Source organism: Rutidosis leptorrhynchoides, chromosome 7 (genome assembly GCF_046630445.1).
Source record: "Rutidosis leptorrhynchoides isolate AG116_Rl617_1_P2 chromosome 7, CSIRO_AGI_Rlap_v1, whole genome shotgun sequence".
Lineage (NCBI taxonomy): Eukaryota > Viridiplantae > Streptophyta > Magnoliopsida > Asterales > Asteraceae > Rutidosis > Rutidosis leptorrhynchoides.
In genome coordinates, this window is record NC_092339.1 from 297,135,149 (window position 1) to 297,207,237 (window position 72,089).

At 30.9% G+C, this 72,089-nt stretch overlaps 1 protein-coding gene and 1 long non-coding RNA gene across 4 annotated transcripts; both read right to left on the minus strand.

The window, feature by feature from the left end:
- Positions 1 to 21,748: 21,748 nt before the first annotated feature.
- Positions 21,749 to 25,739, minus strand: LOC139856970 (uncharacterized). Its single transcript, XR_011762276.1, has 3 exons — positions 25,584 to 25,739; positions 24,855 to 24,940; positions 21,749 to 24,499 (listed from the first exon to the last, which is right to left on the minus strand). It is a non-coding gene; the product is annotated as an uncharacterized lncRNA (long non-coding RNA).
- A 17,494-nt stretch (positions 25,740 to 43,233) lies between these two features.
- On the minus strand, positions 43,234 to 55,039 carry LOC139857591 (MAP3K epsilon protein kinase 1-like). 3 transcript variants are annotated; one of them, XM_071846405.1, is made up of 23 exons: positions 54,715 to 55,039; positions 53,635 to 53,769; positions 53,029 to 53,049; positions 52,767 to 52,840; positions 52,586 to 52,676; positions 52,435 to 52,518; positions 52,246 to 52,347; positions 51,946 to 52,077; positions 51,763 to 51,834; positions 51,040 to 51,146; positions 50,858 to 50,948; positions 49,540 to 50,211; positions 49,277 to 49,321; positions 48,887 to 49,066; positions 48,711 to 48,794; positions 48,225 to 48,316; positions 48,012 to 48,095; positions 46,928 to 47,619; positions 46,077 to 46,465; positions 45,868 to 46,002; positions 43,965 to 44,371; positions 43,751 to 43,865; positions 43,234 to 43,641 (listed from the first exon to the last, which is right to left on the minus strand). In XM_071846405.1, the coding sequence occupies exons 1-23, from the start codon at positions 54,772 to 54,774 to the stop codon at positions 43,465 to 43,467; spliced, it is 4,041 nt and encodes a 1,346-aa protein (XP_071702506.1). In that variant the 5' UTR covers positions 54,775 to 55,039; the 3' UTR covers positions 43,234 to 43,464. The 3 variants fall into 3 exon arrangements, with proteins under 3 accessions (XP_071702506.1, XP_071702505.1, XP_071702507.1); XM_071846404.1 differs by having other exon boundaries at positions 48,711 to 48,800; XM_071846406.1 differs by lacking the exon at positions 43,234 to 43,641 and having other exon boundaries at positions 43,745 to 43,865; positions 48,711 to 48,800.
- Positions 55,040 to 72,089: the final 17,050 nt, after the last annotated feature.

Below are 72,089 nucleotides of genomic sequence, written 5' to 3' on the forward strand. Positions count from 1 at the left end.
GACAACTCATTACTTAACCAGTATAATAAATATAACGATATTTATATTTTATTTCATTAAATATATATAATGATTTAAATTAATATTATATATATTTATACGCGTATTATACATACATAGTTTTTATACTTTTACTATACTTTAACTTTACCTTTACTTTACTTTTACTTTACTTTAACTTTAATAATTCACTTTAATAATTCATACTTTAATAATTCACTTTAATAATTCATACTTTAATAATTCACTTTAATAATTCATACTTTAATAATTCACTTTAATAATTCATACTTTAATAATTTACTTTAATAATTCATATTTTAAATAATTCACTTTAATAATTCACTTTAATAATTCATACTTTAATAATTCACTTTAATAATTCACTTTAATAATTTAAAAATCTATTATAAATAGAATTCAATAGGTTTCATTATTTCATAGAAACTTGAAAATATATTTCTCTAAACTCTCTCAATCGATTTACATATATATATATATATATTTGCTCTATATTATTTCAAGATATTATTAGTATACATAAAATATTACGACGGAGTGATGTTCGAGTGATTTCAAAATAGTTTTTTGAATGAGTCGAAGCTAAGGAAATTATGGGTTATAGCTATGGAGGTGATGGGTATGGTTCATGGGTATGCTCGTGAGGTCAATCTAGTGTTTATCATCTCCGTTGCGTCTACGTACTTTCCTGCAATATTGAATCTCAATATTGATACGTGAGCACTCATAACTTAACTTTTATATATCAATAGTGTATTCCTGACTAGTGCTCGAGTATATAGGATTATGCATGCTTGTACATTCGATATTGTCCTTAGATAGGTTTGTTGAATCCTGAATTAGATACATATGCTACTGAGATAGGGTATATGATATGCATGTCATTGGAAAGCTAGCGAAAAATTAAGAACTTTTCATTGAGATATCGAATGGTTTCGATGAACGGATTTGAAGTTATAGTCAACTGAATTTTAGTATTATTGTTAAAATGATTATTATTACTATCGTCGTTATTATTTTAATAGAAATATCATTGTTATTATAAAATATCATTATTACTATTATGTTAGTATTATCATTTTATCATAATAACATTTTTAGTAAATATAAATATTGTTATTTTTATAGAATAATAATAATTATTATTACAAAATAATACAACTTTTACTTATTATTATTATGATCAATATTATTTTATCAAATAAATAGGGGATATAAAGATATTTTTCACCACGCGTAATATAATTACATTAATAATACTTACCACTATAGTTTTAAGATATTAAGTGAACTCTATAAATTTTACTACTTAAGATATATAAAAGTATATTTTATCATATATAAACGTTAATATAAATTTTTATTAATAAATGACTTTTATTATTATAAAATCTAATAAATATATTTAAACATATAAAACGACTATAGTTAAGTTATATAATAAACACGTATAAATTTTAGAAGTCATTTTGGGTCAAGTTGACTTTTGTTGACTTTTGCATATTAGTCTCGAGCATTAGGATTGTGGTACACTATGACTTGACCAAAAATTGTTAGACAAATATTGACCAACATATAAATATATATAATTAATATAGGTTCGTGAATCCGAGGCCAACCTTGCACTTGTTAAATGACGTTATGTGTATTTTCACTACGAAATACAGTATGGTGAGTTTCATTTGCTCCCTTTTATATATATTTTTGGGACTGAGAATACATGCGCTGTTTTTTATAAATGTTTTACGAAATAGGCACAAGTACTAAAACTAATTCTACGTGGGTTTAAACCAGAAATATACCCTTAGCTTGGTAACATTAAACTACTTGTTTATGTACGGTAGGCGCGAATCCTAAAGATAGATCTATTGGGCCTGACAAACCCCATCCTGACTATGGGATGCTTTAGTACTTCGAGGTTATTTTAAACACACCTGATCTGGTGTACTTCAGAGGGTAAAACATGAACGTTAAGGCTTGTTACCGGGTGCCTACAATTTATAGAATACTCTTATACACTTGCGAGTGTACATATATTTATAAACGGAAATCTTGTGGTCTATTAATATATTGAAATGATTGTTATGATAAACCTATGAACTCACCAACCTTTTGGTTGACACTTTAAAGCATGTTTATTCTCAGGTATTAAAGAAATCTTCCGCTGTGCATTATCTCATTTTAAGGATATTACTTGGAGTCATTCATGGCATATTTTGAAAGACGTTGCATTCGAGTCATTGAGTTCATCAAGATTATTATTATGTCAATTATAGTTGGATGTATTATGAAATGGTGAGCATACCGTCAACTTTCGTTGTAAAGAAAGTTTGTCTTTTAAAAACGAATGTAATGTTTGTAAAATGTATCATATAGAGGTCAAAATACCTCGCGATGTAATCAACTATTGTGAATCGTTTATAATGTATATGAACGGGTCCTTTCATATTATCTTTATGATATTAAATGAACTCTTTAAATTTTATTACTTAATATATATAAAAGTATATTTTATTATATAAATTTTAATATAAAATTTTAGTTATCAATAAATGAATTATATTATTTACTCTAATAAATCTTTTAAATAAAACGATGATATTTAAACTATATATTAATCATGTATAGATTTTGGAAATTATTTTGAGTCAAATTGAATTTTGTTGACCTTTACATATTATTCTCGAGCCTTAGGATTGTGATACACTATGACTTGACCTGATTTGTTAGACAAATATTGACCAACACATAAATATATATAATTAATTTAGGTTCGTGAATCCGAGGCCAACCTTGCACTTGTTCAATGACGTTATATGTATTTTTACTACGAAATACAGTATGGTGAGTTTTATTTGCCTTTTTACCCTTTATATTTTTGGGCTGAGAATACATGCGCAATTTTTATAAATGTTTTATGAAATAGACACAAGTAATCATAACTACATTATATGGTTGAATGATCGAAGCCGAATATGCCCCTTTTTGCTTGGTAACCTAAGAATTAGTAAACCGATCTACTAATTGACGCGAATCCTAAAGATAGATCTATTGTGCCTAACGAACCCCATCCAAAGGACCGGATGCTTTAGTACTTCGAATTCGTTTTTATCATGTCCGAAGGATTTCCCGGAATGATAGGGGATATTCTTATATGCATCTTGTTAATGTCGGTTACCAGGTGTTCACCATATGAATGATTTTTGTCTCTATGCATGGGACGTATATTTATGAGAACTGGAAATGAAATTCTTGTGGTCTATTAAAATAATGGAAATGAATGATTATGATAAACTAATGAACTCACCAACCTTTTGATTGACACTTTAAAGCATGTTTATTCTCAGGTGTTAAAGAAATCTTCCGCTGTGCATTTGCTCATTTTAGAGATATTACTTGGAGTCATTCATGGCATATTTTGAAAGACGTTGCATTCGAGTCGTTGAAATTCATCAAGATTATTATTAAGTCAATTATAGTTGGATGTATTATGAAATGGTATGCATGCCGTCAACTTTTGTTGTAAAGAAAGTTTGTCTTTTAGAAACGAATGCAATGTTTGTAAAATGTATCATATAGAGGTCAAATACCTCGCGATGAAATCAACTATTGTGAATCGTTTATAATGTGTATGAACGGGTCCTTTCACTTACGATGATGAGATATTCGACATAACGAAACACGAAAGTATTATTGTGATAAAAGGTATTGGATATGTTCATACGACAATCATTTTACGATCTCCAATTTTTAACCAAGGAAGTTCTAACTACCTTTACACTTTTTGTCCCCTCAAATTTATACATTTTATCTGATTTTATGTAATGAGGGCATTACATAATCTTAAGTGTGGGGTAGAGAATATATAAATTCTCAAAAACTTATAACTTGGTGGTTTTTATGAAAATTTTAAAAATTTTTAAACAAATATATCTAGTCAATTTTTAAGGTAATTACGAGCAATTAAAGATTAGGTGTCAAAACCGAAATTATTGTCTCCATACATTAAAAATACATAAGCTTATTTGATTAAAACATATAAAAGAAAACCAAGTATAACAGAATTTATAAACCTATATGTTTAGAACCATTTATCACGTGTTTCTATGAAGTTTATTGCAGATATCATTGCTTTGGAATGTATAAACCTGAGTATCCCATTGATGCGAGTAATAAAGGATGAATCAAGTCCATCCTTTAAGGAAGTAAAGTCTTCCGAATGTCATTTTACTTGGTATAGCATACTTCCTAAACTATATCTTTTCATACTAATATCATATCACGATATAAAAGTACCGTGGGAAGAGAAAGTATTGAACTTTCAAACCCGAAAATAAACTTGGTAGGGTAAATCCAAGGAGCTGTCCAGTGTAAAACCGATTACGGTATATAAGCTGGAGCAGGATCTGTCCCGCGCGATAGCTCAGTCTTCGCAGTTTTAACCCTTGAATTGAAATGTACAAATTGTTGTAAAAGACCGATAGAAATATCGCGTCAGGGGGCGCCCGGTAAAGAGTTCCATGATACTACAATCATGGGGGCGGATAGCTTGCTACTCGCCGACTGCGGCTTCGGTTTTCAGTTACCCTCAACCGGAATTTGAGGTTAAAACCGAAAAACGTGTCTAGTTTAAAAACTAGCATGACATTTTAAAAAAATCAATAAACGTTTTCACAAGGTCCAATTTTTCCTAAGGATCCAAATTTTTAAACCTTAATCACGAGTTTCAACTTTGTTTCTGTTGTTAGAATTTCATTTCGTGTAGTGTGCGTGTGATCCAATAAATATTGTGTAGTGTTTCCAATGTGTTCCATAAAGCGTGTGTTTTTCAATTCGTATGGTGTGTGTGAAAAAAAAAAGAAAAAAAAAAGTGATTCATATGGAATGTTATATTACAAACATTTCGATTTTTTTAAGCTGTATTGCTTGAGGGCAAGCAACCTTCAAGTGTGGGGTATTTTGACATTGCTCTAAACATACATATATTTCAACGCAATATCATTTATATTTCATAGGCTTTTACCGCTTACAAAGACATTCAATTGCATATTTCACGAGAAAAATGACTAAAGTAAACACGAGAGTAAAGATCGAAGAAAAGAGAATAAACGTCGATTTAAACCAAATATTTATCGAGAAAACGTTTATCCGAATTCAAGAACGAAGAAGACCGAAGAAAAAGAGTTAAAACAAATCGTCCAAGATAGTACACGTCTACAATGGGTCAACAGATGAAAGGATCCGTTCATATACATTATAAACGATTCACAATAGTTGATTACATCGCGAGGTATTTGACCTCTATATGATACGTTTTACAAACATTGCATTCGTTTTTAAAAAACAAACTTTCTTTACATCAAAAATTGACGGCATGCATACCATTTCATATTACATCCAACTATAATTGACTTAATATTAATCTTGATGAACTCAATGACTCGAATGCAACGTCTTTCAAAGTATGTCATGAATGACTCCAAGTAATATCCTTAAAATGAGCTAATGCACAGCGGAAGATTTCTTTAATACCTGAGAATAAACATGCTTTAAAGTGTCAACCAAAAGGTTGGTGAGTTCATTAGTTTATCATAATCAATCATTTCCGTAATAGTAATAGACCACAAGATTTCAGTTTCTATAAATATCCGTACACTCGCAAGTGTATAAAAGTATTCTATAAGTTGTAGGCACCCGGTAACAAGCCTTAACATTCATGTTTTACCCTCTGAAGTACACCAGATCAGGTGTGTTTAAAATAACCTCGAAGTACTAAAGCATCCCATAGTCAGGATGGGGTTTGTCAGGCCCAATAGATCTATCTTTAGGATTCGCGCCTACCGTACATAGACAAGTAGTTTAATGTTACCAAGCTAAGGGTATATTTCTGGTTTAAACCCACATAGAATTAGTTTTAGTACTTGTGCCTATTTCGTAAAACATTTATAAAACAGCGCATGTATTCTCAGCCCAAAAATATATATAAAAAGGGAGTAATGAAACTCACCATACTGTATTTCGTAGTAAAAATACATATAACGTCATTTAACAAGTGCAAGGTTGGCCTCGAATTCACGAACCTATATTAATTATATATATTTATATGTTGGTCAATATTTGTCTAACAATTTTTGGTCAAGTCATAGTGTACCACAATCCTAATGCTCGAGACTAATATGCAAAAGTCAACAAAAGTCAACTTAACCCAAAATGACTTCTAAAATTTATACGTGTTTATTATATAACTTAACTATAGTCATTTTATATATTTAAATATATTTATTAGATTTTATAATAATAAAAGTCATTTATTAATAAAAATTTATATTAACGTTTATATATGATAAAATATACTTTTATATATCTTAAGTAGTAAAATTTATAAAGTTCACTTAATATCATAAAACTATAGTGGTAAGTATTATTAATGTAATTATATTACGCGTGGTGAAAAATATCTTTGTATCCCCTATTTATTTGATAAAATAATATTGATCATAATAATAATAAGTAAAAGTTGTATTAATTTGTAATAATAATTATTATTATTCTATAAAAAAATAACAATATTTATATTTACTAAAAATGTTATTATGATAAAATGATAATACTAACATAATAGCAATAATGATATTTTATAATAACAATGATATTTCTATTAAAATAATAACGACGATAGTAATAATAATCATTTTAACAATAATACTAAAATTCAGTTGACTATAACTTCTAATCCGTTCATCGAAACCATTCGATATCTAAGTGAAAAGTTCTTAATTTTTCGCTAGCTTTCCAATGACATGCATATCATATACCCTATCTCAGTAGCATATGTATCTAATTCAGGATTCAACAAACCTATCTAAGGACAATATCGAATGTACAAGCATGCATAATCCTATATACTCGAGCACTAGTCAGGGATACACTATTGAAATATAAAAGTTAAGTTATGAGTGCTCACGTATCAATATTGAGATTCAATATTGCAGGAAAGTACGTAGACGAAACGAAAATGATAAACGTTAGGTTGACCTCACGAGCAATACCCTCGATCAATACCCATAACCTCCATAGCTATAACCCATAATTTCCTTAGCTCTATTCCGTTTGAAAACTTATTTTAAAATCGTCTGAATATAACTCCGTCGTAGTATTTTATGTATACTAATAATATCTTGAAATAATACAAAGAAAATATATATGTGTAATTCGATTGAGAGAGTTTAGAGACATATATTTTCAAGTTTCTATGAAATAATAAAACCTATTGAATTCTATTTATAATAGATTTTTGAATTATTAAAGTGAATTATTAAAGTATGAATTATTAAAGTGAATTATTAAAGTATGAATTATTAAAGTGAATTATTAAAGTATGAATTATTAAAGTGAATTATTAAAGTATGAATTATTAAAGTGAATTATTAAAGTGAATTATTAAAGTATGAATTATTAAAGTGAATTATTAAAGTATGAATTATTAAAGTGAATTATTAAAGTATGAATTATTAAAGTTAAAGTAAAGTAAAAGTAAAGTAAAGGTAAAGTTAAAGTATAGTAAAAGTATAAAACTATGTACGTATAATACGCGTATAAATATATATAATATTAATTTAAATCGTTATATATATTTGATAAAATAAAATATAAATATCGTTATTTTATCATACTAGTTAAGTAATGAGTGGTCAAAAAGAATAGATTTCTTAAATCACAGTGGACCTCATAACATAGGCCCGTAATCATATCATAATGTATCTGATAATTCAATCATTTGATATTATCTCTTAATTCTGTCAATAAATATATCGAAACAAATACGTTCATGTAAAGTATCATATATCTAATACTTTGTTAATGTTTTCAGTTAATATTATATATTATATATACATATCTATATACACATAATTGTTCGTGAATCGTCGAACACGGTCAAAGGATAATTGATTACATGAATGTAGTTCCAAACTTTTTGAGATTCAACATTACAAATTCTGTTTATCGTGTCGGAAACATATAAAGGTTAAGTTTAAATTTGGTCGGAAATTTTCGGGTCGTCACAGTACCTACCCGTTAAAGAAATTTCGTCCCGAAATTTGATCGAGGTCGTCATGGCTAACTATAAAAATGTTTTCATGACGAATATGAGTTGATAAATAGAGTTTTATCATCATTGAGTAATATAGATAAAATAATTTGATTACGCGAAGAGTATAAGTGAAGCTATCGCAAGAGAGTGAAATGAGTAAACGTATATTTATTTTAACCGATGACGTAGTTATGATTGATTTCCAGAATTCATTGGATTTAAAGAAAATCTTTGCAATAAGATTTGGTTCTTCGGCGATTAAGAAAATCATGACCTTCTTTGATTAAATGCGATAATCTGTCTCGATTTCTCTGTCTGATATTTTACTATAAATCCACCCCCTTCGTTTCTTTATTTCCACAACTCACACCTTCTAATCTTTCTCCCCAATTCATACTTTAAAGCATTCGTTAATATGCTTCATCCAGTATTGATTCTTGATATACTCTTAACTTTCATATCTGTCATTCTTCTTTTTCATCTACCACCGGAGGAAGTTATTTTCTTCTACCATTACCTTGGGGTTATTGTGTTTTTCATTCTCCCGTGTCTTTATATTGCTATACGCATTGATATACACGGTTTGTAATTTCGAGGTTGTTATCGGGCTTTATATTCTCCATTATATTTCGGAGCTTCATGCTTTCATTTTCTCTTCCCAGCCTTAAGTCAAGCGGATAATGGTCCAGAATTCGTAGATATGAATTTTTGGATGAACATAGTTAATGTTCCAAGAAGAAAATCGTAATGGTACGACCTTAATTTGGCAACTTACCAGAATATCTGAAAATATAGAGCTATCAAGATGATATGTTCTTAATATGTTTGGAAATTGGGTAGAATGTAAGAGTCGTGTAAATAGTACATGATGACGGTATGTTCTATGAATCATCACGTTCCATTAGAAACTCAGCATGACTTACTGTAATATAATCACGTTGATCAAGTGTCATTATATTATACTAACTCATGTTTCAGTTCCCAACACTGCTTTAAAAACATTCCTATTTTAAATTCGAATTTTTTTTTTCTTCAGAATTTAGAAACTAACACAGTTTCTTTTTATGTTGTAACGCAGATATTGCGAAGAGATAAAAGATTTCGGATAAGAATAGTTGTGAAAATATCTTCAGGAATATCGAAGATATTTATAATAAAAGATACGATAATATCTTAGAATTCTTAACATAGATGGATGATGAAGAAGATTTGTCTGTGAAGGTTTAGAATAAGAAGTAAGGTGTTTGCTAACGATTTCAGTAGATACTGAAACATTTGGATCCTTTGAAGGTAGGTTTAGTCTTTGTGATTTGTCCACAGCCTCCTTCATGGTCTGCTCAATCCATTTTCCAGTTTCAAACCTTCTCTTTTTCTCAGCTTTACCACCATACTATTCTTTATCATCAAACTTTTGACTGTTAAAGTCGTTTACAGTTTTTGCTGCTTCATCAGCATTTTTCCAATTTCGGAGAACTAGTTCATAGTTTGGGATGTTTTTCAGAAAATTCACATTCGAAGTATGTAAGTCTAGGAGATAGACGTTATATGTATACATATAACTTTTAACGTAAAATTGTCGCGAAATTCAAAATACTGATTGCTAATTCCCAGTAGTTGGTGTGACAATTATTGTTACAGGATGTAGGTGAGTACATGATGGGGTTTAATGAATAAGTATAGTGGATTTTCGGAGAGGCTTAAGTCGAAGGTTAATGAAGTTGTTGATAAGTTTACTGCTAATGTGACGAGATATGAAAGGTTCCCCGGTAACCATGATGAAGGGTTTATTCGTATAAACAAATGAAGGTGATTTGCTGGAGCTGTGACAAAACTGTCTATTTTGGAAAGAGATTGAAAAATTATATTTGGTAATAAATATCAAAGGATCTGACATGGATACGTGTTAAACTATAACTTTGGTTTCGAGAGCTTTTCAGGTGCATGACAGTGGGTAATGTGTGGTTGGATCATCATCTCGCATGTCTTTAGGAATTTCGAAGTGTTTGAACACATATTGTAATTGTTAATATACATATGATGTTCTAAGATTTTGAATGATACAAATATTTTTGTGAGTTCCATGAATAGAAATGAGGTTCTAGGACAGTTTTGAAGTCAAAGTATAGTTTTGAAAGATGTAGGAATCTAAGAGTGATGATTTCGGTTATATCTTGAATCGAATTCTGAGATTTTAAAATCAGAATATGTAATTAGATTTTGAATGAGTATGGTTGTTTTGATTTCTATAAAAGAATGTATATTGTTGTGAAAGTAGGGAGTATAATGGATGACTTGCTGAATCAGATTCGAAGAATGTAACATATTAATTGTGAATTTATATATCTCTCGGGTATTACCTACCCGTTAAAAAAAAATTCACAATTAATATTTTGTACAAAAGAATTTTATTACAGTCTTTATGGAAATATATATGTGTATATTTCTTTAGATGTAATATAGATTTAATGAGTTAATATTAAATTAAACTCATTTGATTTATGGTTTAGGCTAGGATAGATAATTTCTAAACTTTAGAAATTACATAATCGCCGTAGAATGTTTCCCCAATGAAGTTATGAATCAATACTTAATCGTTGTGGTATTCCTTGGTATCTACATGGCGTATGACGTCGATGCTCGTAGGACAGATTGTGAAGTTGAGGTTTGCGATGCGGTTGTTGTTGGTGGTGGTAATGGTACTGTTGATGTTGTTGATGGTGGTACTGGTTATGCTGTCGGTGCTGCTGCTGGTATTTGTAACCTTTGCACCATATTCTCCAAAGCCACTACCCGAGCGCGAAGCTCGTTGACTTCTTCTATTACACCGGGGTGATTGTCGGTTCGGACGAGCGGATAAATAAGATCTAGAATTTGGTGTAGTATATAATCATGACGAGATACTCTGGAAATGAGAGAGAAAATGGTGTTTCGGACAGGTTCGCCAGAAAGTGCTTCAGGTTCATTGCCAAGAGGGCAATGTGGTGGATGAAAGGGATCACCTTCTTCTTGTCTCCAATGGTTAAGTAGATTACGAACCCATCCCCAATTCATCCAGAATAGATGATGGCTAATTGGTTGATCCATTCCGGTCACGCTGCTTTCGGAGCTCACGTGAAAATCCATATCGGCATAGCTGTCGGAATCCGAGGAACTCAAACTGGTTGAGGGATCCATCTTGTATGATCAGGGAAAGAATTTTTTTGTATGAAATAGATTGTAGAATTTAGATTTGGTTTTCTTCAATACATAATTTACATATGTATATATAATACCAAAATCCCATAAATTACGGAGGAATCTTTGAAAGATGTCAGTCAAAGTTCACATTAACAGATATGCTAAGATAAGAATTCGTCTATACACTATTATGCAATAAATGTAGGAAAACGCGTCTAGACTTAAGAATGATAAGCAGGTAATTTCCTAAGGGTGGTAAGTAGATGATTTCAGACTAAAAATGATAAGCAAAATTTTTGACATGCAGACACGGTCGAAGTCCAGACTCACTGATGCATCTTAACAACTATCAGTTAGACACACTAATGCAAGACCTGGTTCGCTAAGACCACCGCTCTGATACCAACTGAAAGGATCCGTTCATATACATTATAAACGATTCACAATAGTTGATTACATCGCGAGGTATTTGACCTCTATATGATACGTTTTACAAACATTGCACTCGTTTTTAAAAAAACAAACTTTCTTTACATCAAAAATTGACGGCATGCATACCATTTCATATTACATCCAACTATAATTGACTTAATATTAATCTTGATGAACTCAATGACTCGAATGCAACGTCTTTCAAAGTATGTCATGAATGACTCCAAGTAATATCCTTAAAATGAGCTAATGCACAGAGGAAGATTTCTTTAATACCTGAGAATAAACATGCTTTAAAGTGTCAACCAAAAGGTTGGTGAGTTCATTAGTTTATCATAATCAATCATTTCCGTAATAGTAATAGACCACAAGATTTCAGTTTCTATAAATATCTGTACACTCGCAAGTGTATAAAAGTATTCTATAAGTTGTAGGCACCCGGTAACAAGCCTTAACATTCATGTTTTACCCTCTGAAGTACACCAGATCAGGTGTGTTTAAAATAACCTCGAAGTACTAAAGCATCCCATAGTCAGGATGGGGTTTGCCAGGCCCAATAGATCTATCTTTAGGATTCGCGCCTACCGTACATAGACAAGTAGTTTAATGTTACCAAGCTAAGGGTATATTTCTGGTTTAAACCCACATAGAATTAGTTTTAGTACTTGTGCCTATTTCGTAAAACATTTATAAAACAGCGCATGTATTCTCAGCCCAAAAATATATATAAAAAGGGAGTAATGAAACTCACCATACTGTATTTCGTAGTAAAAATACATATAACGTCATTTAACAAGTGCAAGGTTGGCCTCGGATTCACGAACCTATATTAATTATATATATTTATATGTTGGTCAATATTTGTCTAACAATTTTTGGTCAAGTCATAGTGTACCACAATCCTAATGCTCGAGACTAATATGCAAAAGTCAACAAAAGTCAACTTAACCCAAAATGACTTCTAAAATTTATACGTGTTTATTATATAACTTAACTATAGTCATTTTATATATTTAAATATATTTATTAGATTTTATAATAATAAAAGTCATTTATTAATAAAAATTTATATTAACGTTTATATATGATAAAATATACTTTTATATATCTTAAGTAGTAAAATTTATAAAGTTCACTTAATATCATAAAACTATAGTGGTAAGTATTATTAATGTAATTATATTACGCGCGGTGAAAAATATCTTTGTATCCCCTATTTATTTGATAAAATAATATTGATCATAATAATAATAAGTAAAAGTTGTATTAATTTGTAATAATAATTATTATTATTCTATAAAAAATAACAATATTTATATTTACTAAAAATGTTATTATGATAAAATGATAATACTAACATAATAGTAATAATGATATTTTATAATAACAATGATATTTCTATTAAAATAATAACGACGATAGTAATAATAATCATTTTAACAATAATACTAAAATTCAGTTGACTATAACTTCTAATCCGTTCATCGAAACCATTCGATATCTAAGTGAAAAGTTCTTAATTTTTCGCTAGCTTTCCAATGACATGCATATCATATACCCTATCTCAGTAGCATATGTATCTAATTCAGGATTCAACAAACCTATCTAAGGACAATATCGAATGTACAAGCATGCATAATCCTATATACTCGAGCACTAGTCAGGGATACACTATTGAAATATAAAAGTTAAGTTATGAGTGCTCACGTATCAATATTGAGATTCAATATTGCAGGAAAGTACGTAGACGAAACGAAAATGATAAACGTTAGGTTGACCTCACGAGCAATACCCTCGATCAATACCCATAACCTCCATAGCTATAACCCATAATTTCCTTAGCTCTATTCCGTTTGAAAACTTATTTTAAAATCGTCTGAATATAACTCCGTCGTAGTATTTTATGTATACTAATAATATCTTGAAATAATACAAAGAAAATATATATGTGTAATTCGATTGAGAGAGTTTAGAGACATATATTTTCAAGTTTCTATGAAATAATAAAACCTATTGAATTCTATTTATAATAGATTTTTGAATTATTAAAGTGAATTATTAAAGTATGAATTATTAAAGTGAATTATTAAAGTATGAATTATTAAAGTGAATTATTAAAGTATGAATTATTAAAGTGAATTATTAAAGTATGAATTATTAAAGTGAATTATTAAAGTGAATTATTAAAGTATGAATTATTAAAGTGAATTATTAAAGTATGAATTATTAAAGTGAATTATTAAAGTATGAATTATTAAAGTTAAAGTAAAGTAAAAGTAAAGTAAAGGTAAAGTTAAAGTATAGTAAAAGTATAAAACTATGTACGTATAATACGCGTATAAATATATATAATATTAATTTAAATCGTTATATATATTTGATAAAATAAAATATAAATATCGTTATTTTATCATACTAGTTAAGTAATGAGTGGTCAAAAAGAATAGATTTCTTAAATCACAGTGGACCTCATAACATAGGCCCGTAATCATATCATAATGTATCTGATAATTCAATCATTTGATATTATCTCTTAATTCTGTCAATAAATATATCGAAACAAATACGTTCATGTAAAGTATCATATATCTAATACTTTGTTAATGTTTTCAGTTAATATTATATATTATATATACATATCTATATACACATAATTGTTCGTGAATCGTCGAACACGGTCAAAGGATAATTGATTACATGAATGTAGTTCCAAACTTTTTGAGATTCAACATTACAAATTCTGCTTATCGTGTCGGAAACATATAAAGGTTAAGTTTAAATTTGGTCGGAAATTTTCGGGTCGTCACAACAGATAACAAAAATTAAAAAAAAAAAAAAACTGCATTTTACTCTTACGCGGATCGCGTATATAGCCACGCGAAACGCGTAATGTTGTGGCCAAATTCCAGATTCCATTTAACTCCTACGCGAAACGTGTGGATCCCTACACGAAACGCGTAATCTTATGGCCAGTATTAGATTCCAAGTTCACGTGGGACAGTTGTTTTTAATATATATTAACCATACTACAGAGCACGCTTAAGGGAATAATCAACTTTTTCAGAAACTTTACAGAAAACCCACCAAGCACGCGTATACAATACTCACCTACCACTTCTCAACTGATTTATATTCGAGAACTGCTATAATTTGAAGGACACATTTTACAAGAGATAGAGAGAGAGATTAGTTTAAAAATAGAGAGTAGTCAACATCTGAATACTCTCACTGTTTCATTTACAAATATTCCAAAGTACTCCGTATCAGTTTAATTAGTTTTTAGTATTGTTCCGTATTAATTTCAAGTTTCAAGATTTAGGATAGTTTCAATATTAAGGGTTTATTGTTCGTGATTAAGAGTATTATTGTTCGAGTGCAAGGGTGTTGTTATTGTAATTCTCTACCATTTGAAGTTAATGAAAGTGAAGATTTTCGTAAGTTTATTCTATTAAAACTATCATTATCAATTTTTATCGTTATTATTATGTTTGTATACTTATATTTTTATGTTTACCTTAGTATAATGAGTAGCTAAGTTTCCATAGTATTTACTTAAATGTAGAGCCCTAGTGAAATGGATTGTTATCATTTGTAAATATTAAAATGTAACTTAAGTATTTTTAACATTGAGCCTAATTAAAAGAACCATTATTATGTACTTAGATATTTAACCCTTGTCACTTAATTTATTAGATTCAAATAGCGAAAGTTATTTTTATTTATATAAATTAAGCTTTAATACTAAAAGTGATTTAGACGAACTCATGGATAAGTTATTAACACTAATTTAGAAATAAGGTTCGGTGGTTTGGGTAATATCATTAGTTATATAATAGTGAAATTGTAAAAAGGGAAACTGTTATGATTTGAGTTTTGGCGAAAGTCAAAACTAGGTTAGGTCTCAATTTAAATACTTGGGGAATAGTAAACTATCTAAGTAAGATCAAATGAAAATTAGATTTAATTTAGTTAGTTGAAACTTTATATATTCGAAAGAAAATATTAAGTTGTATATTAAAACATTTTAATATGACTTAAATTCAAAACAATCCATGGATCTAGAGGTGAAACATTTAAGTGAACACTCCCATTTATATATTGCAAATTATTATTATTATTTTTACGTATTATTATTCAGAAAAATTAAAATATAAATCAACCTCCTTCAGTCTTAATATGTACTGTTTTGTCACATCGAATATAACATACGCGGATCGTGTATACTTCCACACGAAACGCGTATCTGCAAAACATACGCGGAACGCGTATATATACACGCGAAACGCGTACTTATAAATACAGTACTGTTACGAATTTTGTTTAATTCCAAGTTTTAATTAAAGTAATATTTATTATTACCTTAAAGTATTTAATTTATAATTAGTTTAATTACTATAATTTCCTTTCATTCATCTTTAATTTAATTAAAACTTATTATTTAGTTAATTTAAATAATTTGTATTTTATTTTATTGGTTAAAACAAATTCCTAAGCATTTAGTTTTATTGCAAGTTATTGTTTTACCATTCAGTAATACAATTGTTTTATCATAAATAGTATAATTTCATTTAGTTCACTTTTAATTTAATGATTATAAATCTTGTAATCTTGTAATTTTATTTATCAAGTAAGTTAGTTTAATTAAGTTATTTTTCATTATTGTTATATTATATAATTCCTAAATCTAAAACCCCCTTTAAATTAGTTTAACTTTAAAGACTATTAAAAAACCATTAAACGCTCCATCTCCCTGTGGAACGAATCGGATTTACCTATAAAACTAAACTACGCGGATAGGACTAGTTGCCTATATATGTGTGAAATCAACCCGAATTCATTAAAACACCATATATACAATAAATTAATTTGTGTAACAAAACAACTCAAATCCGTTCAAAATAAAGGTTACGATTCAGCACATCAGATGATGCTTGATAGTAGTGTGGATAGGTTGACAAATAATTAATGCATTTTGGCAACTGCAGTTTCAAGCCACAAAATAGGCGAAAAATACAGTCAGATCCACAACTGAAATGCAGACAAACTCGGCTATAAAATAAATTTCACACATTTAACAAGATGAGGGGTTATATTTTATTATTGAACATCTGAAAGAGGCGGGTGGCTAAGCAATTTGGCTTGCTGCACATATATGAATGACTTCACTGTTGAATCAGCACCAGCAAACTCATGAAGAAGATATTCCTGCATCACGACAGCGTTCCATGGTGGTACCATGTGGGACAGGAGTACTGATGACATGGCACTACCTGGTCTAGCATTCAGAACTCCAAAATCATAGTACACCTGATGCTGTCTGCGATGCAATTGCAGACGTGGAAGCCCCTCCTCCTTCATCGGGTCCCACCACCCCAGTTTTTATATAATTAGTTACTTATGTTACAAGTGTTAGTCATCGATTCGGTATTGGCATTTTCTCTTCCATAGGTGGAAGCCAGCCTCTGTACAACACGAGGATAAACATTAAAACCAATATTTAAGTATTTTTCAACCGAATAGCAAAAACCAATATTCCCTTAGTAGCAAATATCAATCGAAAGATTTACTATAAAGTAAAATTATGTGTCTGTGCCCTAGCATTTGTATTGTTGGCATTCACGATAACCTAATTCAAACAACACATAGAAAAGAGAATACATGAAGGTGGAAAAGATTGTTTGTCTGCAGGTAGTTTATCAGCAAAACCCTAATAATAAGTGAATAAAACAAGAGATATCAACAGTTAGAGGTGGCAAAACAGGTGTTACATGTAACGGGTCAAACATGTTCAGGTTAAAATGGGTGGTGATTTGGCACAGGTTGAGTGGGTCACAAAGGGTTGTTTCTGAACATTTATTTATCCAAAATCTATGTAAATAGTGTGTCATGTATGATAAGATGTTAATATTACTTCAATTTCTTTCTTAATGAAAAAATTAGAGAAAAACACTTGCTATATTAACGTTAAAATTTTAAATTAACCTTTAGATACTTGAAAAAAAAATACTGACATGTTATGAAACTTACTAAACCATTGATAGCGATTACATACTCCTTTAAAACACAAACACCCATCATTAGATGAAGAAGTTGTATATCTCCCCTATTAGACTGGCAGTAACATTCTAACTAAATAAATCATCGCCCTGTTTGACCCTTTCCGTCTAAGCCATCTTTTTTTGTCATTATACCTATTTGAACCATTAATTAAACTATAACATACACAAAGAGCCCCATTCGGAAGTATATGGGTCAAAACTGCCACCTCTCTTTTCTATAATACAACACATACTTGAGTATTTTTTAACGGGATAGTAATACCAATATGTTCACTTGTAGCAAATATCAACAACCGAAAGACTTACCATAATAAAAATAAAAAAAATAAAAAAAATAAAAAAAAAAATGCTAATTACAGCCCTTAGGGCTGTCTTTAAGCCATTCAGACACGCTTGAAATGTTTGTACCCTTAAAGTAACCACCCACTCCTGCGAAAACTACCTTTTATGTACCACTGTTTTATGCACAGATTTAATTCTAAGGGCTTTCGTTGGCAAATTCCTAAAAAAAATGATTTGTTGTTGCCTACAAAGAATAAGCCTTGTGAAGGTAGAAATTGAGATATTTGTAAGTTGTTGGCTCTATTTATCGAGTCAATAGCAAGCGTCGATTTATTGGCGATATCCAGATTCACCGTTTTTTTTATCTAAAATGATGTAGCAATAATCACCAGATTTGTTCGATCAGGCACACTGTCAAGTTATCGGAAGTTAAATAGTTTTAATTCAAGCCATCATTCATTAAGCTATTAATTAAAGCCTATTATTTTGTATGCTTACGAAAGACACCTACAATACATCAATTCTATCGTGACACTCATGAAAGTAAAATAGCAAAAAAGAAAACTTACTAAAAATGTAGACTTCGCTGCTTACCTGAATGAAATAAATGTTTTTGAAATCCACGTGAGCATAAATTAGAGCTTGACAAGTTCCCTTCTCTGTTCTAAAAGTTTCAGATAGTACACTTTCTTAACTCCTTCAAATTAAGCACAACTACCAAACCAACTCCACTTATTAAGTTTAATCAAACATCTGATCTCCAGACGAAACTTCACATTAACCACACGTCAGTTGGTATTAAATGAAAAAACATAGGGACCAACTGGTAAGGCATGTTTTAAAACATTCATTCACAGGAAAAGAAACAAGACTTTGAATACAGGTTATCACTGCTTGACTAAGGTTTTCAAGCACACACAACCTAACTTAAACAAACAATGGGCTGCAGGAGCAAACTGGAACTAGAACTGAAGAACTTTTGGCCGCTAGAATACATTCACGTTATTCAATGGCAGCATATTTACAGCTGATTAGTAAATACCCACGTGCACTAAACGAGATATATAAGACTAGAACAATCACAGACAAATCACATGCCTTGACTAGTGTATTCGAATTTCACCTGGACAAAAATGGACAGGTAAACCAACTTCCAATGTTAACAATTAATGGAATGATTTTTACACAGTTTTTTTTTTTTTTTTTTTTTCATTGCTGTAAATGCTCTTCCAAAACACAAGTTAATAAAAGTCACTATTCGGGGATTAGCCGGGCAGGAACTTGTAAGGACTAATCAGTCTAGTTGGGGCTAGTCAGCAACTTTGACCGCATTTTACCATATAAATCCCGCATTGACCCATTTTAACCGACAGTAACCGTGACTTAAGCCTAGACTGCGACTAGCTGGCCTAGTCGGGGACTACTTCCGAAGGCCGAGTCAGGGACTTGTCCGACTAGTTGGGGAAGTTTAAAACCATGCCTAAACATGACTCTGATAGTTTAATGAACATTGACAATATCGTCAAATTTGACTCATTAAATCATACAAAGCTCCATTTGTGATCTGAATTAAAGAACGTTAGTTTTGTACTAATTTAACTTAAATCATAGCCTAAATCCCAATATTCAGCTTAAACTACTAATTTAATCTCAAATATTCCAAACGGACCCATGTTACGGACCCATGTTACAACAGTACAGCAAACTCAAAATGCTTTGGATCGTGTAATAAAGCAGGAGCAGCAAATCTGGATAGCAGAACCACAGACGTCCGTCCATAGTATCATAGTCTATGTGGTCTCGAGAGATTATTGGAGGCTCTTGAGTAGACTGCACGAAAGGATCGTGTATACAACAGGATCAGCAAATCTGGATAGCAGAACCGCGAACGTCTGTCCATAGTATCATAGTCTATGTGGTCTCGGGAGATTTTTGGGGGCTCTTGAGTAGCCTGCACGTGGCCTCCAGTACGCTTCACCCTTTTCACCTTAGCCGAGTAATATGTATCTAACTTATGGTGTATGAATTTAATCAAGTGTGTCACACTTTACTAGTTTAGTTAAAGACCCGCGACTTCGCGGGTTAAGTTAAAAATAAACAATTGAATGAAAATTCAATCTATGGGCGATTATGAATGATCGATTCATATAGTAATTGAAAAGTTAAATGATAAGCAGATAATAAACCTTATAATAGTAATATAATCAAGAAATAACATTTGTTTCCCATACACTTTTATTCAAGTTCTTGAAACTGAAAAAGAAATACTAAAACTGTTATATAGGTATTGCTTGCCATTGATGATTAAATGAAATTAATATTTTTTGGTAGTTGTGTATGCCAAAGCTCTTTGGCTTATAGTGAGTATAGGTTGTAATTTTTCAAGAGTTGAAATACATCGGCCTACAAAAGAAGATAAATTTAACTAAAATCACAGCATTAGTCCAACACCATGTATTATTAAACCCAATGAAATTTTAATGTCATAATTGAAAGTGATGGTTTAAGTGTACATAATTATAATTCTAAATTATATTATAGCAATAGTCATTGAAGATGGCGAGGTCTTTAACAAAAACATAAATATATTAATGCTGCTGAAATTATTCAAATGAAACACTCAAAACACATACTGTAAAGTGAAACATAAATAAACCCAAAGAAAACCAATCAACAAATCTATGAAACAAATGAAACTTAAACGATAAAACTAAAAAGTCTTTAGCAACATGGACATATGTCCAGATGAAGCAGATCACAGTTCATCCATTCGAGGGATCTTCAAAGATGTTATCCCATATGCCGTTGATGTTGTGGGGGTGTCGACAACTTCAATGTCAGATGAGCAATCGCTTTTACGCTTCCAGAGCCAGTCAACGGGTTCTCATCATCACTAAGTTGTTCCTTTTCTTTCCCCTTGCCCTGAATACAATATTTGTTTAAAAGAACATGTACACAAGTGTTTGACTATTGGTGAAACATATGAAAATTGTAATGCTTAATTTATCTATTCTAAGTTTTATTTGTGGGATCTAGAAACAACACCTTATCAACTGGTGTAGCTAGGGGTGTGCGTGGTACGGTTCCGGACCAAACTTGTTCGGTTCGGTTCCGTACCGAAACCCAATTTGAAGCAAAAACATGGACCGAGGACCGAACCAAATATTATCGGTTCGGTTCGGTTCGGTTCGGTACGGTTCGGGTATTTTTAGTGTTTTTTTGGGTTTTGGTCCGGTTCGGTCCTGACCGAAGACCGAAAATCCGTAAAATTATGGACCAAGGACCGGACCGAAAAATCTCGGTTCGGTTTGAAATCGGTTCGGTCCGGTACGGTCTTCGGTTCTTCCGTACCATGCACACCCCTAGGTGTAGCTTCCACAATGGGTTCCAATCCAAGTTTGAAAGCAGCATAGTCGTATTTCATGACCGCCTTAGTAGAGTTCAATGTGTCCGGGTCATCACTTACGTCTTCCACTGTGTAGTAAGTGTATATGTTGCACACCACATTATATTCGGTGACCTTGGCAATCCACACGAACTTTTATCAATTAGATCCCACAATTCGTCAATGTATTTCATTGGGTCAACGACGTCTCAAACAAAGTAATCTTCAATTTCCCAGTTTTGTCCACCCATATATGATATATATATATATATATATATATATATATATATATATATATATATATATATATATAATAAAATAATAATAATGAAAATAATTTTATATCTGTCTATATTTTGTATGGAGTATGTAAATAAAATAAAGACATTTTGCAAAATACCTAATATAGACATCTTGACCGATCCCATAATTAGATTAGATGCTTTTAAAATTATTTAGTTTAAAAATGAGATTTGTTTCTATAAATGAAAATATTTAGAAGTCGTAAGTAATCTCATATTTGCTAATAAGGAAACGTATTTTATCCAATAAGGAAACTTAATTAGCTTTAATAAGGAAACATATGATGAGTGATATATTTGCTAATAATTTAATAAACTTAATCTAATGGTGGAAAAATATTGAATCTTTTTTATCTATTGGTCAGAATTCAAACATGGAGAATCTTTTATAGAATGCTTTGCTAATATTGCTTTTGTTATAATATATGAATGTAGAATGTAGATAGATGTAGATGTATCATACGCCACTGTCTGTCCTTTGACCAGCTCTAAAGCATCAATAACATTTTGTTCGAATAGACAATCCTAGCCACGAGCACCAAACTCAAAACATCAATACATTCTTTTTCTATATCTATAGCTCTTGGGATCCTGACTGAGTACAATTTCAAAGATTTTATATATTCTTTGTCGACTTTTAGATGACGGTGGCTGTTACTTTCGTCGACGAACACATGATGCCCTTTAGTATAACAATGAAGCCCTATTCCCCCAACCATGAAGTAATCGCAATCTAAAACAATAAATCATCATTCATTCTATAAATTCTTACAAAGGCAAGCTTTTAGGAGCACCTACGACTTGATTGTGGTGTTAATCAAATAGTGGTAATATGTTATAAAACAAAAATAAGCAAAATTTAAAAGCTAAAAACCATAAAACAGATTCTGCATCTCAATTTACGGGTCAATTTAATGCAATAGCTCATGCCTACGATCCTTGCAGAGTTATTGACAATTAACACGTTGAAAGGATTGATGTTATTGTGAACCATGTTGTTATGGTGAATATGATTGTCACCTATTAACACGTCCTTAATTATTTTTCTGGCATTTTAAAGAGAATCTTGTCTCTTGAGTTACATCAGCAGGCATGTCGATGAATTCGTTCTTTACATGTTAATGAAGTCTCATTTCGCAACGTTGAAAGGCTATGTTGCACCTATCAACTTTCAAAAAATTAACACCCCGCATTTGAATTATACAGCTGCAATCATCCCATATCAAAGATACGGGTAAATTTTTGAAAATTTCTCTTTACTCATTCTTCTGAGTGCCACATCTCTTTCTCTATAGATACCTTTAAACACTTCATTGCTAGGTCCCAATCTTTTTGTTTTTTTACCGATTAAAAAACGAGGAAGTTGAAAAGATATGTTTGAAGGTATCTATAGAGAAAGAGATGTAGCAGTAAAAAGAATGAGTAAAGAGAAATTTTTGGAAATCTACCAGAATCTCTTGATGGGGATGATTGCAGCAGTATAACTCAAATACGGGGTGCTAATTTCTTGAAAGATAATGAGTGCAACATAGCCTTTCAGCTCTGCAAAACGACACTTTATGAACACGTAAAGAACGAAATCATCAACATGTCTGCTGATGTAACGCAAGAGACAAGATTCTCGTTAAGATGCCAGAAAATAATAAAGGACTTGTTATTAGGTGTTAATCATATAAACCATAACAACCAGGTTCATACGAACATCAATCATCGTGTTAATTGTCAATAACTCTACAAGGATCGGAAACATGAACCACTGCATTGAATTGACACGTAAATTGAGGGGTAAAATATGTTTTACAATTTTTAGTTTTTAAATTTTTGCTTATTTTGTTTTATAACCTATCGTCACCATTTGATTTACAACACAATCTGTAGGTGCTTCTAAAAATCTTAACTTGGTAAGAATTAATAGAATGAATGACGATGTTATTGTTTATTCTAATTGCGATTACTTCGCGAGTGGGAGAAAAAGAGTTCATTGTTATACTAAGGGCGTACGTTGAAGAAAGTAATAGCCACCGTGATCTAAAAGTTGAAAAAGAAAATCTAAAATATTTGAAAAGATAATTACCAGAAGTTCAAGACGTGTTTATGAAACTGATGTGCCCGAAACAGAGGTATGTATTGTAGCTTTTAAATACATATACAAATACTATTAAACGTGTATAAATATTGTTTAACTAAAATTTTTAGATATTGCAGAAATCACGTTGGGGTGAATGATGTAAAGAAAAAGATAAAGAAAAAGATATTTAAATGGGTGATGAACACCCTTGGCGATGGAGACCCAAAAAGAGAATCAAGTTCATTATTGCGATTGATGATGTACTCATTCAGGATCCCAAGAGCTATAGATATAGAAAAAGAATATATTGATGTTTTGAGTTTGGTGTTCGTGGCTGGGATTGTTTATTTGAACCGAATGTTATTGATGCTTTGGATGTGGTAAGGGACGGACAATGGTTATGATAAATCAAGTGTGAAACACTTAATTAAATTCATACGTAACCTGTTCAGACATAAGTTAGATACATATTACTCGACTTAGCTGCAAAGTGTGAAGCGTGTTGAAGGCCACGTGCAGGTTACTCAAGAGCCTCTAAAAAACTCCCGAGACCACATAGACTGTGCTACTATGACAGACATATGCGGGGTTCTGCTATCCGGATTTGTTGCTCATGTCGTATTACACGAGCCAAAGCCTTTTACCGCGTCTTCCTTATCTACCTTTTTTATTGCACAAGTACTACATTAAAAACAATTAGTTAGATGTGATGTTGAAAAAGCATATATTGTTGTTTTGAGTTTGTTGTGATGATGTAACATAGGTCCGTTTGAAATATTAGAGATTAAATAAGGATATGATGGTGTAGCTTGTGTGTTGTTAAGGTTGTAAAAGTCAGCTTTCGGCTGACTTTTCCCCGACTAAGAATCGAGCAGTTACAAAAACAAACACCCCTGCACATTAGAGCTTGCAAAAACCAAATTAAACTCATGTACTAGTATGCAAGTTGTAAACACTGAAATTACGGATTAATTAACTAAGCATATGATCGGTTAAAGGAAAATCACAAAAAAATCATGTATCTGATCATTTTTACCTTATGCCTCTTACTTTCTTTTGCTGGCTCGCACATGGCGATTAACTCCTTAGACGCAGAGTCTTAGATGTGTGCTTCTCAAATTTCTGCAAAACCCGTCAACAAAAACCAAGTATACCCACCCCATTGGATGGATAAATATGTCAGTGTTGCCAATAAACCAAGATTAGTTCTATACATCTAGCCAATGATTTAACAGTTTTCATACGCAATACAAATGATGAAACTGGAACCATAAAAGGAACAACTTCTGTTGTAGTATTTATTTTCACCACTGAATATTGCTATACATAATTACAGCCAGCAATTAGCATGAAAACAGCACTAACCTAATGCCCATTTCATCTTTCCTAAATAAAAGGTAAACCTTCCGATCCAACTTTAGTCCATGAAATGCTTACAAATACTGTAGTAGTTTTCCAAAACACAAACATATACGTAGTAAATACTTACTATATCTAGACTTGGAACTCATGACTACGGAGCATAACTACTAATGAACCGATTAAACCATCAATTAGAAGCCTATCTAGCACCATTAGCATGTGAATTTCGTCCATCATAACAATTTACACAATTTTAACCCAAAATGCATAAACCCTAATTTCCATAATCCTGAACAATTCGCAAGTAAACATAAAAGAATGTATTGGATTAACAAGATGAAGAACAATTATTCAACAAAAGCAAACACCCCTACACCTTAGAACTTGCAAAAACCGATTTTACCTCATGTATCATGCAGGTGTGGAACAAACGAGACGAATAACGATTATTAGGCATATAATCAGAAATTATGTACCGTATGCCTCTTAGACATGTTTGATTAGAAGAAAGGAAACTGAATTGATTGCTATACACGTGAGGTCCTTGTGGAATATGCTTGTGTTTTTCAATTTAGGGCAAACTGCCTATTTATTATTGCCTTTTACAATCCTATCCACATAAAACACATGCATTGATTTGGGGATTTCTAAACCTGTTGGGTTTTTAAATAAAAAGAAACCCATTATTTATTTTGGGCTTGTTAGCCCAAATGCTGCTTAACTGAATGTAGCAGAGGACGAGCTTGGGTTTAGTTCTGTGGACGTGGGAGTGGGTTCAACAAGCAACCCAATTGATTGCATGGTGGATGGTAATAATTTGGAGTCCCTTTTTTTTATGCCGGACGTGTTTTTGGTTTCTTCGAGTAGTATAACTACAGATGACAATGGATCGGATATGAATCGAGTGATGACGTCGGATAATAGGGGAAGGAGGTGTCATGGTCCCCCCAAAGAGTTTTGTCCTCACTAGCAATTTCTGTGATTTTTAGGATTAATTATGTTAAGTTTAAATTATGGTCCTACCAAATTGAAATTTGGACGTCTAGAATACGATTTATTCATTGAATTTATTATTATTTCATCAATTCTTAAACATTTGTATTCTTTGTGTATCGTAATATATACAGTATATATATTATTTTGTTAAACATGACCTGCATATTTTGTTTAAAATTTAGCTGTTTGTGGATACTTTAGTGACCAAGAACAATTAGTTAAACAAATCGAATGTAACTCTTTATTCATATTGAGACTACATGCTTTAATTGAGAGTGGACCACTCCGTCACTGACGTCTCCATATTCAATTCCATTTAATTTTTGGTCATTCATATCCATTTAATTTCGGTTCATTCATCCATATTCATATCCAGTAGATTAAGCAAGTTAATAAATATACATTGGATATCCAAAAAATATTATAATATATTCAAATATGTAATGAAAACGAAAACGTAATATAACATAACATAATTAAAATTCATCCATACGAACGTGTAATATAAGATAGAACACTTTTGGCTAAATTTACTAATAAACATACATTTGACAAATATATATATATATATATATATATATATATATATATATATATATATATATATATATATATATATAAGGTTCAAATGAGAATCACAAAAATGGTGGGAACTGCGAGAACGGTTTAATTTCATAGTTTTTATGTATTTAAATGCAACAAATTACATGCAAATGTTAATTAATGCTCATATCATTAAAAAACATATGTTCATTATCACAAATTACATGTTAAATTGTTAATTATATGAAATTATTCATATGTTTAGAAATAAATATGCACATGTGAACGAGAAAATATATATTTAATTATATAGGTAAAATATAAGTTTTTTCAAACTATTTTATGTTCATTCTTATTCTCCATCAATATCTATGGATGATTCAATCTAGTTACATGTGAAAATCTTTATAAATCAAAAGTTTTTGCAGTTCTCGCATCTTTATAAATCATACACACACACACACATACACACACACACACACACACACACACACACACACACACACACATATATATATATATATATATATATATATATATATATATATATATATATATATATATATATATATATATATATATATATATATATATATATATATATATATATATATATATATGAACGTTTAATATAAGATAGAACACTTTTGGCTAAATTTACTACTGTAATAAACATACATTTGACAAATTAAATGTGTAATTTGTATGTTTATTTGATTATATATATATATATATATATATATATATATATATATATATATATATATATATATATATAATAAAGAGGGAAGCACTTTTTTGGGGAGAAGTGGGGGGAATTAAACTTTTTTCAATTTTTTTTCAAATTTTTTTTCAAACATCAAGATCGCAAGAAAATATGAACATTTAAAAAGACACTTTGTATTGAATGTTATTATTTTGGCGGGAGAACGCTCGAAGAGAAAAATGAAAACATGCATCATGTGTAATATTATGCTTCTTAGTTTTTTTTTTTTTTTTTTTTTTAAGGGTTTAAAAATTAGGGTTTAGAAATTAGGAGGTTAAAAATTAGGGTTTAGCTACTAGGGTTTAGAATTAGGGTTTAGGGTTTAGAAATTAAGGTTTAGATGTAATTTTTAACACAAACGGTTTAGAGTTTAGGGTTTAGGGTTTTGAGACTAAACCTTAAACCCTAAACTCTAAATCCGTCTAAATTTTTATAACAACCCTCAAATTTTCATACTTGAAATGACTATTTTACCCATAGGGTTTCTGCATGCTTATTAATATTGAAATTAATAAGTAATTACTTTACTCTAATACAACGCTGATCAAATATTAATTTTTTAGTCGACACATTTGTTAATTAAAGTTTATATTATTTTTATAATATACTTTAGTTAATATTACAAGTATTAAAATTAATGAGTGACTACATGTTAGTACGTTTCTACGTATAACGTTTATATTCGATAAATCGTCTCGGTTTCCAAACCAACGATCAGACTTTGGAGATTTCTAAATTCGAAATTATTTTTAAGACGATATTCCAATGTCATATGAGTTAATAAAATATTCCTATATTTTATTTTGTGGATTCCTATCATTCTCGTGTATTTAAATCGCGTAACGTTATATTATCGTACCATTATAGTTTAACCGTCCGGGCAAAAAATAAAAATAATAATAAAATATAAAAAAAACTTGAAAAGTGCGTCCCATATAGCCATATTCGGCCGACCCCTTCCCTTGTGGACCAAAAATTCTTATTTAGCTTTTAAATTGTATTTCTAGTCTTTTCCTAAATTTAAATAATTAGATAAATACAAATATGGATAAGATTTAGTTTTTTTTTTTATATATATATAAAAATACTTCCCCTCATGAAAATTTGGCCAACCCAACTCTTTAGGCCCAAAAATGTATATATACTTTTATTTTTATTTAAATATACTAGATGATTACATTTAGAGATAAAATTTGCTTTGTTTAAAAAAAATAGAATAATAGGAATAAAATAAAATTCTCCCTCCCCAATCTCGGCTGGATCCCTATATGCTCAAGATGTTTATTATTATTTTTAATTATTTACTATATTATAACTAATTAAGAATATTGTATTCTACAAAAAAAAAAATTAAAATTAATATAAACTCCCATCCCACTATTTTGCCGACCCCTTTTCCTCCTTGGCCCAAATTCTTTATTTTTATTTTATTTTATTTTATGGGTTATTAGTTACTTAATTAGGATAAAACCTCATTTAAAAAAAAATTAACAGTTAAATCTATCCATCTTTTTTTCCTATAAGAACAAAAAAAAAACATCACGGCTCATTCTCTGTTCATCCTCTCTTTTGATCGACATCATCCTCGTCAAATTAATCATCATCATCATCAAGCTTGATATCATCCAATTAATTACATAATTGAATTCACCTCGACGCGATCTACGTTCCTCTTCTTTTACTTTTCTTGTTGGGTAATTTTTATAAACCCTAACTTTTCTATAATTTATTATTATCATGTTCTTTTAATTGTATGGTTAGTATAGTGCTTGAATTATATGTTGTGGTGAAAGTTGGGATAATTAAAATTGTTAAAATCGTGTTTTTCGGGTTGTACTATATAAAATCAGCCATGTAATCTGTTAATTTCGGGCATCATGCCATTATTTTAAGATGAAACTAAGTTGCTCATTGTCTTCCTCTCGAAGAGTAGTGCAATTTTCGTGTAGGATACGCGTTAAACGGATTAACGGATCAAAATCTATGAATGAAACAAGTTTTATAAAAATTAAAATTTTAATATTTGGATCAGTTGCGTTTTCTCGGGATGTGTGCGACCCGAACTCAGTAACCTGGGTTGATGGTTGCGTGCATGTCGAAAAATTAATAAGTTTGGACTCTTGATTCATGTCGTTTGCAATTTTTATGAATTAGTTACGATTTTTCAAAGTTTATAAAAATAAATCTTATTAGAATATTGTTGCAGAAAATGATTTTTGTCGAAATTGTGTCGATCATCATGGTCATTTAAACGCTGTAAAAATTGTGAATTAAATGAGGTAGTATCTTGATAGCAAGGGGAAGCTTTTGGCACTGCTATTTTATGAAACCGAGTCCCGAGCGTCGTTTTAAAAATTGTCAAAGTCGGTCACCTGAGCGCACTTGTACATTTTTCTGAAATGCTGAAAATCTTAAACTTAAAATGTCATAATATTTTCGATCGTCGAGGTCATTTGAATGCGAATTATGTGCTGAAATAAATCATGTTATAACTTTGTCGTAAGGAGAGGTGTTTGGTTTTGCCCGTTTTTCAAGCCAAGGTCCGTGAATTTTTATAAAAATAGTCAAAGTAGGTCACTTGGTCATATATATACTTTTTCTGAAAAGCTAAAACAAAATCATTGAAATATCGAAACGGCATCGGTTGCCACGAGTTGCTCAAATCGAGTTGGCTCCTGAAAATTTTTGTGTAGTCTCTTTGTGGTAAAAAGAAGTACTTGGCGTTAACCGTTTGTCAAATCAGGTCCCACTAATTTTTATAACAAATTCCAAAATGGACACTTTAGCCATTTTTACAATATATTAAAGTTTGTAATTTTTCAAAGTCATTCAACTACCAAAGTTAATATTATGACAATATTATTATGAAATAAGTACGAATAAGTTTTAAAGATTGTTTTGAGTCTTGTTGACTTTCAACGCTGATCGTTGACTTTTGGGTTGACTTTTCAGTTGACTTTCTTATTTGACTTTTGTTTGACTTGAGTGGACTTTCTAAATAAAGAAACTTTTAAAAATAGAAACTTACTATAAAAAGAAACTTATCTAAAATAGAATATTTCTAAAAGTGAAAACTTACTAAAAATAGAAAGTACACGTAATACTTATTCAAATCTTTTGTCACATAATTCCAACGCCACTTCAAGCACTAGGACTATCATACAATGACATGAGATAAGTTGGATATATTCTGAACTATCTTATTATCTAGGTTGGAGTTTAGATCACTCTTGATCTTCATTATTCGTGTACTTGCTATATCTTCTCCTGCTATTTTAAGGTGAACTTCATAGCCTCACTTTTTACTATTTCATAATTGTTTTACAACTTTTAGGGTGAGACACATGCTTGCTTTTATAACTGTTTTATGAAATGGACACAAGTACTAAAACTAATTCTACGTGGGTTTGAATCAAAATTCCCCTAGCTTGGTAACTTTAACTATTAGTTTATGAACTGGTAGGCGCGAATCCTAAAGGTAGATCTATCGGGTTTTACACCCCCACCCAGGATGCTGCACTAGACATTAGAGCTAGTGGGCGGTTGTTTAGTACTTCGAGGTTAACGGAACGCACTTGATTCGGTGCACATATTATTATAACACAAGGGTAATCACTATTATTTGTTAAGGCTAGTTACCGGGTGCCCGCAACTTATAGAATGCTTTTGTACACTGCTGTGTATGGTTATTTATGAAACTAAATCTTGTGTTCTAAAACATTGGTTATTATTTATAAACCTATGAACTTCACTCAACCTTTTGGTTGACACTTTTAAGCATGTTTTGTCTCAGGTACTTAGATATTATGCTTCCGCTGTAGAACTTTGCTGATACTTAGAAGTCAAGCCATGCACTGGGACCAGAGTTAACATTTGCGTCAATGTCGATTTTGACGGGGTGTTACAGTTGGTATCAGAGCGGTGGTTGTAGGGAACTAGGCAGTCCTAATGTGGTCAACCATGAATAATAGGGTGCATTAGAGTCTAGTCTACAGCTGACCTATAGCTTTAGAATATTATTACTTACATCAAACGATCATATCCACATCTCTCTCTTATATTCAGACTCCGGGAGGAACTCACATTTGTGATTCAAAGTATTCTTTGACTCACGCGAGTTATTTTTATAAGACCACCTTAGTTAGTGAAACCATGGGATGTCACTCCTAACTTCTATCATCTATCACAATCATGTACATAATATTCTTGTTATAATACGTACCTTTGTGCATTGGTTTGCTCACCATAAAAACGTCATTATCTACTTATACAAATTCTCGATAATTCAAAGACATTCTTATGTCATCATTCATATATATCACTCTTAGAAATTTTGTCTCCTCGTGCTATCCTTAGCACGCTGTATTAGAATCATCATTGATCACATATCCTGACCTTATGGGGTAATATTGAAATGAAAGTATGAATTAGTACAATATAATGGCGTCTGGCCAACGGGATTATATTACAGTAATTCATATAGAAATTCCAATGTTGTGACATGAGGAATAGATAGTGAATCAAAGAAAATGCTCACGCTATTCTTTCCAAAATCCTAATGTTATTACATGAAGGATAATCACCATCTTTGAAGATATACGAAGAGCTCATTTTAACCAAACTATCTAGCTCATACCCATTAACAATCCCCCATATACCATAAAGAAGGGGAACCCTAAAATTTTACATTCATTTTTCTTAAACGGAATATCTCCTTATCCTTGATAATTAATCATCACTTGTTATATCCAGATTCACTCTGTTATTACACTTTTGGTGTAGATTTCCATATGATTTTTCATGAACCCATTTCATTTGAACTCCCAAACGTCGATTTTATAAACACCACGTTCACTATTACATTCTCTATGTTGAGATGGTAAATATCTCATAGGCATAATCTTTTGAAGAATAGAACCTCCCTACGGGTATCGTTTTGAGTACCATAGTCAAGAAACTTTTGCGCTCGTGCATTTATTTATAGTAGATCACTTGGCACCATGCAAGTAATGATGTTATACTCAAATAATAATCAATCACTGTCAATTCGAAAACCAAAGGTGAGATACACCATCTTAAGTTCCTCTATTTCCCCGTGGGTTGCGGCTTGAGCTAAACTCATTATATCTTAAATCTACGGTAACAATTGAAATAATTCAATCATACTCTAACGTATCCTCCTCTCGGGCCAGTTAAGGCTGAATTCAAACGATCACTACATAGTCGAAAGTCACTGCTTTAGCAAGTCTTTATACTTGCTTATATCACTGTCGGATTATTCATACCGAGTTCTCGAACTCTCACTATCACTCGAACGATTCAAAGTTGCAGATCTTATTTGATACTCTTTCTTACGCAACTCTAATTCCTAACTCATTCAGAGAGATTACTCATTTGATGATAATCACACCATCATCCTTCTTATTTTAATGTTAGTCATACCGGTTCGGAATTTTGCAAAATCAATGGGTGATAAATTCTCATCCTCATACTCTACCATTCATATCTCGCTTGTCAGCAACAGCTTCACACATGAACATTTTGGTTCAAGAACTTATGCCCTGAAAACAGTCAATTCTTTAGTTTTCATTACCTCGTAACCTTTGTTGCTTAACTGTCACTCGATAGTCGAAGGTCCTCCACCCGATCTTCAATCAATCTTTCTCAAACACATAACCTCTAAAATACAAATATCCTATTTTCCATAATTTCCTACACATCATTTGCTTTCAAATTATCTCAAAACTTGTAGAAATTACTTTCACTTATGCGATTTATAAAATCATATATATTATATAAATAAATTTTACCTTTACTTATTTTGACTAGTACATATCAAACTATACTTTCACTTTTACGAATCATTTCTTTTACATTTTAACTAATTTAAAAGTTATTTTACTTAAAATAGTACACGATGTAGATAACTCTAATTTTACTAAGAACTTCGTTCCTTTTTACATTGTCACCTTAAACGACTCGAACTTCTATAAAATTTGCATTGCTTGTTTATATAAATTTTTTCCCCTTATTATTCTACATCACATATTAATTACATTTCCTCTCGCCCTCCGAAACTTATCATTAAGTTCATCAATCAAAACTCTCTGTTCTCACCAACTTTTCCCTTTTGAGGTTTACCGTTGAGAAGTATTTCACGGCTAAACCGCAACACCCTCGTAATCATCAATTCTGTGATTCAATATTTTGTGGCATGAGAAATCATTTTCGAAGATTCTCTCACCTAGTGTAAACTATTCATTATTACCAATAATTCACGTTTTCTTCTCATCCGCACTTAAACTTTTGAGTGAGGACCCTAAATCGACTCGCTGTCTGTGCGAGGGCGTCCCTCTCGTTAAGAGATCACACATTTCGTACGCTTCCCTTTCGGAAACGTAATATAAATTATTTTAATCTATGATCCTCGCTATCCTCTCTGAAGGGGATACCTTAAACATTTAATACATTGATGTGTCTACTCTTCCTTCATTGACTACAACTAGGTGTCATCCTAGTCGGATTTCAACCTCTGTAACTGAAATCATAATCATATAGCTGTATTCTGCAAATGTGCTTACAAAAATTCTTTCCATCGATAAGTTCACATGTATATAGTATACTAAACGATATCTTTTCGCTCTGACCATTCTGAGGGCATTTTAGTTATGACTTACTTTGCATATAAGCCTGATTAGTGATTCTTCAGCTGGCATCTCGTCTCATTTATTCACATCGGACATGATGTCTGTGGTTACCTTCCGAAATTAAAAATTTGTACAAACACGTGCCATGCATCAAACTACATGGCCGTAATCTCCACGTACTCCTATATGTTTGTCTGCCCTAGTATTGTGGTATAAACACTCGAGGTTTTGAGCCTAGTAATGTTCATGGCGCATTTCATGCACCTCGCTTACTGAAAAGCTTGTATGGCATCATCATCTCTTTTGAGGAAACCTAGTCAGATGACACTCTTGTTATTCCTTTGAATGACCTTCGCATTGATAATAAAATGCACATCATAGAAGAACGTGTAGAAGTTATGGATCATAAAATTTAAATGCTTGAAACAGAACAATATTCTTATATTAATAATCCATTGGAATTCACGACATGGCCCCGGGTATACCTGGGAACGTGAAGACCAAATGAAATCGAAAATATTCCCATCTCTCTCTTCTCAACCACTGATGCATTTGAGAAATCTACCTAAAACTTCAGGACGAAGTTTCCATTAACAAGGGGATACTATAACAACCCTCAAATTTTCATACTTGAAATGACTATTTTACCCATAGGGTTTCTGCATGCTCATTAATATTGAAATTAATAAGTAATTACTTTACTCTAATACAACGCTGATCAAATATTAATTTTTTAGTCGACACATTTGTTAATTAAAGTTTATATTATTTTTATAATATACTTTAGTTAATATTACAAGTATTAAAATTAATGAGTGACTACGTGTTAGTACGTTTCTACGTATAACGTTTATATTCGATAAATCGTCTCGGTTTCCAAACCAACGATCAGACTTTGGAGATTTCTAAATTCGAAATTATTTTTAAGACGATATTCCAATGTCATATGAGTTAATAAAATATTCCTATATTTTATTTTGTGGATTCCTATCATTCTCGTGTATTTAAATCGCGTAACGTTATATTATCGTACCATTATAGTTTAACCGTCCGGGCAAAAAATAAAAATAATAATAAAATATAAAAAAACTTGAAAAGTGTGTCCCATATAGCCATATTCGGCCGACCCCTTCCCTTGTGGACCAAAAATTCTTATTTAGCTTTTAAATTGTATTTCTAGTCTTTTCCTAAATTTAAATAATTAGATAAATACAAATATGGATAAGATTTAGTTTTTTTTTTTTAATATATATAAAAATACTTCCCCTCATGAAAATTTGGCCAACCCAACTCTTTAGGCCCAAAAATGTATATATACTTTTATTTTTATTTAAATATACTAGATGATTACATTTAGAGATAAAATTTGCTTTGTTTAAAAAAAATAGAATAATAGGAATAAAATAAAATTCTCCCTCCCCAATCTCGGCTGGATCCCTATATGCTCAAGATGTTTATTATTATTTTTAATTATTTACTATATTATAACTAATTAAGAATATTGTATTCTACAAAAAAAAAAAATTAAAATTAATATAAACTCCCATCCCACTATTTTGCCGACCCCTTTTCCTCCTTGGCCCAAATTCTTTATTTTTATTTTATTTTATTTTATGGGTTATTAGTTACTTAATTAGGATAAAACCTCATTTAAAAAAAAATTAACAGTTAAATCTATCCATCTTTTTTTCCTATAAGAACAAAAAAAAAACATCACGGCTCATTCTCTGTTCATCCTCTCTTTTGATCGACATCATCCTCGTCAAATTAATCATCATCATCATCAAGCTTGATATCATCCAATTAATTACATAATTGAATTCACCTCGACGCGATCTACGTTCCTCTTCTTTTACTTTTCTTGTTGGGTAATTTTTATAAACCCTAACTTTTCTATAATTTATTATTATCATGTTCTTTTAATTGTATGGTTAGTATAGTGCTTGAATTATATGTTGTGGTGAAAGTTGGGATAATTAAAATTGTTAAAATCGTGTTTTTCGGGTTGTACTATATAAAATCAGCCATGTAATCTGTTAATTTCGGGCATCATGCCATTATTTTAAGATGAAACTAAGTTGCTCATTGTCTTCCTCTCGAAGAGTAGTGCAATTTTCGTGTAGGATACGCGTTAAACGGATTAACGGATCAAAATCTATTAATGAAACAAGTTTTATAAAAATTAAAATTTTAATATTTGGATCAGTTGCGTTTTCTCGGGATGTGTGCGACCCGAACTCAGTAACCTGGGTTGATGGTTGCGTGCATGTCGAAAAATTAATAAGTTTGGACTCTTGATTCATGTCGTTTGCAATTTTTATGAATTAGTTACGATTTTTCAAAGTTTATAAAAATAAATCTTATTAGAATATTGTTGCAGAAAATGATTTTTGTCGAAATTGTGTCGATCATCATGGTCATTTAAACGCTGTAAAAATTGTGAATTAAATGAGGTAGTATCTTGATAGCAAGGGGAAGCTTTTGGCACTGCTATTTTATGAAACCGAGTCCCGAGCGTCGTTTTAAAAATTGTCAAAGTCGGTCACCTGAGCGCACTTGTACATTTTTCTGAAATGCTGAAAATCTTAAACTTAAAATGTCATAATATTTTCGATCGTCGAGGTCATTTGAATGCGAATTATGTGCTGAAATAAATCATGTTATAACTTTGTCGTAAGGAGAGGTGTTTGGTTTTGCCCGTTTTTCAAGCCAAGGTCCGTGAATTTTTATAAAAATAGTCAAAGTAGGTCACTTGGTCATATTTATACTTTTTCTGAAAAGCTAAAACAAAATCATTGAAATATCGAAACGGCATCGGTTGCCACGAGTTGCTCAAATCGAGTTGGCTCCTGAAAATTTTTGTGTAGTCTCTTTGTGGTAAAAAGAAGTACTTGGCGTTAACCGTTTGTCAAATCAGGTCCCACTAATTTTTATAACAAATTTCAAAATGGACACTTTAGCCATTTTTACAATATATTAAAGTTTGTAATTTTTCAAAGTCATTCAACTACCAAAGTTAATATTATGACAATATTATTATGAAATAAGTACGAATAAGTTTTAAAGATTGTTTTGAGTCTTGTTGACTTTCAACGCTGATCGTTGACTTTTGGGTTGACTTTTCAGTTGACTTTCTTATTTGACTTTTGTTTGACTTGAGTGGACTTTCTAAATAAAGAAACTTTTAAAAATAGAAACTTACTATAAAAAGAAACTTATCTAAAATAGAATATTTCTAAAAGTGAAAACTTACTAAAAATAGAAAGTACACGTAATACTTATTCAAATCTTTTGTCACATAATTCCAACGCCACTTCAAGCACTAGGACTATCATACAATGACATGAGATAAGTTGGATATATTCTGAACTATCTTATTATCTAGGTTGGAGTTTAGATCACTCTTGATCTTCATTATTCGTGTACTTGCTATATCTTCTCCTGCTATTTTAAGGTGAACTTCATAGCCTCACTTTTTACTATTTCATAATTGTTTTACAACTTTTAGGGTGAGACACATGCTTGCTTTTATAACTGTTTTATGAAATGGACACAAGTACTAAAACTAATTCTACGTGGGTTTGAATCAAAATTCCCCTAGCTTGGTAACTTTAACTATTAGTTTATGAACTGGTAGGCGCGAATCCTAAAGGTAGATCTATCGGGTTTTACACCCCCACCCAGGATGCTGCACTAGACATTAGAGCTAGTGGGCGGTTGTTTAGTACTTCGAGGTTAACGGAACGCACTTGATTCGGTGCACATATTATTATAACACAAGGGTAATCACTATTATTTGTTAAGGCTAGTTACCGGGTGCCCGCAACTTATAGAATGCTTTTGTACACTGCTGTGTATGGTTATTTATGAAACTAAATCTTGTGTTCTAAAACATTGGTTATTATTTATAAACCTATGAACTTCACTCAACCTTTTGGTTGACACTTTTAAGCATGTTTTGTCTCAGGTACTTAGATATTATGCTTCCGCTGTAGAACTTTGCTGATACTTAGAAGTCAAGCCATGCACTGGGACCAGAGTTAACATTTGCGTCAATGTCGATTTTGACGGGGTGTTACAATTTTGAAAAAAAAAAACTTCATATAAGATGAAAGAAAACAAAATTCCAAAAATATTATTAACAATAACATTACTCATGATAAATGTTATCAATTATTTCTTCGATCGTTTTCCCACATAAATAATAACATTAATCACAAAGTGTCTTTTTTAAGTGTTCATATTTTCACCTAAACTTGATGTCTGAAAAAAAATCAAAAAAAAAAACGAAAAATATTACTTCCACCCAAATAAGTACTTCCCTCTTGATTATGACCATATATATATATATATATATATATATATATATATATATATATATATATATATATCAAGAGGGAAGCACTTTTGTGCGGGAAAATAATTTTTTTTGTTTTTTTGAAAAAAAAAATTCAAACATTAAGATCACATGAAAATATGGACATTTAAAATAGACACTTAGCGATGAATGTTATTATTTGATGGAAAACGGTCAAAGAAATAAATAATAAAAAGTAATGTTTTAATTAGAGTTTTTATTTTTTTTTATTCATCTTATTTTTTCATCTTATGTGATGTTTTCTTTTCAAAATTTAGCCCGATTTAGAGTTTAGGGTTCAGAGTTTAGGGTTCAGTGTTTTTGGGTTTAGTCCCTAAACCTTAAACTTCAAACTTTTCGTGTTAAAAATTCAATTTAAACCCTAATTTCTAAACCTCAAACCTAATTTTTAAAACCTAATTCCTAACCCCTTAAAAAACAAACTTCAATTAGCACATTACATATAATGCATGTTATCATTTATTCCTTCGAGCGTTTTCCCGGAAAAATAATAAAATTTATCACAAAATGTCTTTTTTAAATGTTCATATTTCCATATGATCTTAATGTTTGAAAAAAAAAGAAAAAAATTTACGTCCCCCACTTCCCTCCAAAAAAAGTGCTTCCATCTTGATTAAAACAATATATCTATATATCTATACATATATATAAACCAAAAGGGAAAATTGTTTAAAAATGCATCGAACTTTCACAAAATTCATATTGTATGCACTCAACTTTCAGATTTCTTATTGTATGCATCCAACTATTTAAATTATTCTATTGTACGCATGATGTAACTTATACTCCAGGTATCTGGTTAATACGTGGAAAAAGTTCATGGTTGGTCCCACAACTTAACGACCGTTAAAATTTTTCATTAAATCTTACCTCATCCTACCTTTCCCTTCATCATTTTCAAGAACATTTTCATCTTCCAAAATTCATCTTCAAAACTTTATCACCAATAATTTCAAAAACACATTCATCACCACAAAAACAATCACCTAAATTAAACACTAAATCAAACATTCAAACAACATAGACACTATAACAAACCCCATTTTTTACACAGGCACAAATTTTAAATAAATACGGATCCAAAATTATACGAAGTGATTAATGACACATAACTCCATAAAAATAAATATGGATCGAAATAAATACAGAGAGTTACCAAAATCAGGAGAGCTCATCTGTAACACCTTCATTAGAATAAATACGGATCCAAAACACATTAAAAACTTTAACTTCATCTCTAACTTCATCACCAAATTATCAAGTGATATTCTCCTTAAATTTATCTTTTTAACAAAACAATAATTCAAGCTTTAAGCTTGAACGAATATTTGAACGAAAGCGAAGATCTGGTGACCAACAAAGCTACGGTGGTGACTGGTGGAGTTGCGGTAGTGGCCGGCGAAGATGCAGTAGCTTTTCTAGATCTAAGCACTCGATTAGTGACTAGAGGGTGCACTATTGAGGGTTTAACCGAACGGATATGAGGGTAGCCGTTCTGAACCACCTTCTTCAGAAAGTCTTAAATCAGATGGTGGTCGATGATTTAATTCCGACTGAGTTGCATTCCCGTTTAATTCAGGTGGTCATCAAGAAGTCTTAATATGTGGTCGATGGTCTAAAGAAGTCTGATTCCGTTTCATTTGGATACGATTGTTGTAGAGCTTGAATCGGTTATATCTGAAACATCTTCTTTTGTTGATTTTATAAAACATAAATTTAGGTTTATAATTTTGGGAGGATGAAAAAGAGATATGTGTAGGACCAATGATGAAATTTTGTCTAGAAAAAATAAATGTTGTAGAATTTGATAAATATGAGGGACCAATGATGTAATTTTAAAATTGAGTTGACCGGAAGTTTACTTGCTATAACAAGTTAAATATATACAATAGAATAATTTAAATAGTTGAATACATACAATAGGAGGTTTGAAAGTTGGATCCATACAATAGAAATTTGATGAAAGTTCGATGCATTTTCAAACAGTTTTCTCAAACCAAAAAACTTTTTGCTTAGGTGTAATTTTCTAATTAAATTAAATTTATTATATAACTTTTTTTTGGGTGAGAACTCTAGAAACTCTAAAATACACTAAAATTCGAGCAAAAAAAGTGGCAGGCGAGCAAAAAACAATGAATTCGAGAAAAAAACACGGGCGAGCAAAAAATTTTAATTTTTTTGTTCGAATTACCAAAATGTAAAACACAAAATTGTTCGAATTTCAATTTTTTTGTTCGAATTTCACATGTTCTACAAATTTTTGTTCGAATTTGAAAAATGTAGAACACAAAATTTTTCGAATTACACCATTTTTGTTCGAATTTTACTTTTTTGTTCGCCCGCCATTTTATTTTTGTTCGACTTTCACAATTTTTGTTCGAATTTCACCTTTTTTGTTCACCCGCCCTTTTTTTATTCGAATTTCAGTGTATTTAAGAGTTCTCTAGGTTCTTAGGGTAAAAAAGTTCTCATTTGATCCTTTTTACTATATATATATATATATATATATATATATATATATATATATATATATATATATATATATATATATATATATACACACACACACATACACGACTATTTTCTTTTTTTCTTGTCTTTTTGTTTCAAATTTACAATTTACTTCTCTCACACTTGGGTACTAATTGTAATTTATTAAGGGTATAAAAGATAATTTCATATGTATAAATAGGGGCAGATCTTTGGGGTGGTAGGGAGGGGCATTGCCCTCCCAAAATGCTGAACAAATAGTGTATGTGATTCATGAAAAAACTGAAATCTAATATTACAGGAGTTATGAAAATGGTGGTATTTTTGATGGAAAAGACTAAGACTATTCCTAACCCTGACTGTGACGTCATAGTCGGATTGTGCACTTTTTTGTGAAAAAGTGGGTTCTTGACTGTGACTGTATTTGACCCCCGTTAACCCAAAATGTCAAGTTTTTGTGTCAAATATTTGGAGGATGAGGTGGTAAAATCTGATTGGAAATTGGGTAGAAAAAAATAAATTAAATAATAAATATAAATTGAGAAAACATGTGATTGGTTGATACCACATCTCACGCTCCCTCCCTCTTCCATCAAGTATCCGACTGACGCCCCTTTGTGTCAAACTTTGACGCCCCGTTAATGGCGTCAGGGACGTCAAATGCCTTTCCACCTCATTTGACGGGTAAATGTGACGCTGCTTTAATTCTAGTCTAATAGGGATGAGAGGAGCGTGCGCTCCAATGTACTTTTACCTTTTATTTAAGAAACTCCCTTTAGTTATTGTACAAGTACATTTTTAGCCCTACAATTTGAACATATATCAATATTAATACACATATTCAAAGTCATTATGAAATTTAGAATAAGCATAATCAAGAGATAATAATTTAACAATAAAAAGTGTTTAACAAAATGATTGTAGCTTCAAAAAATAATTATTTAGCAACTTAACGATTAAAAAAAATTTAGGAATGTATTTAGTAAATTTCAATAGATTAATTTTCCGAGCATAAAATCATTGAAATATATCAAACGATTTTTTTGTCAAACTATATCTAAGATTTTTAATTATGTTGGCCCCTTCATAAAATATGTTCAAGATCCGCCACTGGGTATAAAAGTTAAATTCATCATTTAATATAAATCAACCAAAACAAAATCCACCAAATTTTTTTAACGGATTTATCTTTCTATTTACCGCGAGTTAGGTTCCACCGCCATCATCGTTCAACTCGAAATAATTTTACGAACAAAACGCAATAAATTGTATTCGAAACGGAGCATCGATGCACTACCAACGGAGCATATTTATAGCAATAAATATGGAAGTGATTTGAATTTACAATTGAAGTCCTTAAAATATTTATAAACACGCGAATATAACTATTATAATATTAATTTTACATGACGACTCCTCCGAGTACCATTATTTTGCTGAAATGAATAGTAACTTTTCTAAAATTAAACTCGCGGGTTACACTTTTATTCAAAACTGTATATAATAATTCTAAAATAATACTTACTAATGTTACGTTCCATAACAATTTTCATTGTACTCTAAATATTACGTAGTATATAATTTATATATTAAAAAGATATTAATGGTGAGAAAAAAAAAATTGTAGACGTTAAGTTATTAACATCACCCTAAACCACTTTTAAAATTTGTCAACACCACGTGCTCTTAAACTTAAAAGGAATTTTTAAAATTTGTCAACACCACGAGCTCTTAAATAATTTTTATTCTTTTTCTATTTTTTAGTATCGCTATTTACATACCAATATGAACTGAAAATTATTTTTTTGCACGGTTTTTTTACACACCCGCGCAACGCACGAGCTCAAAAATTTAGTGTATATATATATATATATATATATATATATATATATATATATATATTGATATTGTAATATAAGATAGGAAATTCATTATGTGGTTGCAACCATTAGTTTTTGTGGCATCGTATGTATAAAACTAATTGGCTCACAAGACATCTCACTCCATCACATGGGGTGGTTAAAAAATATTAAAAAAAAATGTCGCATGATAACTCATAGATTATAAATAACCCCATCTCGGGTAACCGGAGTTCATGTAACCATTTATAGGGTTAACCAATAACCAGTCAGACCAGAAGCAGAAGATCGATCATACAAAAACAAGCTCAAAAACAATGAAATACAACTTGATGTTGTTTAGCATTCAGGTCAACTCATAATAACAATGATGATGTTTAGCATTCAGGTCAACTCATAATAACAACAGATCTATACACCTTTGTTATACATGGTAGATAATTGTCTGTAACTTTCAATGGAACACATAAAGCCCACAACAAAAACAAAGCAAGCCAATACGACGACAACGAATTTTTAAGATAAGATACAGAAAGAAAAATAAGAATTACATGACACCCCAAAAATTATATTTACATGTTCAACGGAAGCCTGGCACAACTGAATCAAAGAACAGTATTGATATGGAGTGCTTTGAGTAATGAAGTTGCCATCTGTTTGACCAGTACTTGACCCCCAGAGCTTTGACCATCTCTGCGTTCTTCGATTAAATTTTGAAGTTTTTGAGGCAAGTCGTTCTCCACGATTAGTTGTTTTGGACGTGGGTGATGTTCGTATACAGCCTGCAGTCACATAATTAATACCACAAATTAATCAAGATGTTATATGTAATTTAGAAACCGTTAAAATAATATGTATATAAGTCAACTCAAAAGTAGCAAAAAGTCAAACCTTGATAAGTTTAAGCAGATTAAGACGAGCTATAGCATCCTGGTGATCAAGTCGGGATATAAGCAAAGGTGTCAACCCATTAACCGCCAATGTTGTATTAATCCTAGATGATTTCCTGAATTAAAACATATCATAAATCTTTAATAAGACACTTAACCAAACATAAGATGCAACACAATCACAAAATTAAGCAAAATAAGGGGAAGAAACATACGTGATAATCTTCAAAAACGGCTCTAAAATGTGTGAGAAAAACTGTTCCGGACAACTTTGGAAGAATTTAACTAACTTTTGAACTGCATCTTTTTTTAATAAAGCTTGTTCAACTTTTTTGTTATCGTTGTCATGTGCTAAACAAACAGCTATCGAATCTAATGCTGTTACGGACCAAATTCGGTCTTCAAGTAAACTTAAGTATACATCCATTCCACCGTGTGCTCGTAATTGTTCACGTGAATTACGTGATGCGTGCGCCATGTCACATAATAAAGGTAACGCGTATTGTCTTAATGGAGAATCTGACATAATAAAACGCATCAAGTGTGGAATGATTCCGTTTTCGGCTGCTTGCTCTTGTCTTCTTTTATTTATCTTGCATAGGTTGAATAGTGCATTGAGAACCTTCAATGGAAAAAATATTAAAGATCGATTATTCGAAGCATTTTAAGAATCATAATTAATCATAATTAATAAATAAATGTAAATTGCCTCCTTAGATATCCTCATGAATACAACAACAACAAAACCCAATACCATATAAGTGGTGTATGGGGAGGTGAGATGTAGACAATCCTTCCCCTATCCGAGAATAATGACAAGTCATTTCTCCACCCAGAGTGAAAAACACTTTCAAAAGTAGAGAAAGTCATCCCTCTCTATTCGACGGATAGAGAGATTGCTTCCGAGTGGACCTCCGGCCAATAAGTAAGAAAATTTTCTAAAAAAATTAAAAATAAAATTAAGACGTCATGAAAATGGTAAAATCAAATTTCCATGGGTTTTAAATCATGCCTGAAAATTTCATTTAGGCTCTAAGAGTCAGTCAAGTCGCCAATAAATCGACACTTGCTGCCGACTCAGAAACTAGAGCCGTATATAGAAATAAAGGCTACGTAAATAGAAATAAAGGCCTCCTTAATACAGGTTCACTTTAATGGATGTTTGAATTTGTATATTAGAGCTAAGTAGCTATTATGACTTGAAATTACAATAATCAGTTCTTAATGCTTTAATGAACTGATCCTGCCTCTAATTTATGACTTCGGATTAATTGGTTGCATAGCAGATAAACAAAACCCGATTATCTAAGGGTAACATAAAATTACCTATTTACAAAAGTTTTTATGGGTGTGTTTGGATGAAACTAGCTGGAGCTGGAGCTGGAGCTTATGGGCTAGAGCTGGAGCTTATTTTTAAAGCTGGTAGCTGGAGCTTATTATTTTTTATAAGTGTTTGGTAAACTAGCTGGAGCTTATTTTTCAGTTCATAAGCTCTACTTTTTTTCATAAGCTACTACAAGTAGCTTATTTTTCCAGAGCTTATTATTTTCATAAGCTCTACTTTTTATGGGTGTGTTTGGCGCAAAAGCTTATGGGAGCTTATGAGAGCTTATGGGAGTTTGAGCTTATGATTTTAATAAGTTTCAAGTAATAAGCTTTGTTTGGTAGACATAAAAAGTAGAGCTTATGAAAATCATAAGCTCTAGAAAAAGAAGCTACTTTTAGTAACTTATGAAAAAAAGTAGAGCTTATGAACTGGAAAATAATCTCCAGCTAGTTTACCAAACACTTATAAAAAATAATAAGCTCCAGCTCCAGCTCTAGCCCATAAGCTCCAGCTCCAACTATAAGCTCCAGCTCCAGCTAGTTTCATCCAAACACACCCTATGTCTACCAAACAAAGCTTATGACATGGAGCTTATTAAAATAATAAGCTCAAGCTCCCATAAGCTCCAAGAAGCTTGTATGCCAAACACACACTATAACTACATCTACAGAATTTTGATTCCGTTTTAGTTCCATTAATCACCAAAAAAAAAATGTATTATTAAATCCATTTATCCTTCAAATCATAATAAGATATATTCTAATAAATAACGAATTAATTGTTTCCATTACCTCGTGATGAATTTGAGACACAAGAGGACCATCTTTGAGATCAAGATTCGGAATAAGATGCTTGATCGCATCAGCTCTTTGTAAATGCTCTAAACAATGTGGATCAGTTGACAAATTATTGATGCATTTTAGCAACTGCAATTCAAAAATACAGTTAGGTATCTACAATTGAAAGTCAAACATAGTTGACTATACAATAAATTTCTTACCTTTAACAAGATTGGGGGTTCTATTTTATTGAACATCTGAAAGAGGCGGCTAAGCAAACTTTGGCTGCACATATAAGACTTCACTGTTGAGTCTGCACCAGCAAACTCAAGTAGAAGATCCGTCACTTTTTCCAAATATTCACGCGCCACGTCAGCATTCCATGGTGACACCATGTGGGACAGGAGTCCTGATGATGTGGCACTACCTGGTCTAGCATTTAAAACTCCAGAACCTGATAGTACACCTGATGCTGTCTGTGATGCAATTGCTGATGTGGAAGCCCCTCCCTCGTTGGGTCCCACCACCCCGGGCTTTTTATTAGCTACTTTGTGAGAAGTCTTAGTCATCGATTCGATGTTAGCATTTTCTCTTCCACGACTCGAAGCCTCTGTAAAATAGCAAAATATACACTAAATCTAGTAAGGTAACATACAAGAAACACTGGGAAAAATTGAAGTGGCAATTTTGAGCCAGTTATGTTTGGACAGTTCAACTTGGGTTATGTAACTAAAATCGTAATGGTTACAATAGGCACAGGTTGAGCGGGTCAAGCTTGTCAAAAGGGCATAGAGTGAGCCAAAAAACGCATACAACCTCCTAAATTGTTTATTATTATTTTTAGATTATCATCCTAATGATATCGTTTTTGTAAACAAATTTAAAACATTAGATCCTTATAAACTTCAAGATAGTGAAGCCAAAAAGTGCCTGCGAGTCAGTCCAACTCGGTCTAGCATATTATAAGAATTACCCTTAGGAACTAAACCCGCAACCCAACCCGCCCATTTTGCCACTCAACCAAAATACAAGAACATAAAAAGATACTTCTGAAAAAATAATTACTGTTTACCAGCAAATTCAGCCATTAAGAAGTCAAGCCCATTGGTCTTTTTTTCATTAGACGAATGCAAAAGAGGCAGTATACTTTCATGTTTCTCCAACGCTGTAAGATGTCGTACATATTCAAGCTGTCCCGAAAAATGTCGTGATGGTGGTTCCTTCTCTAACAAACTTAAAAGTGGCCTCACATTCTCTTGCTGATGTGTCACATGATACCCGTTTGACCCAGTATCCGTTGACTTTCTAGGTCTATCAGTTGACAACCTTCCAAAATTAGAAAGTCTTTGTTTAGGTTCAACATCATGTAATAAAGGATCAATTTTATCCACTGATGTTGATTCGGGTGATCTTGAAGTAACTGGAGCTTCAACACTACTGTTACTCAATTGACGTTTATCGGTATCTAATGTAAAGAATCTTGAATCCAAACCGCTTGATGAATTGTTATCACTATGGATGAAAGTATTATTAGTGGGGTCCAGTGGACCCGAGCGGGGTCGCATGGCTAAACCGTCCATTGATGATGCACCACCGCCAGATATGGAAGCTAACCGTGTTGCCTCGTTTAAGCTATAAAGGGTATTGATAAGCCTAAGTAATATTCCGTTTTTTGCAGCTATGCGACAAAAATCGTTCCTTAGGGTTGATCTTTGAAGCTTAAATACTTGCCACATGCCATCAATAGCTAAATGTACCATTTCCCTGAAATAAAAAAATAAGAAAATAGGAAGAAAAAAAAAATACATTAGTAACTAAAATGTGAGATGACATCATACATGATACAACCATTAGAGGTGGTAACTTAAACTCTAATTTAAATCAAGTTCGATTAACATGAACAGCTGAAATATAAATTTATAATCTTATCCAACGAACTAAAAACTTATTAAAATATTCCATATTAGGATTAGGATAATACCCAAAGAATTAACCGTTTTAAATGTTACATAACCCGCCCCACCCCATGTTTTGCCACATCTTCTCAATGAATACCCAAAAGAGATTTACATGATCATGCAAGTTGACTTCAAGTTAAAAAAGTTTAGTCTAACATAAGAAACAATGACAAAATTGCTACAAAGTAAGGTGAAAACCTGTATTTTGCATAATCAGCCTCAAGAAATCCAACAAGAACAGGTATCCCACGGCAAGCTATAAACATTTGCAACGTCAATGCACTGTAACAAAAAAGCCTTCATTTTAGTACATAATCATTGTAAAGCAAAAAATTCATGCAAATTTATGAGACATTGGATATTTAATTACCTTGCTGTTAAAAAAATTAAATAAAATAATAAATTGAATACCTTGACTGGCAAAGTTGCTGCAAAAAGTAGGCCGCTTCCATACGAACCTCTCTTGTTCTATCAGGCACTGCAAAGCCCATAACAACAGGGACCTGAGAAGTTTTCGATAATTAGAAAATCTAACAAGCAACATTTTAACATTGACATAAGTAAAAAATATAAAATAATAACCCTAGTTACAGTTGTTCAAATGTCTAAATTTTGTATAGTTTAATTCGTGTGTCAAATACAGTTACAAAGATTACACTGTTTATATAATATTCTGCTCTTAAAAATGAAACTAATAATTTAATAGTCTATCCCCATTAAAAACCTTCCCTTCTAAGCCATCTTTTGTGATTATACCCATTTGAACCATTAAAATAAAACATAGACGCGTTCAATAATATATGGTTCAAATTTTACCACCTTGCTTTTTAACAATACAATACATTTTATAATTCAAGACTGTAACCTACTGTCGTAAAGGGGTACGAAAATACTTACAAGACCAACAAGACAAGCATTTTCCTGGAAATCAGTATTATCCTTGACAATTTGATTTAGAACCTGAAGCACGGAGCATATAACCTGCACCTAAATGATAGATGATACATTACTAAATATCAACCATATATTATATATTATATAAAAAAACAACAAGCCTCTTTAAATTGTCATACCCGTGTCCTTGGAACCTCGAGCAATTCTAGAAGAGGAAGCAGGCCATGTTGGGTCATAAATACAAGTTTCTGCTCAGGGCGGTGTTGGAAGAAAACGGTTAACTTTTGGCAAGCAGACACGACCACATCTTCTGATTCCTCTGGTCTCAATTGTGAAACTAATTTTCCAAATTCAACAGCCTACAAATTAAACTTTGAATTAAATATTTGTACACAACATACTTATTTGAATATTCTAACAGGATAGTAAAACACAATATGTTCATTGGTAGAAAATATCAACAACCGTGGAAGATTTACAATGAATAACACTAAAAAGGTAGAAATTAATATATTTGTATCCTTGGCATTCGCAAAACCTAATTCAACAACATGTAAAAAAAAGAGTACCTGAAGGTGATAAAGATTGTCTGCTGGTAGTTTATCATCAAAACCCTGACAAGCAAAGAAAATAATAGATATCAAAGTTAGAGGTAGCAAGATAGGCAGTACAGACAATGGGTCAAGCACATTCGGGTGATTTTGTACAAGTTGGGTCACGATGGAGCACTTTTTTATCCAAAGTTGCTATAAATAGTGTCATATATAATAAGATGTTTATAACATTATTATCATTTCTTTGTTCAAAAAATAAACCATGTTATGAAACTTACCAGACCATCGATACCAATAACATCCTCCTTTAACACACCCATCATTAAATGGAGTATATCTCCACCATTAGACTGGCCCACTTCACCTTCCATTTGTTTTTGTGCGATTGTAGCTCTTAACTGTGTTGCCAGGTCAGCTTTCCCACTATCAGTAGCAAATTTATTACTTTGATTCAGATGTAACGATGAAGACGTTGAAGCTTCAGCTGATCGATTATCGTTTTTATCTATCGGCTGAAATAAATCATCCAACAAAGCATCATCGGGTGTATCACTAAATTTACTCAGTTCATTACTAACAACCATTTTTGATCCCTTCGCACCCTTTTGGGAGCTTTGGCTGCGTCCAGAATTATGAGGACTGTTGTTGGCAATAACAGAACTTCCGTTTTCTTTGACTGTTTGACCTTTTGACTTTGACTCTGGAGATCTAGATTCACCATTTGTTGGATTCAATTCTAATAGCTCATGGACATCTATTATTTTGGATGCTTCGTCATTAGCAGATGAAGAATCCAATGGTGATATATCATGAATAGCTAAGGTGGCAACTTGGTCTGCTGACACATCATCATCATATGCATCTGCGTTTTCATCGACAGTTGAATTGTTTCCTTCATAAGATGTGCCAGCAAGAGTAGCCTCAGCTAATAGCAACTCAGTTTTATTTTCCTGAATTTGATAATCTTAATTGTTAGTAACAAAACCCAAATAATTAAATTGCCGGCAATACCAGCCTCTAAAAAAATCCACTGTTGTAAAAGTAGTCCGACGCGACTGTTTGGGGACTAACCAGTCCCGTTTTGCTCAATAACGGCTAAAAAGCAAGTCACGGCTAAAAAGTCGGGTTAAGACAAGCTAGGCTGGTCAAAGTTGGTCAACATTTTACTCTCTCCGTCTCAATTGAATAGTCCACATAAAAAAACACAGTTTAATAATGTCATTATCACATTGTACTTAGAGTTTTACCCATTACTTTTTACCTACCTTTTTGTTTTAAATGCATACACATAAACTAAGAGTATAAATTAACTTTTAGGACATCTCGAGAAGAAAAGAAAACGTGGACTATCAAATTAAGACAGAGGAAGTGATATTATTTAAAATTATATTATATTCTGTGCCCTATATCTATGTTTGATATATTTATGTTTTAGGTTTGATATATTTATGTATATAATATAAATAAATATATGTGTGTGTTTAATTTTATTTATTAATAGAAGTCAACGTTGGTCAACACCCGACTCGTCCTGACTCGCGACTTCTACAAACTTAAGAAAATCTATACATATGAGTTCCAATTACAACGACATACTTTAACTTTCTCTGCAGTCAGGTTCTCAGCATTGCTTAAATCATCTGCATTTGAACTTTTCACACTCACTGAACCATCATCTTCTATATTTCTGGAAAAAAGAAGAAGCTCCTCGTATATATATAAATATAATATAATAAAATTAGAATATTGATTTAATAAATAAATATTTAGGTAACTACCTCAGTGTACCACTATGGCGGAGTGAAGACTGCAATACAACACGTCTAGAATTTTGTATCCAAGGGTGAGATAGCAGTGTCTTTGCATCGGGTCTCAACCTAGCATCCTAATATCGAGAGTTTTATGTTAAATGGAGATCTTAACATTATATAAATATGGAAAGCGCAAAATTATCGCGACATATTATAGCATTGCAAGAAGAAATCAAGCTCTAATGTAGAAGCGGAAAATTTGTCCAGCATGACCAAAACCGGGTCAAGTTGGACTTGTTTGTTAATCTATCAAAGTTTGTTTGAGCAAAAGAATTAATCTATCAAAGTTTGCTGACCCACAAAGCCAATGCTGTCCTTTGTTTAATATTGTGAATATTTTTAATGACCAAATATGATCAAAGTTTATAAAAAAAAAAACTAATAAACTAATTTTGGCTTTTAACAATCTAGGAAAGGTAGCAGGCATTTGAACCTTTTGACCCATTCCATCACCAATATGACCAATTTTACTTTGTATGTCATGATCTATCATTTCTAGAAATCAATAATCGGTAGATTTGAGAATTAAAACAGCATTTAAGGTACTAGGTATTATTATAAAGTTCGATACAATATTGAAAGGACAATAGTGGGTCAACCCACTCCATAACTTATTTCTAAAACTGGCTCATTTTACCCCAGGCCACATTTTGACCTATTACCCGACCCGCTGATATCCATATCACATACCTTTTTGAAGCATTGACGCAGAAAATCTGTAATGCCGGGTGATAGGCTATCTGGTATCGGAGGATTTTCATCCTGAACACAATTTGAAGAAATTCAGAAACAATGTGAAAAGCATTGCAGTCGAAACATAAATATTCATATAAATCACGCGTTAAAAAATAATAAAGAAAAAACATAAAATACCTGAACGATCCTAAAGAGAGCCGGCATGGGTTGAAGATCATAGTAAGGAGGTACACAGGTAAGTAGCTCAATCACAGTACAACCCACACTCCATATATCAGATGCAGCACAAACTCCTGACATTTCGATTACCTGAAAAGTGAAATAGTAGACAAACATACATATAAACAGAAAAAATATATAGTAATTAATAAAATACTAAACAACAATTAACATAATATCAATAATCAAAATAATAATAATAATAATAAAATTTTGATAATAACAATAACAATAACAATAATAAAAGTAGAAAGAAACCTCAGGAGCCATCCAGTAAGGTGTGCCAACAACTGAATGTGTATTAATGTCAGCTTCAGTTAGCTTTGTAGCAACCCCAAAATCTGCTAATTTTACAAGACCCTAAAAAAAATTTTAACAGAATTAATGAAGATCAGTTTTATAGGACACACATTTAAATATAACTAATCTAATTGGTGACACACTCACCTCTTTGGTAGTCAAGATATTTGCACCCTTAATATCTCGATGAATAACTCCTTGTTCATGCAAATAAACCAATCCTTCCAAAACCTACCATTATTATGATGTCAGAATTACTAGATTTGAACGAGTTAAAAAGTCAAGCCCGCTAACAAACCTGGGCTATATAAACAGCCACCAATGATTCGGGGAATGGCCCAAATTTGTTTGGCTTAATAATGTTCGCAAGTGAGCCATTCTCAACATACCTGAGGTTAAAAAGAGCAACAGCAATAGATAAGTGTTTTCAAACATGATACCACAAAAGAACATATAATTATTACAACTATAATACTTACTCAAGGATTATATGAAGATGGGTCTTTGTCTTTAAGGATCCAAGATATTTTACTATATTCTTGTGATTCAAATTCTGCGTATAAACAATGTTCCGCATAGCATTATTATCCAAACAAGATCATAAACAACACTTCTATATCCAAAAGTAACATAATCAGGAGAACTTATACAGCTATGAACTATCGTAAACCATAGACAATTCAAGTTATTTAAAAATACAGTTATAAAATTAACTGCAAAAGAAGTTGGACAAGGGATTACCTTAAGCAAGTCGATCTCTTGCTGAGAAGTTACCACGTTCAGTTAGTTCACAATTTGTCCATACAGAAAGCAGTATAAATGTTAATACAGATTACAGTAAAAAATATAACAGGCTGCAATAATTATGAAACAACGGGATAACTACCCAAAAAGGTCATCTTATAATAACATGTCAGAACATTAGAGAAGATAAAATGCATTACATTAAAACATATTACAAACAATTATAATTTACATTAAATTAAGATAAACATATATTAACAGAACTACCCCCAATAAATGAATTATTTAATGCAATTATATGCAAATAAAAGATTATTAGTGCTACCGGCATCAATGTTTACCATAAACCTAGATATCTGCAAAGTTATAAGTGAAACCAAATTTCGACTCTCGGTAAAGACTTTTTAGAGATTTAGATGAGAAACATAACAAAGGATATGCCTAAGTGAACAGTCTAAATGAGAAGGTAAAATTAACATAGATATAAGGTTGATGAGTTTTCATAAATAGAGAATTAAGCAAACAACAGGCATGGTAAAATATAATATAAAAGGTAAAAAATATCAACAGTTTGTAGAAGGTAATAACACGATAATTTAATACCATGATAATGTTAAGATCCTCCTGTAATATATTCTCCAAAGAGACTTGTTTTATCGCAACGAAATCTCCATTCTCCAAGTCCAAACCCTTGTATACTCGACCATATGCTCCTTTCCCAATCTCATCCCCCAGCATCTTTCAAATTCAAAAAAAAAAAAAAAAAAAAAAAAGTTATTTGCATATATCTCATTACGAAAGTAAATAATTAATAAAATATTACACAATTAAAGGACTTTATTAATAGGCAACAACCCCGTTGCAACAAAACAAAACTCCTCTTCGTACATGACATTTTCGTTGTGTGATGTCTTTCTTTTCTATGACTAGAAACACAAGCAATTACACTTTACTTGTCGACCTAATTATCCCTCTTTATTTAAAAAAGTTCATCAATGAGTCAATGACCAAAAAACACGCACACGGTTGAGTCAAACAGTGTCCCTTTAACCTTACCCATGAAAAGCCAAATAAACTAATCCGATCTTGTCCGCTTGTCACAATAAAAAGCTAACACGAGTTTCATTACAAATATACATCATCATTATAATGCAGCGCCACTTCTATTATAAATTTGTTTCACTCATCCACTTACTCTTAAAAAGTTCATAAATATTTAGAACACGTACCAGCACATTATCCAATCGAGTCAAAGTGAATAATTGTTAAAACAAGGCCTAACATACTAACATTTCCAACCTCGAAATTCGACTACAAATCATAATACTACAAACGGCATCCTTACGATCCTGCCTTAAATCAAGTCAGTATACCAAATAGTCAAGGTAACAGACATTACAATGATACTATAACTACCCGAGGTACTAGCTAAATTCAGCACTCTCATAACTTAATTATAATCTCAAACCTTATCATATCATATAACCAGTTATTAAAAAACATATATTATTGCATCAAACTACTTGAAGAGTCTAAACCAGTTGACATAAGTTATTATATCACCATTTTCAAAATTCACACCATATTATATTCAGACAGCCAATTTTACTTTTGACATCTAAATTCAAAATTAGGGATCCAATTTGGTACACAAATTAAGAAAAAATTATAAACAATTCTTACATATTTGTTGTCTAGGGTTTTCGATTTATGAAAAGCTGTGGTGGTCGCTTGACGAGACATAGCTTTCCCCTCCTTGCGTCTTTCAATTTCAGTTAAAGAGGAGGGTTTTCAGAAACCCTAGACTAGGAATTCCACCATTAATGTTGTTGATATAAGTAGAATTAAGCCCTGGACTGTTTCGATTTTATGAAATTAGGTCAACGGAAGGTTGGAGGAGAACACAATCGACCGGCGGAATTTGATCGGCAGCTAATCTCCGGTGAATTATCGGAAAATTGGTTGTAAATTAGTGTTGGTCAGTTGCTATAATTGGTCGGCCTGTCTGTCAATGTGTCTGTTGCAAAGCCTATTGTAGTACGGAAAATTCACTTTTTACAAAAATCTTATTAAAGTTTTCCCAATGCAAAAATAGATATTTTTTACAAAACTACATCCATCAATCACGAGACCATGGCTAACGATAGCGCCTCAATTTACCCAACACGCCTCATAACAATGGCCTAACAATGGCGTGATCACTCAAGTGCTTCTGGCGTGCGTGGTTGGAGCAGGGAGAAAAAAGTAGGCGTGTAAGTATTTTTCGTTTTTTAATTGATTCATTTTACTTTTGTGATTATTTTTTATTTCATTTTTCACCCAACTTACAATCAGATTTTAACACGTCGTCCAACATGTAACTCAACATTTCATCTAATTTTTTACCAGTTTACTAGCACGTTCATCAAGTAACCCACCACTGCCCATTAACGCGCCAACATATTCATCATTGTTAAAGATGGTCTTATATCCAAAATGGACTTCGAAATTGAATGACACTGATACGGATGGAGGTGTTCACAGTTTTAGTGTTCATTTTATTTTTAATTTTTTTAATTAAGTTTTAATATTTTGTCTAATTATTTAAAAATAATTATATGAATAATATATAAAACAAACAACTTTCATTAATTAAAAAAATACAATCCTAAAAAAGTACATAAAAACATACAAGCCATGTAATTAGCGTACTCTTCGGGTGAAATTTGAGTTTGTGGTACTTGGGTTTATTTTGGTTGAATTTCTTCGGGATAAGTTTCGTTAAATTCGGACCAATTAAAATTGTGACTAAAAGGGTTAGCGTCGTTGTAGATGTAGTTGAGATGATTTGGGATGTTTGAGTTTGGATTCATGATTAAAAGGTTATGATTTTAAATAAAGAATAGAAAGATATAAATTGCATGTGTGAAGTATTGGTAAATCTAGTTGTGTATATATAGTTGTGTGTGTGTGTGTGTGTGTGTATATATATATATATATATATATATATATATATATATATATATAAAAGGTGATAATACGTCAAAGTACAAAACACTAATATGGTTCGTGATGACCATATTTGTTAACTTGATTGCCGGTATCGCTCACAATAGAGAAAATGCCTCTGAATTAATACAAGGGTTCTTGGATGGTTTTGTCGTATCGGGTGGCGATTCCCTATTTGGTAGCTCGCATTACACTTAGAGTGTGATCGGTTTTACGCCACTGATTGTGAATAGGAATTGAACGAATATGAATGAAGGAGAATGGTTGTGGATTTTTAATAGCTGTGGATTTCTAATACTATTTAGTGATACTCGTGTATTTGCTTTGGATATATTGACGTAAGATATCTTTGGCACATCTTCATGTTATGGTGATATTTGAGAAAGGACGGGTTGGCTTATTTTCTCATGCCCCTTGATGTCTTGTTGCTTCATACTCGTATATTTAAAGACACATGTGAGTGATCTTTTAAATATGTTTAACTGATCCATAATGTATGAAACCATCTCATGTACTATGTATCCAACCATTCTAATTAATTTATTTTAGCATACTTGATACCATTTTATTTATATTTATATTGGTATTATTTAACATAAAAATAAGATGTATTTTATTTATAGTAATATTATTTATTATTATATCCTCTATTAAGTCTCCTACACTTGTATATACATATATTTGTATGTGCATGTAAAGTCTATTAAAATATATGGTCAATTTAATAACTTAGAAAACAAATTATTAATCTTACCTTTTAATTTTAGTTATCTTCTTTGATATTTACGTTCTTTATAATCATTTTATTTACATGTTGTTGTATGAAGTTGGTATAAGATGGGCGGCTAGTCTAAGATGGTAATCATTAGTTTCATTTTTTTTCTTTTTTTTTTAATTCATATTTGGATTTGGATCTGGATAAACACAACTTGTGTATTTGTACATAAATCAAACATCTTCCTTTTCTTTACTAAACTCACCTTCTCCGTAAGTTTCTTTCTTTTTCCATTAATTTTCTACTTACCTCTTTTGTTTTGTTTTTTATCTACCTTCCTTATATGATATTTGTAGTAAGTACAATGCAATATAAAAGTATGAAAAGTTATGTTTCAACTTTAAAGTCTTTACCGTTTGCTTTATTGCGTAACAACATAATCTTAGCCCTAGCTGGAATTCGCAAATACCTAGTGATGATCAAAACATTGCAGAAGCTCCTTAAGAAAGAGTTGTCCTTTATCTAGATATTTTGCATGCCGGGTTTTGTTTCCCTATTTCTGATTTTTTATGTGATATGTTAGAATATTATGGTTGTCATTTTTCGCAACTCGTTCCTAATGGTTATGGCACAATTTTGTGTTTCGAGTTACTTTGCGGCGCTCTTCATATAGAGCCGAAACTGAAGTTGTTCCGTTGGTTCTATTGTATTTCTATTTGCGGGGAGTGGTTGAGTTTTTCTTGTTGTAAGCTTTGGGTTCCTATTGCGCTGGTTTTAAAAGTTATATTAAAAATTGGCAAGCTAAGTATATCTGGGTTGAAAATAGTTTGTTTCCCGCAACAATGAAATGGTATTCTGTGAGATCTCTTAAGCGGGGTAAGTGTCCAAAACTTACTCATGATTTACGTGAATCGGTTGAGTTGTTAGAGGAATACAAATTGTATGCTCATGATTTTCCTCAAGTCGTAGTGATGGATGCCCGGAAAAATATAAACAATGGAACAACTTATCTCGCTTAAGAGATCTCACATAACACCTATTATTGTTGCGGGAAATAAACTCTTGTCAACCCAGATATACCTAGCTTGCCAATTTTTAATATAAAACCTATAGCGATAAGACCCCGAAGCTTACGACAAGAAAAACTCAACCACTCCCCGCAAATAGAAATCCAATAGAAACAACGGAACAACTTCATCTCTGGCTCTATATGAAGAGCGCCGCAAAGTAACTCGAAACACAAAATTTTGTGATAACCATTAGGAGCGAGTTGCAAAATATGACAACCATAGTATTGTAACACATCACATAAAAAATCAGAAATAGGGAAACAAAACCCAGCATACAAAATATCTTGGTAAAGGTCAACTCTATCAAAAGGAGCTTATGCAATGTTTTGATCATCACTATGTATATGCGATTTTCAGCTAGGGCTAATATTATATTTTTTACATAATTAAGCAAACGGTAAAGACTTTAAAGTTCAAACATATCTTTTCATACTTTTGTATTTCATTCTACTTACTACAAACATCATATAAGAAAAAAAGCAGATTAAAAAAATTAATAAATAAAACAAAAGAGGTAAGTAGAAAATTAATGGAAAAAAGAAAGAAACTATAACGACCCGTCCTAATCCATCTGAACGAATACATTACATTTGGTTACATCGCGAGGTACTTGACCTCTATATGATACATTTTACAAACATTGCATTCGTTTTGAAAAGACAAATTTTCCTTACATCGAAAGTTGACCATATGCATATCATTTCATAATACATCCGACTATAATTGACTTAATAATAATCTTGATGAACTCAACGACTCGAATGCAACGTCTTTTTAAATATGTCATGAATGACTCCAAGTAATATCTCTAAAAATGAGCAAATGCACAGCGGAAGATTTCTTTAATACCTGAGAATAAACATGCTTTAAAGTGTCAACCAAAAGATTGGTGAGTTCATTAGTTTATCATAATCATTCATTTCCATCATTTTAATAGACCACAAGATTTTCATTTTCATTTCTCATAAATATACGTCCCATGCATAGAGACAAAAATATCATTCATATGGATTGAACACCTGGTAACTGACATTAACAAGATGCATATAAGAATATCCCCTATCATTCTGGGACATCCATCGGACATGATAAAACAACATCAAAGTGCTAAAGCATCCACTACAAAGGATGGGGTTTGTTAGGCCCAATAGATCTATCTTTAGGATTCGCGTCAATCAGTAGATCGGTTTACTAATTCTTAGGCTACCAAGCAAAAGGGGCATATTCGGCTTCGATCATTCAACCATATAATGTAGTTTCGATTACTTGTGTCTATTTCGTAAAACATTTATAAAAGCGCATGTATTCTGAGTCCCAAAAATATATATTGCAAAAGCATTTAAAAAGGGAGTAATGAAACTCACAATACGATATTTTGTAGTAAAAATATGCATACGACGAAACTGAACAATGCAAGGTTGGCCTCGGATTCATGAACCTATTATTCAATCATGTATATTAATACATGGAATGGCAATCAAACAAATATATATTATTAGTGATTTTATTTGTTATTTTATATCATGTGTTTTATTAGTAACTTAATTAGATATATTTATCTTTATATAGATAATTAATCATTTATTACAAAAATATTAATATGATTAGGTTTTATGTCATAAATATATTTTTATATAGAAAATCTTCATTTGATATATTAATAGTAGTAATAATAATAATAATAATAATAATAATAATAATAATAATAATAATAATAATAATAATAATAATAATAATAATAATGATAAAAATAATACTAATTATGATAAAAATTATGATAATTCTAATAATAATAATAATGATAATTTTAATATTAATATTAATGATAAAAATAGTACTAATAATAAAAATTGTTTGTAATGATAATACTAATAACGTTTAATGATAATACTAATAATTATGATATAATTTTGTTAATAATAATAAATAATCTAACAATACTAACAATAATAATAATAATAATAATAATAATAATAATAATAATAATAATAATAATAATAATAAATATGATAATAATATGATAATAATAATAATAATAACAAAAAATAATAATAATGAGTAATAAGTAAACTACCTCAAAGAAGTAGCCCTTAAAAGAAAAAAAAATGTCCAAGTCCGGGTTTGAACCCGCGACCTCCCGCTAACCCGATAACACCACTCCTACCCATCTAGTCTAACTTATTTTTCTTAAATTATTATCATCCCACTTATATATAACCCATTTTATTTCTGTTTCATATTCTTCTTCTTAACATCATCATTCTTTTAAACCTTCATCACCATGATCATGTTTATTGAATATCATTATTGTCATCATAAAGCATCATCATCAACAAACATTATATATCACTATAATCTTTTAATACCACCACTATCATCTTAAGCTATCTCTTCGAATCTCCCTACTTCCACAGCTTCGGCTTTTGATTCCATTAGCAAGCCCAATATAATGTCCATTAAAATACAGCCCAATAGTGTAACGTATAAGAAATTCTCAGCCCATCACCTTTTTGGCCCAACTTTACATAAATGAAACATGAATTGCTGTGAATCGGCCAAGAGGGAAAAAAAAAATATAACCAATGTCTATATCACACTATATGGTAGGCCTTGGAGTTTATCAGATTGTCCCACAAGCAACATATGTATCGCACTTTTTTTTTTATACAGCAATTTATTAAACATCCCATTATGTGTGCTCACCTTTTCTTTTTAATAAGTGTCGGCCATTAATGAAATATAGGACACGTATCAACATTTGTTTATTGATCCATTCATGCAAGAATAGTAACCTAATGCTTTTGGTTTTGGGTATGTTGAGATCGAAACAGATGTAAATAGAAGATATAGCAGCAGTAGGCAATAAAAAGAAGGATATGGCAACTTCGGGTGGCTTGTGTGATAGAACAAAGGTGACAGTGATGGTAGTTCTTTAATCGAAGATAGAGAAGGAAGAGAGGGAGAATGATGTTAGTGAGGTGGTGGCGGTTGTGGTGGCGATGTAGGGTGAATGTTGGTGGTTCGAATATTCAACGAATATGACGATTGATTAGTGGTTTGTAAGTGGGTTTCGTTTTGTAAACTTGAAATAGAAACGGTAACTAGCGGGTTAGGGTGGTGAGAGTACCGAATAGAATTTTATGGATTCTAACATTTAATAGATAGAATTCATGATGAAGGGTAACATATTATACGGAGTATGTAATATAAATAAAGAAAGAAAAGAGGAACATGCGCGAGTTGATTCTGAGCAAAAGAATGGCGAAACTCAAAAGTGATTAACAAGGTGGTGACTTGTGATTGTGGGTTTGGTGTCTTAAGGTGGTAAGAGTGACGAGATAGTGGTGGCGTTTGTATGATAGAAGGTGGTGTCGTTTAAGGAGTAACAAATACTTTGCAAATGAAGGTGGTGTGTGGTGGATCTTGGTTCACAAAATCGAAAGTGGTGATTCATGGTGTCGTGGTGTTAAGGTGGTGATCAAGTGGGTTTAGGGTGGCATAAGGTTGCTCAAATAAACAGAAAGATGGCGGAGTGGTTGTTCAATGGTGATGGGGGAAGGTCGAATTTGTAGGGAGCAATAGAAGTGATCGTGCACCAGTGTGGGTTGTGTGTGGGTATTCACCAAATAGAAAACAAATATCGTAAATGAATGTTGATAAATGGTTGATAGGTGTTGTCATAATCCACTCAAATCTCCTCCTATATATTAATGTAGAACTTAGAATAATATATATACTATAATTATATACAATAATTAAACGTGTTTACAACTCACATAAGCTCACAGAAAGATATTTATATGCCGACACTATTACACGGGTATTATATCATGCTCCGTTGATAATTAGTGGCGAATAAAAGTCTTCGGAAAAATCTCATATTTTTAAATTAAATAGTTTTATTTATTTTGGTCATTATGGTATAAAATTTGATCATTAATTTGTTAAATAAAAATTACATCAACTATCCCTCTTATTTATGGGTAAAATATAAAAATGTTAAAATTAAATAATTAGATCCTAAATATACTTTTAATAAGCCCATAACTTATATAACTCATTTTCGTATCACCGTTTATTTTAAAATTACATGAGTTTGAATTCAACTTGCTTAATATCAATCGAAACATCAAACGAGTATTACAATCATTTAATATTTATTTTTAATATATTTTATTTATATATAGAGATATATTTTAAATAATTATTATTATAATATCTTATTTTTATTTTATTAATTTTTAATAACAACAACATATAATACTTCAAATTATATTTCGAATTATGATTTATATATACATACATACATACATATCTATTTATACTTAATTGTTCGTGAATCGCCGAGAGCAGCCGAAGGTCAATTGAAAATCTGAAACAGTTCAAAAATTTTAAGACTCAACATTACAGACTTTGCTTATCGTGTCAAAATCATAATAAGATTAAGTTTAAATTTGGTCAGAAATTTCCGGGTCGTCATAGTAACTTACGAAAAAGGTAAGTTTACGAAAAAGGTAAGTTTAGTAAAGAAGAAGAAGGTGTTTGATCTATTTACAAATTCACAAGTTGTATTTATCCAGATCCAAATAGACTGACGTCAATGAAACTAATGATTACGATTTTAGACTAGCCGCCCATCATAGACCGATGAGACGACCCGTCCTAATCCATAAGGACGAATACAATAACATATGGTTAAAATGTAAGGTATTTGACCTCTATATGATACATTTTACAAACATTGCATTCGTTTTAAAAGAAAAACTTTCATTTCATCGAAAATTGACAGTCATGCATACCATTTCATAATATCCAAACTATAAATGACCTAATTTGTCATTTACTTAATAATAATCTTTATTGAACTCAACGACTTAAATCAACGTCTTTTGAAATATGCCATGAATGATTTCAAGTAATATCTTTAAAATGAGCAAATGCACAGCGGAAGATTTCTTTAATACCTGAGAATAAACATGCTTAAAAGTGTCAACCAAAAGGTTGGTGAGTTCATTAGTTTATCGTAATAAATCATTTCCATCTTTTTAATAGACCACAAGATTTTCATTACCATTTCTCATAAATATACATCCCATACATAGAGATAAAAATCATTCATATGGTGAACACCTGGTAATCGACCTTAACAAGATGCATATAGAATATCCCCATCATTCCGGGACTCCCTTCGGACATGATAAATTCGAAGTACTAAAGCGGTTCAAATTCTATGACTGGGGCTTGTTAGTGCCCATAGATCTATCTTTAGGATTCGCGTCAATTAGGGGTCAGTTCCCTAATTCTTAGATTACCAGACTAAAAGGGGCATATTCGTTTATGATAATTCAACCATAGAATGTAGTTTCAATTACTTGTGTCTATTTCGTCAAACATTTATAAAAATGCATGTATTCTCAGTCCCAAAAATATATATTGCAAAAGCTTTTAAAAAAAAGGAGCAAATGAAACTCACAATACTGTATTTCGTAGTAAAAATACACATGACATCATTGAACAAGTGTATGGTTGCCTCGGATTCACGAACCTATATTAAGTATATATATATATATATATTATATATATATATATATATATATATTTATATATATATATATGTATATATATATAATGATCAATATATGTCTAACAATTAAGGTCGAGTCATAGTGTACCACACTCCTAATGCTCGAGACTAATATGCAAAAGTTAACAAAAATCAGTTTGACCCAAAATAACTTTCAAAATCTATACATGTTTAATATATAGTTATTTTATATATTTAAATATATTTATCATATTTTATTAGAGTAAATAATACAAGTCATATAAAAATTTATATTAAAATTTATATATGATAAAAATATATTTTTATATATCTCGAGTAATAAAATTTATATAATTCACTCAAAATCATAAACATATATTGGTATGTATTATTAATGTAATTATATTATATGTGGTAAAAATATCTTTGTATCACATATTTATTTGATAAAATAATATTGATAATAAAAATAATAAGTAAAAGTTGTATTATTTTGTAATAATAATAATGATAATATTAGTAAAAATAATGTTATTAAAAGTGTTTAATATAATAACAAAGGTAATAATAATGATATTAATAATACTAATAAAATTGATAATAACGATAATTTTAATTAAAACGGTAGTTTTAAATTCTATACTTTTAATAATACTATATTCTTAATAAAAACAACAATTTTTAATAATAACAATAATTTTTAATAGAATGATAGTTTTAATAAAAAAACGGTAAATTTTAAATGATAATTGATAGTATCGATACTTTAATATTAGTAAAAAAAATAATATAATTTATCTTAATAATATAATTTACTATATATAATAATAATAATTATCATAATAAGAATAGTAATAATAATATTTTATAAAAAAAATAATTCTATCAAAATGATAATTTTTAATAATAATCATAATATGATAATAATGATAATATTTTATAATAAAAATGATATTTCTATTAGAAATGATAATTTTAATAAAAGTGATAATTTTTAATATTAATAATACTTTTAATAATAATAATAATAATAATGATTAAAAAAATAATAAAATGATAGTTTTTATAAAAATGTTACTTTTTAATAATAACGATAATTTCAGTAATCATATCAATACTATTAATTATAATAATAATTATAATAATAATAATAATAATAATAATAATAATACCAATACCAATAATAACCTTAGTGATAATAACGATAATAATAATAATAATAATAATAATAATAATAATAATTTATAGATAATAATAATAACGACGATAATAATAATAATTATAATAATAATAATATTAGAGTTAACGATAATTCAGTTGACCATATCTTTAAATCCGTTCATCTAAATCACACGACTTCTAAATGAAAAGTTAATAATTTTTTGACAGCTTTCCAATGACATGCATATCATATACCTTATCTTAGTAGCATATGTATCAAATTCGTGATTCATCCTAAACTATCTAACAACAGAGCTAAGCATACAAGCATGCATAATCATATATACTCGAGCACTAGTCACGGATACACTATTAATATATAAAAGATAAGATATGAATGCTCACGTATCAATATTGTGATTCAATATTGCAGGAAAGTATGTAGATGCAACGGAGATGATAAACACTAGTTTGATCTCATGAACATACCCCCGAATATTACCCATAACCTCCATAGCTATAACCCATAATTTCCTTAGCTCTATCCCGCTCGAAAAACTCGTTTTGAAATAACTCGCTCATAACATCGTCGTAGTATTTTATGTATATTCTAATAATAATAATACTAATATTAATATAACTAGATTAATAATAATAATCTTTAATAATAATAATAATAATAATGAATTAAATAAATATTACGGAGTATGTTAAGATAGAGAGATTGATAGTTTGTGAATTGAAACCAGAACGCGATCGAGCTTTATAGAAAATTTCTGGGATCCACTGCTCCGCAATCGTGGAGCTTTTGTGGGTAATTGCTCCGCAATCGGGGAGCCACCTTTTACAGCTCATCAATTTTTGTTTTAATCTGCCGACGATTTATTTATAATATATATATATATATATATATATATATATATATATATATATATATTTAATCTATATAATTAATTATATATTATATTATATTTATGTACATAGTTAACCTGTAAAATTAGTTCCGATTTATTGTACGTTGAAACTCAACTTATGTGCCGGTTTCGATTTCTCGAACGTGTTTTCGTACATTTATAAAACTAGTACATTACGTTTCGCGATATGTACCCATGTCAACATTTAGCCTTAAATCATTCATAAACTATATCACTCGGTGTGTAACTTAATCAATTGAGTGTTTTGGTCATTTGCTTCCATAAATCAATTTCTCGTTGTTTTTATTAAAATATATATTATTTAAAACCTTTTATTATAAGAGATATAAATATAATCAATTAGTTTTATAATTAAATAAATATTATATTTTGTCACGTTATATATTTTATCGTTAAAAGATTTGTACAAAAATATATATATACTCGAAATATTTATTTAATAATATAGTTTTTCAAAACTAATCATATTTAAAGTTTATAAAAAGATATATTCTAAATCCTTTAAATAATAGAAAATATGATTTCAAATAACGTTTACACTTTAAAACATAAAATTTATATAATTCATTTATGCTCCAACGTTTGTTTAAACAAAATATTTTAGAAATCAAATTGTATTATATCGAAAACGTTTTCATACGTTTGAAACTAAATCAATTGAATATAGTGAAATCAAATTCTCTACTAACTTTTGTCTAACCTTCGTTAACTGACACATTTGTTCTTACTTGTAAATCACTTTACCATTTATTCCGAATACTGTTAAAAAGGAACGATTTCTTAAATCAACGTGGACCTCACAACCGAGACCCCTAATCATATCATAATGTATCTGATAATTCAATCATTTGATATTATCTTCTAATTCCGTCGGTAAATATAATAAACTTATATTGAAACAAATACGTTCATGTAAAGTATTATACATCTAATACTTTGTTAACGTTTTCAATTAATATACTATAAATTATATATACATACCTATATGCACATAAATGTTCGTGAATCGTTGAGCACAGTCAAAGGGTAATTAATTACATGAATATAATTCCAAAGTTTTTGAGACTCAACATTACAGACTTTGCTTATTGTGTCAGAAACATATAAAGATTAAGTTTAAATTCGTTCGGAAATTTCTGGGTCATCACAGTACCTACCCGTTAAAGAAATTTCGTCCCAAAATTTGATTGGGATGGTCATGGCTGACAATAAGTATGTCTTCATGTCGTATACGAGCTGAAAATTAGAGTTTTATCATCAGCGAGTAATTTGGATAAAACAACTCGATTATGTAAAGAGTACGAGTGAAGCTATCACAAAAAATGAAATGAGAAAAGTAAGTTTCGTCATATCCTTTGACGTAGATAGGTTGATTTTCGGAGTTCAAGAGATTTGGAGAAAATCTTTGTAATAAGATTTGATTCTTCGGTAATAAAGGATATTAGGATCCACTTTAAATGCGATCATCTGTTTTGATTGCTATGTCGGATATTTTACTATAAATCCACTCTCTTCGTTTCCTTACAACTCACACCTTCTATACTTTCTCCCTCAATTCATACTTTAAAACATTCGTCAATATGCTCCATCCTATTCTGGTTCTTGATATACTCCTAACTTTCATATATGTCATTCTTCTTTTTCATCTGCCGCCGGAAGAATCTATTTACTTCTACTATACTCTTAGTTTTATATTGTTTTTAGTTCTCCTGTGTCTTTATATTGCTATATGCATCGATATACAAGGTTTGTAATTTCTGGTTTGTTGTTGGATTTTATATCTTCCCTTATATTTCGAAGTCCCTGCTTCTGTCTTTCTATAATTACTGACATCCACAGTTAATGCTCTCTCTTATTTGCTGCGATTTATACTCCCATTTCTACTTTAGAGCTTCATTCTTTTGTTTTCTCTTCTTGCAAGTAATGGTCCAGAATTCGTAGGTATGAAATTTGGAATGAACATAACTAATGTTCTGAGAAAGAAATTGTGATAGCTCGATCTGACTTGTCAAATTACCAGAAGTCACGAGAAAAGATAGAACTATCAGGAAGATATGTTCTCGATATGTTTGGAGATTAGGTAGAATGTAAGAGTCGTGTAACATGGCACATGATGACGTTATGCTCTGTGAATCATCACGTTCCATTTAAAAACTCAGCATGACTTACTGTAATATAATCACGTTGATCAAGTGTCATTATATTATACTAATTCATGCTTCAGTTCCCAACACTACTTTAAAAACATTCATATTTTAAGTTTGAATTTTTCAGAATTTAGAAACTAAACCAGTTTCCTTTATGATGTAATACAGATAGCGCGAAGAGATAATTGATTTCAGATAAGAATAGTTATGAAAATATCTTCAGAAATATCGAGGATATTTATAATGATGATATCTTAGAATTTCTAATATCGATGGATGATGAAGAAGATTTGTCCGTAAAGTTTTAGAGTCTGGAGCAAGGTATTCATTAATGACTTCAGCAGACACTGAATCATTTGGATTCTTTGAAGACAGGTTTAGTCTTTGTGATTTGTCCACAGCCTCCTTCATAGTTTGCTCAATCCGTTTTCCAGTTCCAAACCTTCTCTTTTTCTGAGCTTTTCCAACACCTTATTCTTTATCATCAAACTCTCGACTGTTAAGGTCGTTTACAGTTTTTGCTACTTCATCAGCATTTTTCTAAAATTTGGAGAACTAGTTCGCAGTTTAGGGTGTTTTTCAGAAACTTCACATTCGAAGTATGTAAGTCTAGGAGATGGACGTTATGTGTGTATATATATATAACTGTTGATGTAGACATGCTGCGAGATTTCAAAATACTGATTGCTGATTCTCGATAACTGGTATGGCAATTCTCGTTACAAGGTGCGGATGAGTATATGATAGGGTTTCAATGAATATAATGATTTTTCTGAAAGTCAAAGATTAATGAAGTTGTTGGTAAGTTTACTGCTAATGTGGTGAGATATAAATGGTTCTCCGGTAACAATGATGAAGGGGTAATCGTTATAATAAAGCTTATTCGAATGAACCATTGTAGTTGTTTTGCTGGAGCTGTGACAAAACTGTCTACTTTGAAAAGGGATTGCAAAGTTATTTTTGGTAATAAATGCCAAAAGAGTTGACACAGATATGTGTTAGTTTATGACTTTGGTTTCGAGATTTTCTAGGTGTATCACTGTGGATAACATATGGTTGGATCATGATCTCGATTGTTTCCTAATTGAGGGGTTTTAAAAATCATGAAGGGTTTGAACTTAGATTGTAATCGTCATATGATGTTCTAGAATTTTGAATGTCATGAATATTTTCATGGTTTTATGAATAGAAATGATGTTCTATCACAGTTTTGAAGTCAGAGTATAGCTTTGAAAGCTGTAGGGATCTAAGAGTGATGATATCGGTTATATCTCGACTTGGATTCTGATCTGTTAAAATCAGAATATGTAATTGGATTTGAATGAGTATGGTTGTTTTGATTTCTTCTAAAAGAATATATATTGTTGTGAAAGTAGTGAGTATAGTTGATGATTGCGACATCAGATTCGAAAAATGTAACATATTAATTGTGAATTTATATATCTCTTGGGTATTACCTACCCGTTAAAAAAATTTCACAAGTAACATTTTTGTACAAATAAATTTTATTACAGTCTCTATGAAAATATATATGTATGTATATTTTCTTCAGGTGTAATGTAGATTTAATGAGTTAATATTAAATTAAACTCATTTGATTTTCGGCAAGAATTAGAAATGAATAATCTCTAAAACATTAGAGGTTACATAATCTTCGTGGAGTATTTCACTAATGTAATCAATACTTTATTGTTTATTCTTATTGGCATACCTTGGTGACGAATGTTGATGTTTGTGAGTTCTTGATATCCTTGCAAGGTACGAATGATGTTGTCTAGAAAGTTTCGAGTACCTCGAGGATGAAAGTGTAAAATCAAACATGTAATTGATTAATACACTTGGTTTATTATGAATTGGGATTCATTGAGTTGAAACAGAGATTGTAGTTAACGATGGTTAAGTTTTTTAACGAAGGATGTACATCATTGCCTATTAGTAATATGAATTAACCAAGTAGTATCTACCAGTTAAGATTCACACGTAATAGCTTTGTACAAAAAGATTTATTATGATCTCAAAATATATATATATATATATATATATATATATATATATATATATATATATATATATATATATAATGATATACATATAAATTCTTCAGAGGGAATGAGTTAATACTTCATAATTCGTTGATACAATATACTCGTTGTTGATTAGTGATGATGTTCGTGGTGATTATGGATCTGGCGGAGCTGGTGATGTTGTAGGTGCTGCTGGTGCTGACGATGCTGACGGCACTGGTGGTGCTGGTGATGCTGACGTACCGTTGATGCTGCTTGTATAGCAAATCTAGCTTGTAAATCGTACACCATTCCGTTTAGGGTTTCTACTCTTCCTTCTATCATTTCGGTCCACTCATCTGATTTATGGTTAAGGCTAGAATAGGTAATCTCTAAGACTTTAGGGATTACATAATCGCCGCAGATTGTTTCTCCAATGAAGTTATGAATTAATTTTTCATCGGTTATTGTTGTTGATATTCCTTGGTATCTATGGTGCGTATGACGTTGATGCTCGAGGTACAGTTTATGATGTTGAAGTGTGGGGTGTGGATGTTGCTGTTGGTGGTGGTGATGGTACTGTTGGTGTTACTGATGGTGGTACTGTTGATGCCGGTGATGCTGCTGGTGCTTGTAACCTTTGTACCATATTCCCCAAAGCCAATACTCGAGCGCGAAGCTCGTTGACTTCTTCTATTACACCGGGATGATTGGTAGTTCGGATGAGCGGTTGAATAAGATCTAAAATGTGAGATAGTATATAATTGTGACGAGATACTCTGGAAATGAGAGAGAAAATGGTGTCTCGAATAGGTTCGCCGGTAAGTGCTTCAGGTTCATCGCCAAGAGGGCAATGTGGTGGATGGAAGGGATCACCTTCTTCTTGTCTCCAATGATTGAGGAGGCTACGAACCCATCCCCAATTCATCCAGAATAGATGATGGCTGATTGGTTGATCCATTCCGGTCACACTGCTTTCGGAGCTCGAGTGAAACTCTATATCGAAATCCGAGGGACTTGAACTAGTGGTGAGTTCATTAGTTTATCGTAATCAATCATTTCCATCTTTTTAATAGACCACAAGATTTTCATTTCCATTTCTCATAAATATACATCCAATACATAGAGATAAAAATCATTCATAAGGTGAACACCTAGTAATCGACCTTAACAAGATACATATAGAATATCCCAATCATTCCGGGACTCCCTTCGGACATGATAAATTCGAAGTACTAAAGCAGTTCAAATTTTATGACTGGGGCTTGTTAGTGCCCGTAGATCTATCTTTAGGATTCGCGTCAATTAGGGGTCAGTTCCCTAATTCTTAGATTACCAGACTAAAAGGGGCATATTCGATTTTGATAATTCAACAATAGAATGTAGTTTCAATTACTTGTGTCTATTTCGTCAAACATTTATAAAAGCGCATGTATTCTCAATCCCAAAAATATATATTGCAAAAGCTTTTAAAAAGGGAGCAAATGAAACTCACAATACTGTATTTCGTAGTAAAAATACATATGACGTCATTGAACAAGTGTAGGGTTGGCCTCGGATTCACGAACCTATATTAAGTATATATATATTTATATAATGGTCAATATATGTCTAACAATTAAGGTCGAGTCATAGTGTACCACAATCCTAATGCTCGAGACTGATATGCAAAAGTTAACAAAAATCAGTTTGACCCAAAATGACTTTCAAAATCTATACATGTTTAATATATAGTCATTTTATATATTTAAATATATTTATCAGATTTTATTAGGGTAAATAATACAAGTCATATAAAAATTTATATTAAAATTTATATATGATAAAAATATATTTTTATATATCCAGAGTAATAAAATTTATGTAATTCACTCAAAATCATAAACATATAGTGGTATGTATTATTAATGTAATTATATTACGTGTGGTAAAAATATCTTTGTATCACATATTTATTTGATAAAATAATATTGATAATAATAATAATAAGTAAAAGTTGTATTATTCTGTAATAATAATAATGATAATATTAATAAAGATAATGTTATTGAAAGTGTTTAATATAATAACAAAGGTAATAATAATGATATTAATAATACTAATAAAATTGATAATAATGATAATTTTAAATAAAATGGTAGTTTTAAATTCTATACTTTTAATAATACTATATTCTTAATAAAAATGATAATTCTTAATAATAATAATAATTTTTAATAGAATGATAGTTTTAATAAAAACGATAAATTTTAAATAATAATTGATGGTATCGATACTTTAGTATTAGTAAAAAAAATAATATAATTTATCTTAATAATAATATTTACTATATATAATAATTATCATAATAAGAATAGTAATAATAATATTTTTTTTTAAATAATTCTATCAAAACGATAATTTTTAATAATAATCCTAATATGATAATAATGATAATATTTTATAATAAAAATGATATTTCTATTAGAAATGATAATTTTAATAAAAGTGATAA

Bases quoted from the DNA above. Each gene is read 5' to 3' on its own strand.
- LOC139857591 (XM_071846404.1), bottom strand. From the start codon at position 54,774: ATGTCTCGTCAAGCGACCACCACAGCTTTTCATAAATCGAAAACCCTA. The intron at 48,096-48,224 runs GTATTCAATTTA...TTTTTGTTACAG, and splicing joins CAGCAACTTTGCCAGTCAAG to TGCATTGACGTTGCAAATGT. The intron at 43,866-43,964 runs GTATGTTTCTTC...GTTTTAATTCAG, and splicing joins CCGTTTTTGAAGATTATCAC to GAAATCATCTAGGATTAATA.